General features: G+C 37.4%; 1 protein-coding gene across 4 annotated transcripts; it reads left to right on the forward strand.

Moving 5' to 3' along the window:
- The first annotated feature begins 31,688 nt into the window (after positions 1-31,688).
- On the forward strand, positions 31,689-60,508 carry kdm7ab (lysine (K)-specific demethylase 7Ab). Of its 4 annotated transcripts, none has more exons than XR_014029431.1 (21): positions 31,691-31,804; positions 42,349-42,434; positions 42,703-42,820; positions 45,171-45,331; positions 47,821-47,962; positions 48,081-48,267; positions 48,790-48,952; positions 51,798-51,885; positions 52,111-52,217; positions 52,331-52,422; positions 52,831-52,917; positions 53,177-53,437; positions 53,522-53,646; positions 53,905-54,086; positions 54,633-54,730; positions 54,811-54,968; positions 55,081-55,229; positions 55,335-55,393; positions 56,143-56,410; positions 57,921-59,865; positions 60,060-60,508. XR_014029431.1 is itself a non-coding variant. In XM_081356717.1 (21 exons), exons 1-20 carry the CDS (start codon positions 31,707-31,709, stop codon positions 58,007-58,009), a joined length of 2,718 nt encoding a protein of 905 aa, XP_081212843.1. In that variant the 5' UTR covers positions 31,691-31,706; the 3' UTR covers positions 58,010-58,044; positions 59,686-60,508. The 4 variants fall into 4 exon arrangements, 3 of the variants coding, with proteins under 3 accessions (XP_081212845.1, XP_081212843.1, XP_081212844.1); XM_081356717.1 differs by having other exon boundaries at positions 57,921-58,044; positions 59,686-60,508; XM_081356719.1 differs by having other exon boundaries at positions 31,689-31,804; positions 57,921-60,508.
- The last annotated feature ends 440 nt before the right edge of the window (positions 60,509-60,948 follow it).

The following is a 60,948-nucleotide window of genomic DNA, read 5'->3' on the forward strand; positions in this document are numbered from 1 at the left end:
GTAAAAAATTATATGATCAATAAGTTACATGTTTTTACACTGCTTTAACTCATAAACAGAAGATAAGAAATTTTTAACTTTTTTTAAATAAGTTCATTTTTTAAGTCAATTTAACGTAATTTAAGTTGAAATTACTTAATCATCTAAGTTGTACTTAAAGGCAGGACCTTTTATTTAAAATGCATTCTTGAGATAAACAAGACATAATCCCATCAGTTATGTACAGAATATTTTTTATCATTTGAAATCAAGCTGTAATTTTGGCAGATTAAGCAAAAAGTGAATAATTGTTAGTTCAATATTATAGGAATAAAATAAATGCTATAAAATTAGCCTTAAAGCTCCAATATGTAACAATTTTGTAATAAAATTTCCGAAAATAACTTGCACAGTGTGATATATTTCCTCCAGTTGTGTACTTACAATATCTCAAAAGTCTCCAAAGATTTTTTATTTCAGAGAAATTCCGATTTTAAATAACTGTCCGTCCCGGAAAAGAAATGTCGCCTCTAAGTGACGCAATGTCCGCACTATCCTTTTTTTCCGGTGTGGACCATGTGATATTACACCACACCGGAACATCACATGGTCAAATGCGGAAGTGGTGGTTATAGCGTTATTGCCATAGACTGTATGGTTATAGCTGTTATGGATCACGATTACTCTTTGGCGAGTATTGAAGTGCCAACAAAATGAAAGCGTCCATATTCGGATACACGCAGACTGTGTGACAAACGGAGGAATAAAACCCGGATAAATATCGGCCAGGCGTTTTCGAGATGGAGAGAGCTGCGCGACAATCTTGGACTTGATAGAGACTCTGCTCTCGCGAGTGTATTGATAGACAGGTAAGCAAATCAAATTTTTTTTTTATTGTACAAGTAACGTAATAGTTACAGTAAAGATGATTTTAATAGATATGAATTAATGACAAATAGCTGTAAGTTGTAACGGGATAATACAGCATAACATTTCACGTTCCTTGCAGTTCATTAATTATGATGACATAAAATAATACGATCAGACATACAGATACAAAAACGAATAAATTACCTCATCCGTGATCATGATTCATTAATTCCATTTAGATACATCGCTAGATGGTGAAAACGCATTAAAAACGACATCTCCCATCGTCACCTCCTTCATAGCGTCATCAAGCTTCGCCTTTGTTATTGTTGGAAACTGCGCCCTCTTGTGGTCAAACATTTTTACATATTGGAGCTTTAAGACAAATGTGTCAGCAATTTTATTACAAACAAATGTAATTTCAACCACAAAATAATAATGAAAGATTTTAGATATTTTTTGTTATAATATAATATAATATAATATAATATAATATAATATAATATAATATAATATAATATAATATAATATAATATAATATAATATAATATAATATAATATAATATAATATAATAATTTGATCATTTGAAATTCAGTGGAATTTGTTCATGGTTCAGGGGGAAAAAAAGCTACTATTTTAAAAAATAACTAATAATTATAATAATAATAGTGGATACTAATCATTCACTCAGTGTTAGTTATTGATTAGCATTGAATATTAAAAACTGTAGTTGTGGTACAAGATGCTGCATTGAATCCCATAAAATCTCCTCAAGGCAGGAGTCATTACCAAACCAATCGGCTGACAACCTCATTTCCGTCTCTGTACATGATCCCATGACTTAAGGTGCCTGTGGGTGGAAGACTAATCTAAGAAAGGCGGTCTAACCCTCCATTCAATTCATATTCTCAAAGTGACGTGTCCCCAGTTACTGCCTACAGTGTTTTAAAGCAATCTCATGAGGATATCCTTTGTTTCTAATGAAATTGTGCCATTAAAGAGATTACAAATAATTAATTTAAACAAATTATTTCATATATTACATTAATAACTGTATTAACAAACAAAAAATTACAATGAAAAAATATATATTTTAAATACAATAATTTTAAAATATATTCATACTTTTAATTCTTTCATATAATATATGTAAAGTCTTGAGTATGAGTTTAATTATTCTTCTATGACTACTTATTAACCAAATATAAACATATTTGCTTATGTGAGAAGAAAGTGGCGGCAGAGCTAGAACAAATGAAAGTAGCACATCTATATAGGAAATCGGTTGCCATGACAATGATCAAATACACAAATATACACAGCATCATCTGATAAAAGACTGGCCAATCAGAATCAAGGCCGAGAGTGGATTCCTAACATATTCTTTTTCCTATCACTAAAACGTGATTACTTGAAAAATAAAGCGTTTATTTATAAAACATTTAAAGAATTAGGTTTCTTTAATCATTATCCTTTTAACCATTTAATAATTAGACAAAATTGTGTAACATAAAAGGTAATTGAAGTCACATGACTAAATTCTGACCGTTTTAATGATGAAATGTTAGACTAAAATGTCACAAACAGGAACAACACTGGCAATCTTGTTGTTTCTAAACCATTTCCTGTGTAACGTTTCTCTATCTTTTTTATTACAAATCTCAAATAAAGCACAAGAAAATACTTTGTTTACATTCAAATCTAATTCCCACAGATGCGCTGTCGACTCTACAGTTACACAAAGTGCTCGGTCACCAGATGGCCATTTGGCTCCGACAGACACCTGGTATCAATGAACGGTAATTATTATATAATCAAACTAGTGTACCACCATGTTACTTTTCCCAACAGATGAGAAAGCTCAAAATACATCCTTGCTTGTTCGATGCCAGTCTCTTACAATGATCATCAGTTGAACACACAGCTAATGTTTACAGTGCCACAAGCCACGGGCAGGGGCCAGGTGAGGACACCTAACTGCTTATTCACGAGCGTTGTGCGTCTGAAGGTACCATGGGGATGACATCGCCGCTGACATGTCAGCTGTTGTCTATTGTGCCGTATTTGGTTCACCAGCCATATCAATATTGAAGCAACAGTGGAGGAAACAAACGTGTGATATAATCGTAGCTCCAACTGCCTTGAATTCTGAGAAGCCTTTTTAAGAAATACTATGATACTAAGAACCGGACGCGTGCGATGCTTTGGGTTGAACCTCTTTTCAAATTAAACGCAAACAGGAAGACATGCAAAACTTGTTTTAATACAATATTCTGCTTTTATTTTAGTGCTTCAAGAAAGCATGAGATTTGTATACATCCTCAGATGCCCCATGCCCACCCTGCCAGTTAGTTTCAAACATGATAATCCTCACCCATGATAAATGTTAAGCAGGAAAACCTAACGAAACTGGTTGACCGGGATCAGCTATTGCATTTGACTATATCCAAACCCTTTGTAAGATAAAGCAAAGGCATTTTTAGATGCGGTCGAGCCAAATCCGGGTTCCTGCTGACCATCTAGTCTATTTTAGAGTTCTTCCAAGTATTCACATGTTCATCACTTGAAACAGCAGAACAAATGAGGTTAGAAGTTGACCATGAGTGTTCTAGTGAAATGTGTGGTTATTGGTAGGAAGCATCTACGCATGTCATCGAGCTGAGGCATGCGAAGCAACATTTACGACAGGCCTGTGTTGTACGTCAGCAGCAGTAACAAAAACAGAGAGAGCTCACGTAGAAGAGCTAGTTGTCACTTTTTCTTTACTGCATTCAAATGTTTATTGTCCAGGAAAAAAGGATACAGATTTGTGCAATAGCAGGGCATGTTGTCACACCATGGGGCAAGTTGTCACAGTTGAATCTGCCATTAAACAGGATTTAATGGACAATTTACAGAAAAATTATTATAAAACACAAAACAACAGCAACAAATTTATTTAAAGGGCTAACATTTTAATGAATAAATTGTAAACATTCAGAAACATCTTAATCATGTGACTATTTTAGCTTTGAGAACAGAATTTACAAGAATGATTCTAATTTTAGGACCATTTTGAACTTGATATTTGAAACCAACACACAAAACCACTGCTAGTGAAAACACACTTGTGTAATTAGAAATCTCGAAATCTTACTAAAATGTAGCCCTATTTGACGCATACAAATTTCCTTGCATCTGACCTCATGTGAATCCCGTTTATACACGAAAGCGAGACGAGAGAAAACAGGAGAGAGAGGCCGAGAAAGAGAGGCTCAAGTCGAGGCGGCAGCAGAGCTCAGTGAGCACAGGGGCCCCTTCGCCTGGGAAGTTGGTTCAACGGTTGGGGCCCAGATGGCTCCACACCTGCGAGAGACCCAGCTAAAAAGACATCCAAATTTCCCTCACAATATTATGTTCCTGAACAATAACCCAGCTTTCATGGCTTAAAAAACAACAATAATCCAAAAGAAATTGAGCAATTAGTGTATTCACTGAGTAAATTCATTCCAGTGCCGACTCTACACAATGTGAACTGATGACGCGTATAAAAATGACAAAGACGTGTCAAAAATGAGGCGATGGGGCAGATGTTAATGATGCGACATATGGCTACTCAAAACAGGCTTGTCCACGAAGATTAATGTAAATACTCCAGTTATTAACAATTACGCTTTTAGATTAACTTTCCGGGTCACGGTGACTGTTACTGGCGAATAGGGCTTTTTAATATCAGTATCTTTGGAAACCAAACACTTTCTCAATTCTTGGTTAACGGTATTACACTTTAGAACCAAAATATAGTGCTTTCTTTTTATAAAAATGTTTATGGGCACTCTAGGAAATATTGTTTTATAAGCAATGTTTTTTGTTGAAATATGGTTAAACTAGCCTAATTCAACTCAGAAACATCTAATTGACTAGCAAGTTTAAATATATAAAAAAATGGTAACACTTTACAATAAGGTTCATTAGTTAACATTAGTTAATGTATTAACTAACATGAACTAACCATGAGCAATACATTTGTTACTGTATTTGTTAATCTTTGTTAATGTTAGTTAATAAAAAATATAGCTGTTCATGTTAGTTCACAGTGCATTAACTAATGTTAACAAGATTTTAATAAAGTATTAGTAAATGTTGAAATGAACATTAACAAAGATTAAGAAATGCTGCAGTTCATTATTAGTTCATGCTAACTAATGTAGTTAACTAATGAACCTAATTGTAAAGTGTTACCAATAAAATATATAAACATACTGTATTTTGATGCAACTTCTCACATTAGTATATTTACTTAAAAATGTTATCATAATTTATTACTATTTACAGAGATAAGATACATTTACTGAACATTACAAATGACAAAAGTATCAAATATATAAAGCATATCTAAAATATAACCTGTATTACTAACACAGACATAATTGAATAATTACAATTTAAATGAAATTATCATTTAAAATATGATGTTTTTGAAAGGAGTCTCTTGTGTGCAGCAAGGCTGCATTTATAGGAGTACAAATATTTTAAAATATCTGTTTCTATTTTAATATATTTTAAATGTATATGTAATTTATTCCTGTGATGCAAAGCTGAATTTTCAGCATCATTAAACCAATCTCCAGTATCACATGATTTTAAGTGATATTATATTTATATATTTTAAGAGGTAATTTTAACTATACAGATGTGCTGCATTAATCCCTATAATGATAATAAATCTGATAAATACATGTTAAATAGCTAAAGTCTTTTGATGTTAAAGGCAGAAATAATTCTAATATGCTGATTTGCTTTTCATAAAACATTTATTTGTAGGATCAGTGCTGAAACAATTTTTGCTGCTTAATATTTTGTCTTGTGAGCACATGAAACTTCTTTCAAAAAATCTTAAGTGCATTCAAAGAAAATATGAGTGCCGATTAAATTTTTTTTAATGTTCAGTTATATAAAAATAAAATGCCTTTAGCTATTTAACATATCTTTATCAGACTTATTATTATAATAGGGATTGTTGCAGCACATCTGTATGGTAATATAGTTAAAATGATCTCATATATAAAATATAATATTGCTTAAAAATATCTCTATTAAATGGAAATAGGACTTTCAGAACAAATGGGTTTGTAAAGATACTGTAAAAAGAAATTCCAGGACTTTGAAGGACTTTTCAAGCACTACTTTTTTGGTTTCCAAGGACTACAATCAGAGATTGCACTTTTCAAACAATATCTTTAGTATTTTTTTTAACTCAAATTACAGATATAAGGTATCAAAAATACAACTTACAACGTATTTAATAGTATATATTAATATGAAGTTTATAATGGCTATTATTATATTCAATAAATAATATTTTATTTTATAATGTTGGTGTACTTCGTATCGAGAAAAGTTCTGATGGGGGTTTAACAGTGTTAATTTTGCGTGAAACAATTGTATTTGTGTTTTTTCAAAAAAAATTATTTAATATATACTGTATTTAAATAAGTCAAGCACTTTTCAAGTACCTCTTCGTAAATATGGCTGTTTTCAAGGGTTTTCCAGGACTTAAATTTCAAAAAGTCAAATTCAAGATATTCAAGTACTTTAAGCACATTGGACAAACCATGTGACATTGTGAATATGCCCAATAAGAGCTTTTCACCGCTTCTGCGGTGCATCATATCATATTGACTTTCACAAGTCACGTTACATGAATGGGGAGGCATAAAGCATCACCTTAAACATCACCTGTAGGAGGGCATCAGCAAGCATAAGGATGAATACGGCAAAGTATTCGCCCCATTCAACCCGATATTACGAATGCAGCAGTTCCATCTAAAGGATGAAGCCAGTACTGCATTTCACATTCAGATGCTTGTCTAACTGTACATTTCCTAACCATTATAATGAATTCCCTTTATTAAATCTACTTGTGACACTGAGTCAACTGGAATGAGAGTATAAAGCATGTCTAACATGCAGGGAAGCCCCTAGTCAATGACTGTGGGTATTCAGAGCGCTGTCCTCAAAGGAATTTGGGTATGACTGCATGTAATTGACCAGAGGTCCTGTGAATCCCGTGTGTTTGTTGTCAATGGAATTTTTCCGACTAAGAAACATGCATTGTCTCAGATTGAAATAAAACACATTTGTCGCCTCACGTACACATAAACGCATATGGGCACGTATTTACGCCAACAGTCTGGCTCTTTACATCAATCCGGGCAGATGTTCAAAGGGTTTGGTACGTAATCAGTGTCTTTTTACCGTGAAAAACAAAAAACAGGGCTGATTACAGTCGATAAAGTGACTCAGTAGTGGTGAGCTCTGCGTAAAGGAAGTAAAACATTACAACAGAGGATTGTAATGCTTTAACCCCTGATTAACTCTAACGATTACACCTAAAACAGTCCTGCATGGTATGCCATTAAAAAAAAAATAGGATGGTTTAATGTACAAGTTTGGCCAAAGTCCTAGAGATCAGCAAGTCAGGACAGCGCCGCATGGGAAAGTGCAGCCTTGCTATGCATGGCCTTCAACCGTAAAAAGAGTCAGGAGGCAATCTTTAAGAGTGGGCGCCACAGACGTGCACGGACTCATTCATGTCCACAGGAAGTATACTGAGGATGAGGTTTGACAAGGCAAGTTAGGCCATTCAGGGACTCTTCCCATTTTTAAAGGGACAGTTCACCTAAAAATGATAATTATGTCATTATTTACTTAGCCTCATGAAGTTCTAGACACATTTACCCTGGCCACTCTTTTTCAATACAATGATTGTGAATGGGACTTCTCCAAAATGACCAAAGCAAACATAGCAAAAATGATCCAGATGAGTCTTATGAAGTCATACAATAGCTTTGTGCGTAAAAAGTTAAAAGGAGCATAATTTAAGTCGCTATTCACTGAAAATCCGGACATCTGCTCTGGAATGCTCATGAGAGAAGAAGCTATGTCTGATTTGTGAATGGATGAATCAAAATGATTCATTCACAAATCTGACTGAACTGGTTCTTGTGTTCTCTCACTGATTAAAGTATCCAGTCTTAGAGGTTAACAGCTCACTGAAGGGTATTTGTAGTAAATAACGACTTTTATAAATAACGACACAATTCACTTGTATGATACTTTTATGCTGTCATTTTTGAAGCTTGAAAACTTGGAATAGAGTAAGCACAGTATTTAAACTTTGTATTGTCCAGAAAAGAAAAAAGTTGGAATGTCATGAGGGTGAGTAAATGATAACAGAATGTTAATTTTTAAGTGAATTGTCCCTTTAAATTGTACACTGACATAGAAGATCAACAAAGGTTATCCCAATGGAGAAGTATCCCTTGTGCATCCAGTTATTTGACTCATTACGAGGTACTTATCATAACGGATGTCTGATTAACAGTGGTATCTGAAATACCACTAGATTAAGTCACCAACGGGGTTTTTGCAACACGCGAGTCAAGAGCCACCAGACTGCCCTCTTGTGCATTGTTCTGTAAATGCATAATAGACACTTTTGGATCCAAGAAACCCACTCCAGTGCGCATGCAGCATGCATCTCCTCAGTAAAGCACGGATTTTGAGTTCCATTTACTGGAAAAGCAGCGACTGGAATAAGAACAATCTGGAACTTGAGAGACATTCACCTCAGTATATCCCACCATTCCAGCAGCTGACAGCTTTATGGTTCACAACGAAAAGCAAGTAGAACAGAGCAGCTCTCCAAAACAGCTCAAAGTATGTTTTACATGCCACAGCTAGCATACAAAAACCTTCCGTAGCTCACTGACATTGAGACAAGCATGTGTTTTAGACCTGCTTCCAAGAAAGAAAGGACTTTGTCCTGTTTTTTCATCCTAGATAGAGTTTAGGAAGTTCAACTGGCCTGTTCTGAGGAGAGAATGTATCAAGACAACAGCTGGCCCACTGATGGGGCCTTCTGTTCCCCGTTTCTGAGAAAGCTAGTAAGGACAAGATAGCTATGTCTGGCCAGGGGGAAATGACTGGAAGGAGAAATGAGACAAGGAGAAGGCAGGGGAGGGAAGGAAGCAGCTGGGAAGCTGATCACGTCTGCTTTGACAACATACTGTAGTGGCCATGGTCTCTAAGCCGCTGGATGGAGGGTAGGCCTTGCACAAGAACAGAACGGGGAAATGTGCAGGAGCCTGTGTGCGCACACAGGAAACCCCAAATGAAGTCAAAATTTATAATAGTGGGATTATGTAACAGGAAGCCATATCTCCATCTGCTCAAGAGCCAAGCCCTGGGAGAAAGGGGGAAATTACAGAATAATGCACTTCAGACGTTAATTCAACGCATTTGGTTCTACGGTTCAGTGACGCCCAATTAGACGGCAGTGAATGGACCACAGATAGCAGTCGAGCCTTGTGTAGACTGCGGCAACTGTATCACCTCAAACAATCTATCTGTACTACTTTTCCTTTTTCCATATCGAAAAACATTGCCCCTTTCCCTAAGGCTTATACTTGATTTATGGCAATGTCCAACTTTAATAAATGGACTTTTACAAATACTAAAGAAAATACTATGGAGTGATGGAAAATGCCGAAGTTCACCTAAGAACTTTCCCACTATTTGCAAATACGCTACAAAGATGCTTTATGGCCATTTTTAAGGTGTTCCAAATAGGTGGTTGCTAGATGATTGCTTACCAGTCCAAGTCAAAAGAGCACACTCTCAAGACTCTATGATATTCTAGTCTCTATATGGTTTAGTTCCCACCCTCGTTTTATCATGCGGCAGGCAAAAAATAATCCTGTTGTTTAGAAAAGCACCAGTCCTCAACAAACCTTACCAATTGAAATTATCATTAACAACGTTAACATGCTACCAAAGTATCCATTAGCAATCAGATTAATGGCTCTATCAGACCAAAAACAACCGTAATCGAACCGATTGAGCTCAATCTGAATAAAATTTTGATCGGATTGAAAGGGGAAGTGTAGACATAAAATAATTTGATCACTAAGAAAAAAAATGAAGCATGTAACAAACACTTGAATACCTTGCGCACATTCAGTGCCATGAAGCGTATGTTTAAATGTTTTACACCTTACAAACGTATTTTATTTACCTCTCACATCTTACAAACTGTTCATTGGAGGAGAATGAAAACTTAGCTAAAAATGCTCTTTTGATCGATATGTCTGACTTTCTTTTTAGATTATCAAGGCAATAACATTAATTATACTCACAGAAGCTCTGGTGACATTAGCGAAGTGATTTTCACTGCGTTCCAAAACGTGCGAGACCGCAATTTATAATGGTTGCATTCTGAGCATTACCACAGGGGCGCTATAGTGCATAAGCATAAAGTCTTCATTCTACTTTCAGGTGAACTACTGTCAACACTTTGAAGAAAAATCGGTGAAGTTAATGTTCACAGCAACTTTGTTGACAAATAACACTTAATAGCATAATAGCTCTGCATTACCTTAGGGTTAGCAAAGCCTTAACTATGAAGGTTATGAAACAATATATACCACTCTGAGACAATGTCAAGTTTCCAGGCAAGTTTATTTGCACAATGGCTAGCCAGTTTGCAACTGTAAACAAACTGTAACAATGGCTGATACATTTAGTAAGAGAGAATAAAACTTCTGAGTGATATTCTCATGAGATGACAAACAAAAGAATGGTTCAAATTCATCGGGAACCGTAGCCAAGAACATGATTGAAGCAAGCTTCGTTTCTCATGATTTGTAGGAGCACTGGCACAATATAGGAAATAGGACAAAATTAAGCAGCTACATATGCACTCTTGGATGTAGAGAAACCCAAAATTGCTGGCTGTAATGGAAATATAGCTTAATTCAAAGAGTAAAATCAAGGAAAGCATTCAATCAAAACCACCGTAGAGTTAATGTAACCAAATGACGTAGGCCGCCGTGGAAACCTTTGTTGTTCATTTGGAGCCAAACAGTGTTAAGAGAGGGAGAGAGAAAAAGAATCATTACAGTTTTATTGGTGTTTGTTTTTTCTTGCTTTCTTCTGTGCTTTAGGGTTGTTGTCAAATGCATTAATTGGACACATATGATGCAAAGAGTTATGACAGATAAACGCATTCCAACTGGGGGTGTGAGCAATCGACCGAGAAGCCTGGAGACTTACACAAAAAAACTCAACTGAAGTTAAACATTGTTTTTACATTAGTTCCCAAGCCTGTGGCCTTATCTAAGAGCGTTTCTCTTCAGATTAACCCCAAAAACACCTTTTAATCATTTAAAGAGCACAGTTTCTGTCCTGTGTTACTGAATTTCCTGTTTACACAGGAAGGTTAACCTGCACATATCAAATACACCTTTTCAAAGTCAGTATGAAAAGATTTCACCTTATCTATTGTCTAAATTCATGTTAATTCATGTGAAAAAGTCATCCATGTATGTTTTCTTTATTATTATTATTTGACCTTGTAATTTTTCCTCAAAATTGTATAACTCGATCCCACAGTAAAAGGACAAACATCTCTTGTGACGTATGCCAGACCAATTAAGTTTGCTTAAATCCCGCCCTTTTATTACAGTCGACCTAAAGTTTGCATTCAGATCTGCCTCCATCCAATCAACAACCGATGTTAAGACCTACCCTACATTATCTCGATATTTGTTTCACCTGGATGTACATCACAATACAGAAAAACAGATCTGTCGCTATGAAAACAACATACCCCTCTGATTCATTGCAATACCACCCTGATTCATTAATACCTGATTCATTGCAACTTTAAATACCTAATCTAGAGAGCTTTTGATTGGACAAAAATCTGTGAAGTGCAGTATGAGTCATCAAAATATTTACTACATTTCCAGGAAGTAAAAAACTGTACATTTTCATGGTGTGTTTCTGCTAAGACTGCTGCTTTGAATTTAAGAGTACATTTGCATATAGGTAGCCTCAAGCTAACTTGTTAACAAGACATGGGCTGTGTATTGCATACTCTCCTAGTAGGTACCTGTTCTGAATTTGTAATTACTCGGTGACCGCTAAAAAAGTATGTTCTATATAGTATGAGTGTGTATACAATCCAGGTGTACCACATTCACCATGTTGTCAAATTTCATGTAACCAACTAGTGCCAGTTGCAACGTTTCACTGCCATTCTAAAATCCTCTCCCATGTGATAGTAAAGTGGCCATTGTATGTGCACTTCGGAATCTCTCAGGAAGTAGTACACTTATACATATAGTATAAATAGTATACTTTTTGCCAACTGTTTTACGAATACTGTGAATTCAGACATACTACGCTTTTCACATACTGTTCTCTTCGCCTACTAGGCCTACATAGTAGAGAAGTATGAGACTTTGGATGCAGCCATGGACTCAAAGCCCCAAAAACTCTAACTCTGACTTCACAAGGACTTTAATCTAACGTACTTCAAAGTGAATCTGCTTGCTTAAGCATTTGTTCCGCAAACGTTTTGTTAACATACTATGAGACTCTAGAAGGTCAGCCAAGGAGTCTGTTAGCATTTTTAAACGTGTAAACTCAGGAAAGTAGCAAGATCAGCACCAAGCACCGTACAAAAAAATTTGACCAGCGGCTAAGTGAGAAAGCATTCTAGCTATGCGCTGGATGGGACGCAGGTGATGATTCATAGAGTTTCATCCCTCAAACAAAGGTGGGAGATACGCTACGGCTCGGGTTCCTGACGTGTTTCTGCAGCTGCCTGGCCGCAAACTTCATACACACCTCTTTCTGTTTACCATCCAGAAATACAACGTTTACATTAGTGGCTGATGTTCTTATGTAATCAGCGTCAGTATGTGTCGCTAATATGACGGGGACCTGTACAGCGTTCAAACCATGATGTTCTACTAGATTAAGCCCATATCACCTGAATAGGGTCAATGTTTAAAGCATGCACAAACAGATTTTAGCCAAGTAGCTTTTTAATATTGAAGTCTACAAATGCAACCAGTGGCTTATAGGCCTATACGTGGTTAACACAGAAGGTTTTTCTTCAAAGATAAACACAGAAGAACCAGACTAAATTTTCTCGTTCTGTGCTGCCATCACCTGTGAACAATACCAGTTTCCTCAAGTTAAATAAGGTATCTGATTTTAAAACTTATAGCTGTATATTCAAGTGATTGCTAGGCAGAAAAGTTAGTAAGGACATCGTTAAAATAGTCCAAGTGACTACAGTGGCTCAACCTTAAGTTTATCAAGCGACGAGAATACCTTTTGTGCGCAAAACAAACTAAAATAACGACTTTATTCAACTATTCATTTTCTTCTGTGTGGGTCTCTGACGTGAGTTCACATAGTGTAACAGTGCAGCCAGCATCACACGCATCACACACATGACCAGCGTCGGCCAATAGTGAGCCTACGTTCTGACGTAACCCAGAAGCACTGCGCTGTAACACTACGTGAACTCACATCAGAGGCCCACACAGAAGAAAATGAATAGTTGAATAAAGTCGTTATTTTAGTTTGTTTTTTTGCGCACAAAAAGTAATCTTGTCGCTTGATAAACTTAAGGTTGAGCCACTGTAGTCACATGGATTATTTTCACAATGTCTTTACTAACTTTTCTGGGATGGCAGATATCGATTACATAGAAGCCTATGGGGGAGTGAGCCAGCTCTCAGATTTCATCAAAAATATCTTAATTTGTGTTTTCCGAAGATGAACGAAAGTCTTACGGGTTTGGAACAACATGAGGGTGAGTATTTACTGACAGAATTTTCATTTTTGGGTGAACTAACCCTTTAATTAAAATTGAATATGGGACGAGTCCTGTCCATCATCATGTGCACAATGGCCTTATCAGGACATCTGCAACTTTTAAACCGTCCAGGCTGCACTCAGGGATACTCGTCCCTGACAGCTGCTGAAACAGGATTGAATCAACGCCTAGTCAGTTCGGCATTATGTTCTACAATGTGTACTTTAACTTTAAACAGAACTTGAATGTCTTACTTAAAGCACAACACAACAGTAATCACATTATTACTGTCGTTAATTTTTTTGAACACGAATTACATTTTCGGCTTTAAGTGTGTGTGTGTGTGAGAGTTAAATTCTCTTAATTTCTAGACTGCCATTTTCTTTGGCATTCTTTAATAGTTTCTACCTGTTTGGGTGGAAACAATTTTGCCATATTTGCTAATTTTCTTTTACTGTATTAGTCGTGATTTGATATGTTTTCCAGTTGTATTGTTCTCTTGGCAGGGAAATTGATTCATTTTTATAATTTTATTTTGTCATCATTATTTTTAAGGAGGTAAAGAATACTTATAAACCTTGGTTGTCATGACAATAGAATTTTATCTCATGTTTTAGACAGTTTTTGGAGAGCTTTTGGGCTGGAAATCGTCAACCCAATCTGGCAACACTGCTCCTGTCAAAAAATGAGAAAAAGGAAGTGTCTTTTTTTGCCAATGTGAAATATAAGGAGAATGTTAAGCCAGATGAACTGCATCTGTGCCTAATTCACAAGAGTGAAAAGTGTTTCCCTATCGGGACAAGAAGAGGTGTGAAGGCTTGCCTCTTCTGTCACCACCAGGTTAGTGTTTGGGTGGGACACAGCTCTCTAGGTCTGGGCAGGATTTCACTGAAAACCTTCAACACTGTCATATGTGAGCGGTGGGGGAAAAGGCATCTTGAGAAACGAAGACAGCTGGGCCAGCAGTTACGCAGTCAGAGTTCTCATCACTCTAGGAAGAGTTTGTCTTTGAATTCTGTGGGAAACACAAACCTGTAACACCAGATTTCGCCACTCCTGCAGCCAATAAATACAATGTAATACTTATAATTTAATAAAGTTTCACAAACAATCAGAAACCTGCAACTTCACTGGTTGTGCTATACTGGTTTTAGTGAGGTGGCTTATATTTGTTTGTCTTTATAATCAATTCAGACTGAAAAAAATCAATCTGAGATCAAATGATATTACCGTTCAAAAAGGTTTTTAATACTTGTATTCAGCAGACACATTAAATGTAGGCTATTAATTGATACTAAGACTTTTACATTGTTACAAAATACTTCTATTTCAAATAAATGCTGTTCTTGAAACTTTCTATTCATCAAAGAATTCTGAAAAAAAAGTTTCCACAAAAATATTAAGCAGCACAACTGTTTTCAACGTTGATAATAATAAGAAATGTTTCTTGAGCACCAAATCAGCATATTAGAATGATTTCTGAAGTATCATGTGACACTGAATAGTAAAGTAATGATGCTTATTATAACATAAAAAATATATATTTGTAAATGTTTCACAAATATTACTGTATTTGATCAATCACATTTAGCGATGAGCATAAAAAACAAAAAAATATTATTATTTTTTGCCATGACTCTGCAGTTTTAGCACAGCGGTTCAGAATAGTTGCACAAAATGCGCAGGTATACTCTTACTTGGGCTGAGATTTATCAAATTTGAAAGATTATGTGGCCCGCTGTAAATAATATCTCTTTGAGTACTTATAAACACAATAGGATCTGAAAGAATGGGGTTCTACTCAGAACATTCAGGCATGTGTCTTTTTTTAATTTTGTATCTCCTGACCCATCCAAGAATCATACAGCTTTGCCTGGTGACTGGTACAACACACAAACCCCATCCAAGAAACGTCAAATTTTAAGAAAAACCACCCTCTGGAGAGACAGTAACTGTTCCTCACAGACAAACACATCTGTTAAAAATTAGCCTTTTTTGGATCCTTGACTTTATCTATAACTATGACTTATGACAACCATTGTAAGTGAATGTTTTTAGCATGACTAGCCTAGCTTCAAATTAATAGCCACAATCATGCATGAGCAAAGTTGTTTAAAATAGTTTAGTATCAGTCTGGTGTTTCTTTTTCTTTGGCTTTGCAGACACAAGAGGGTTTTTCTTACAATACATGAGAGTAATGCCAAAACCTAGAGTTTCCAAATGTGTGATGGCTATAGAAACACAAAGAAGACAAATCAATCCTCATGGACACATGTGCGTGCACAGGGGTTAGTTTGATGTCATGCAGTACGACATCTGCACTATTCTTCATTGCATTGTTACTGGGGAGCAGTGGCCCAAAATTAACCACGATGGAAGGAAACTAGACAAATTGAGAAAATTGTGCTTTGTTTGGCTAGTTTCCTTTGTGGTACCCATTTTACATAAGGTAGAACAATAAAACAGCATAACATCTGGGATTCTATTAAGTTTACGTCACCTATGGGCGAAGAACCTTTAGGTTTTATAAAGAAAGATTATTTGAAAAGTGTTCCGAAAAAAATATGAGTGGTGCTTGCCCATGCTAGAATGATTGCCAGGGTGTTTTTAATGCGGTTATGCGGTTGCTAAGTGTTATGAGCGATTTCTACAGCAATTGATATCTCGTTAAAATAATTATGAAAATGTTCATTAACAAGAGTTTATTTCATCAACGACAGCAAAGACGAGACAAAAAAGACAATTTATTCATTGTAATTAAAACATACTGTTGACGAACATATGACAAGGAAAAGACAACACCGCAAGATATTAACGCACTAACAGGGACGGACCTGAAAACCACATGAGGCCTGGGGAATCCAGGAAGGCCTTGAATCCCAACTTTTTCAATCCCACCGGTATGACAATGTCCTTTTCCATTCTCTTGACCTTTCCCCCAGTGTGGTCAGCCTCCGTAGGGACCCTCAGGGTGGCAGAGGTGCTTTTAAATGCGATGGGAGGAATCTTCCTCAATTCACTCTGCCAAATGTCTGCTCTGCTATTCCTTCAAAAGAAGCCACCGGGCGGGAGTGTGTGTGTGTGTGTGTGTGTGTGTGTGTGTGTGTGTGTGTGTGTGTGTGTAAAGGCCTTCTTACGATAAAAGCGTATGGCCTTTAAGTATAAGCAGACTCCTTTGTCTGTCTGCCAGGAGTCATTTATATCTCCCGGATTAGTGGGAGCGAGAGCAAAGCCACGAGGCCCGATGTTTTCCAAACACATTGCAGTTAAAACAAGAGGGTCGTTCTGAAAAGGCTCACTTGGGGCCCTGTACCCTCCAGAAAAGTGCTTAAATAGATTGCGATGAGCAGAGACTAGAGCTAAATCATGCTCTAGCATCGTACACACGAAGCGAGAGAGTGCTAAATAAGGCCAGGCTGCGCACGTCCCCAGCCCACACGTGAGAAGCGCGTTTGATGTTTCTCAGACATCTCTCGCTGGTGCCGGGCGCATTCGCTTGGCCTAAGCAACTTCACGAGACTCTTGTGCATTCAGGGTTGTTCACACGCTCACCGGAGGCTCATCACATGGCTTGACCTCCTTGCGGTGTACAGTTCCTTGTGAACGCAGGAAATGCGCCTATGTCAAGCGCGAGTGTGAATTATTAACCGGTGATGTAAGGAGCCGAAATGTCTGCGCCGATGTTATGACGCTCGCCGAGTAAAGTGAACGCTTTGTGCAGTCAACCCTACTGAACCGGGTCAGAAGCCATCAGCGCAACAAGGCTCCACACTCCACACGGGCATGTGGGATCTCTCTCTAAACCCATCACGAATTCCTCGCTCTTGGCAGCCGCTCAAGTCTTCGCCTTATAGTCTCGATCTCTCTCTCTATCTCAGTGTTTCTCCTGTCCGTTCTCTCTCTCTTTTCATCAGAGCTGGCAGTGGAACTGTAGGCTGCATTCTGCACTAATTAACAGCCTTCAGAAGAAGACCACCAAACTGGTGAACTGGCACACTCTAAGCACACTTTGTTTTTTTTTCTGCGGCAGTCAAATGCACAGACTCCATGTCAGCGTGTATCAGGCAGCGACGGGGCCTCTGGGGGAGCGCAACACGCTCCTTCTCTGGATACATTGAGAGTGTACCTTTTAAAATGTAAGCTGATATACTTCCTTTCCTCGTCTTATGTTTCCCATACACTACACGTTATTAATCCTGATTTTCCACTCGCAGACAGTTAAGGGAGAATACAGAAAAAATGTCTGAAACAGGAATTCGTTCACATGAGTGACGATTGCTACGTTCGTTTGACTTATCAAAGACCCGATCTGAGAGAAGTGTAGATGTATATTTTGCAGGTTAAATATCTAGAACTGTCTACGATCCAAGTCCTGTAGTGTGAAATGTGTTTTTGACTGGAACTGACATTAGCGATGACAGACAGTTGTGTAGAGTGAAAAGAACAGCGATCCGACAAATTTAAAAAGTCTTTACCTTTAATAGTTCTCCCGCAAAATGTAATTTCTGTTTGTTTTTACAAGTACATTGACTTACATTGTATAGACAAAAACAGCTAAAGCATTCTTCTACTTGTATGATCCACAGAAGAAAGTTAGTTATACAGGTTTGGAATGACATGAGGGTGAGTAAATGATGACAGATTTTGTTTGAGGGGTGAACTTTAGAACCCAAAGTATACTTTACTTTTACATTTTTTATGTGTACGTTTGGGTATGCATACAGTGTGCGTGACAAATGTCAGTACGCGTTAATTGAGTCCCACCAGCGCACCATTAAAGAGGCTCCCAATTAGCTATAGGCAACCAACCAATGATTTAATTTTGAACATTAAGTTTAACACTGGCAATGGCTAGCTTGGAACTAGTCTAGTACAGCTATGCTGTTCACTACAAAAAAAATAAATGCTGGTCAACCAGCGTAAACCTATTAGTGAAGCTGTTTGAGACTATTGCTAGTTAAAAGAAATCTGGTGGGGACACCATCAAACCAGCATCCCATCCTGAGGCCAAGCATCCACATTCTGGTGAATTACTTTCTTACTAGAAAGACCCAGTTGTAAGGCAGATAATTGATAACTGGAGTTTGGAGCTTATGCATTTATCCAAATCAAATCAATGCAAGAGTATTCATGGAACTTGACATACATTGAAGCTATAGGATCAAGACTAAAGACAACGAGTTCATTTGAGCCTCAACAAGGAAGTAGGGCAGCGCAGCGGCATGCTGGAAAAGAGGCGCTCGGCATAACGGCACACAGCTGAACGCAGGCAGGGTGAATGACTCGGTTTCTGTGTGTGTTGGGCAGCAGGCCTCATTAGAGGCACATAGACACGTGGAGCCAGGGCGACAGAAGCCCTGCAGATGCAGCGAAGGCACCCCGGCCCTGCTCTCAAAATCCGAAGCCCAGACAAAACCACATTGTGTGAGGATTTATGGGAAGGCTTATGGACTCCATGAAAACAAGGCGCTCTCTGAAAGACACACACTGAGTCGGTGTGATGACAGTCCCTCAATGGTTTGGGGAGAACAGTAAGCAGTGTGGGTCTGTGAGAGAGAGAGACGGATGAGGACTGTGAATCAAACTGGAGGAAGATGACACTTGAAGGGTTCTGGTGGTGGCAGGAGGGGGGCTCGCAACCAAACAGCTGCGTGACGGGAAAGCGCAAGAGGAAGCAATCTGTGAACATACTGTTTGATATCTGAATGGGAGCGGGGCAGCTAGAGGGAACCAGCTACATGCTAAAGACTCAGTCAAGAGTTATAGGAAATTACAAAGCGATTCACAGACAGGTCAATGACGTGATTCTCATTTTTATATATGTATAAACTAATAAAAGAAAAATTTAGAAAAATTTCAAAAATACAATAACTTGAGTGTATGCCTCTTCTATGGTTAGAAATTCTAACTTAAAACTAATTTTGAATTTGTGATTAGGGATAAAGTGAAAAAGTTACAATTGTCCTAATTTCATAGAAAGAAAAATGTAAAGTAAATAATTCTATTATTATTTATTTAAAGAAATCCTGAATAATTAACAAAACTGCTTATTCATTTTTGAAAAACTTATACAAAATTTAAGTCATGTGGTGCAACCAACATTCAGAGTGTATATATATATATTAGATATATATCTATATATATATATAGAACAGAAAATTACATCATAGAGAGGACCCCTTCAGACCGCATGACTCTCGCTTAAGACTCGTAAAATATCTGATAATTTGACCTTTGAAATGTCAAGTGGTGCAACATATTAAATGTAACAATAATGTATAAATAATAATAAATGAATAAACAAAAAGAATTATTAAGATGTGTATGCTCACATGTATTCAAGGTGTAATGAAAATATGCATTGCTTTTACTTAATGGTTACACCACATGACATTTTTAAAGTCATTAACTTTTCTGGAAAAAGTTTTTAAAAATCATATATGAAACCAGCATGAATATAATAAGTGCATTTAACTTGGCGCATCTTTTACTAGATTTTAAAAGGCTTTTCCTTCTCTTTATCATGGGCACAATACGTCATAGACCCAAATATCGATTCAAAAGAAGACAGAGAGATCTATAAAATGTTATATAATAAACCCCAGTAAGTGCTTCACCAGTAATTCATTTCAGGCAGCCCTCCCAAGTACTACTCCAAACAGATCCATTACCACCACAGATCCATTACCACCACAACAAAGAAGGCACCCGCCCCTGCTCTGCAATCCTCCGACTAGCGTGCAACTGTGCATGCGTATCGCTCTGACGGCGGGAGAAGGGGTGTCGAGGTTAAGGCTGGATCCCTGTATGGTCTCAATGGCGTTCTTGTGTTCGGCACCGCGGAGGTGACTAGCTATCAGGGCCCCGTTTTGCGCACACAGCGCCCGCTTTTTCCATTCTGTCAGCGCCGAGCAGCACACTGGTTCCTTCCAAACTCAGCGCCACTTCATTAAATGACTTTAGACTCTTGGCAGAGGCAGTGGGAAAAGTCTATATTAACTGTGTGTGAGATCCATGGGGCGGCCAACAAAGGCTGTGGTTGTTCCCCCTGTAAGGGTTCGCTGTGCCGGGGAGGGGATTTGGGACCTTTAGGGGTACCTTCGGGTCTTGCAGTGCACCGTGACTTTCTTTAACAAGCTAAGGAATATCCAAGTAAGTACACAAAACTGTGTGATGACATCATAGAGAGTGATGCATCTGATTGGCCTGTAGACATTGCTGAGTAGTAACTGATTTTATGTAGCCTAATCTGAATTACATAATCAGATTCTAAAAAATGTACTGTATTATTACATTTTAAAATCAGACTACAATTAGTTTTTGATTAATTACACAGTTACTTAATATTCACAAAATGCCAGTAAACTAGCCAGATTCCATTGATTATCCCCAATTCTTAATTTTTATCTTCTTTTAGAAATCTTCCTTTCTAAAAGAAGTCTATTGCTTATAAATGTTCAGAAAGTCTTCGAGTTACGTGGAATTGCGCACACAGGCTGGCCACTAGTCACGCAACTATAAACAAATTGTTTTAAACAAACTGTTATAAACAAATTAGGTCAAAAGTAGTCTAAAAGTAGTCGGATTATATTACATAAAATGTGTAATGTGATAGATTATGTTATTAACTAACAATTTTCAAACTGTAATTTGTATTCAGTAATGGGTTAACATTAGTAAGTAATCCACCCAGCATTGTCTGTATAGGGGACATACGGTAACGAAAAAAACTGTATTAGCTCTACCTGGCTGATGAATCGCAGCATTTGTGCTTATTCATTACATATCGTGAGGTCATTACTTTACATAGCTGAAGTAAAGCTGACCGATGACGTCGCCAGAACAGGCCTGTCCTTCAGAAATTAAGCTACAGTGATGGTGACGAACAAGCTGGCAGCGCCCTTCAAACAGAAAATCACAGATGGAGATTTTCAAAAACAGCGGTTCAGTTTTGACTGAACAGTCGCTTGCGGTCCCCCTCACATAGAGATCTATTGAGCGCCCTTGCCAGAGCTATTTACACAACTTATTCAGTGTTAAAGGCCTCTCGCCCATTCTCAGCTTCATTGAACTAGCTTTATTCTCAGCTTTATTGAAGCAATAGACACTTTAAAACACTCATTCACACAACTGGCTATGGCGGAAAGTACAATTATTCAGCCGGGTGCACTTTTTGATCCCCAGGCCAGTCCCGAGACCCATTCTCGTTTAGCAGTAAAAACAGGCAAAAACTATGGCAGCCTATCGCAGAACAATAGCTGCCTTTTAGAGAGCTGTGAATGTCACACGCTGTTTTGAGTCCTGTGGCGGAGACTGGGAGAAGCAGTGATGTCAAGATTTACCGTTTGTTTGTAGGAGAGCTGGAATTAAAGTGAAATAAGGAGTGATGAGAGAGATTGGACAGTCTAGAAACAGCAGGATTGTGGGAGAGGGTCAGACATCCATCACGGCCATTCTCAGTCGGCGTGCCCTGAGGTTCCCACACAAGTGTGCTCACTGCCTCACTCACTGTGTAAGAACACACACATATAGACATTCATCCTGCCATCTAAATGAGGACATAGGTTACCATAAACTTAAACAGCACTACTCATATAAAGCCATGTTACTACAGGTGCTAATTGCTAACACGAACCAAAGATGCCATGGCCATCCAAACACGCCACTTCTCATTTTTGAGGCAAGTAAGGCTGGCCACACACTTGAAGATTTTAAGCCCGATTTGCACCCCCCAACGATCTGGGGTGTGTGGCCCGATTCGAGGCTTCTCGCAACTGACTTTTTGTTCAAAAAATCCTCAATTGTGTGGCGTTATTACGATTATTTTACAGCTCCCGTTCGCGTCAAGACCCGCACGTTCCCAAATCATAAAAAACAAACATGTTAAATATTTACGATTATTGTCTGGCCGGCCTCTGACGTGATACCGGCGATAGCCAATGAGAGTGAGCAAGCTTCACCAACCGGATGTTGCGTGCTTCTATAGATACGAAAGTGGAGCACTGGGAAAGAAGATCACCTATATACAGTATTCTTTTTGTTTTTCTTCCCGTTAAACAAAACTCACACCAAGAGAACCAGCTGACGACGTCGATCGTCCTCCATTTGTTTTTCTTCTCAAGTCACGTTTGATCTCGCTTGTCTCACTGTGAAAATGTTACTACAAATCGACAGCTATGTGGTCTTGGGGTCCGGAAGAATCTTCTAGTGTGTGCATTCGGAGGATTATAATGCTAAAAATTGTTTGAAACTGCCCTTATGTCTGTGGTCTACAGCAGTTTTAAAATCGGTTAAGATTTGAAAATCATCTAGTGTTCCCCAGGCCTAATCCACTACTAGGCTAAAAAATCTGAAGTGGTAAAAATGCACAAAACAAAAGTAATATGGCCACACATGCATACATATACATACATATGTATAATACTTTTTAATCTTTGAGGATGTGCATGGATAGCCCAGACATGCACAATTATGAATTCAATGCTCAAGACTATACTTAAAGGAGAACTCCTTCATCATTTATTTAACCGGTTATGGTCATCATCATCTTTTATCAAAGCCTGTTTTCCTCAGGGAATGTGTGTGGTTTCAGAGGGTAGGGACACACCAAACAAACCGATGCCTTTAAGCCCGGGACACACCAAGCCGACAGGCAGTTTTAGTGCGTCGGCCGACTAAGTTTTCTCAGTTTAGGTAGAGAAATCTGTGGCACTTTCATAAAGTGTGTGTTTGTGAATCAAAGCATTCATGTATTCGCTTCTTAAAGGAGAACTCCGGTCAATTTTAACATTGAGCTCATTTTTTTGTAAATTTGGAGTGCTGTCAATACAGAGAACAGCGACAAAAATCGGTGTTGCCTACACCGAGTTATTCTATTTTTAAAATTTGCACCCTGTTGACTTCAATGGGGCAAGTATTAAACCTGCTTTTAGCCTCTTAACATCCTTGATGTGTTGCCGAGTTCACGCGCATAGGTGTAGTTACCTATGATCACGCGCGTGAACTCGGCATTCGACTACTTTGGACTTCAACCGAAAACAGGATGTAAACACATGTATTTGCGCTGGCTTAAATAACATCATTTTTATATCTTTTACATCTACTGCAGTCAGATTCACTCGTGTTCACTCTGAAGGAATCACTCACATTTTCTGTGCACTTGTAATGACACATGAAGGATGTTAAGAGGCTAAAAGCAGGTTTAAAACTTGCCCCATTGAAGTCAACAGGGTGCAAATTTTAAAAATATAATGACTCGGTGTAGGCAACACCGATTTTTGTAGTTGTTCTCTGTATTGACAGCACTCCAAATGAACAAAAAAATGAGCTCAGTGTTAAAATTGACCGGAGTTCTCCTTTAAGAAGCGAATACATGAATGCTTTGATTCACAAACACACACTTTATGAAAGTGCCACAGATTTCTCTACCTAAACTGAGAAAACTTAGTCGGCCGACGCACAAAAACTGCCTGTCGGCTTGGTGTGTCCCGGGCTTAAAGGCATCGGTTTGTTTGGTGTGTCCCTACCCTCTGAAACCACACACATTCCCTGAGGAAAACAGGCTTTGATAAAAGATGATGATGACCATAACCAGTTAAATAAATGATGAAGAACTTTTAACTTTCTAAAACTGTTAAAACCAAAGGAGGCTTGATAGTTAAGCACACCACCATCATCCAAGGGGAGCAAGAAAGACAGATCTCCCAAAGAAATCAATTAGGCTTACAATATTTGTGTCATGTCGACAGGCACTCCTGTGTGATCACCGCGACTCTGGTTCATTTGTTCTAATTAAGAGAGTCTACAGTCGGCCGGGTCTGATTAAGCTGTTGATCCCGGGATAATTAAGAGCAGGCTAGTGCTTAAACAGGAAGGTGAGAAGGTCTACAGCGGAGTTTTCCTGCTGACCGCCCGTTTTTACATACAGTCCTTTCACTCTAGCCACATTTACATCCATAGCTTCTCATTTTCAGACACAAACCTCTCTCTATCTCACACATGCATCTCTGAGCTGCATCAGTCCCACACTTCGCCCAGATTTTGCGTGCGAGACGCCAGGGTCTGATTTCAAACGTCGAGTCACGCTAGCTCTTTCCCAATGTGCGTGCGTACAGTATGTCAATGAACTTTGGAAGCTATGTGTCAATAATTACTCTTTATAAATTATTTTTCAGTCGTGGACCACAAACGGCTCAGGTTACTCAGTATAGGTAGCCTAATATCCTGGCTGCTTCGTGTTAACGTGGCATAGAAAAAGCTAGAATCCACTAGGGGTGAATATGACAGTGCCTCATACATTCTGCCAACGGAAGCAGAGGATATCAAGTTCTAAAGTTCACAATATTAGTGATTAGTGAAAATGCCTCTGAAAAGCATTAACCATCACCCACAAGTAGGTGTTTGCTGCCACCTACTGGAACACAAGTGATAGGCTACTCTCAAGTTTTATAATCCTCATATTTCAACACAGATTTAAAATGTGGCTGTCATAGTTACAACGAAAATACAAGTAAAATATTATTTATATGGGTATAAATCTATTATTTAAAAGACATGTATTGTTTTACAGTGTTGTTATCGGGGATTTAATTAAATTAATTAAATATTAATATTAGAAGGAGATCGATAAATGTTGCCCTGGCAACTAACTGAAAATAAATACTTTAAATTTGACTTGCTAAAATTACTAAACCAAAAACAGAAATATATTTTTTTTTAAATACAAATGACGAAAGCACATAACAAAATCTTTAAAACTTAAACTAAAATGAAAACTGAAAACAAAAAATAAAAGTAAATATTGATAAATACAGTACTAAAATAATACTGTTGATGTAGGCTATCCATTATTTATACTATTCATATACAACACATATGTAAACATTAATATACATATTATTAAATAATATAAGCCATAATATACATAATAGCAATACATTTTAACAATGATATATTATTTAAACGTTTAGAAAAATAATAAAAGAAAAATGAAGCAAATGATGGCCCAATATGGCATTTACAAAAACGCTTTTTGTTTATCAACGTATATTAAATGTGTTACCAAACTGTAATCTTCCATCCACTAGATGGCAGCATTTTCAAAGAAATGTATCATGTTTCCTTATTCCTTTGTGTTAAGTAAGCAAAGCGGTCACGTTCTTTGTTGAGATTTCTCTGTTTTGTAGGTAAACATGATTTCATAATTTTGTCATTTTTACAGCATAAACGGAGTCAACCCAGTTTGGGGGACTTTACAAAAGGGATAAGGTCAAAAAATTCCCATGTACAATTTGAGCCATGGTCTTCCTGTTTATAATGCAAACCATTTACCATAATTAGTAAGTCAAACAGAAGTTCCTAGAGCTTTTATTGCTACGCCACTTCCCACGAGATATTACTTCTTTTTTTTATTTTCTTACTAAAATAAAAATGATTCACCTCATGGTTCATTATCTAACCATCTTAACTCGCTATTGTCGCTTTTGGCCTGCTTACCTGTATGTTGTAAAAATACACTATTGTTTGTGTAAAATGCTTTCTTTTTGTAAATAAGCTCTGTAAAAAAAATAAAACTGAACTTATATTACATAATATTTATTTTCACCTATAATATTTTCCCTTAAACAGAAGCCAATCTCAACAACAATAATAATTGTGTAACAGCAATAACAATTACAATAGTAACAGTGATTAAGGAAAGAAAATAGTATAGATATAGCTAGTATAGATATGTATAGATATAGATATGACCATATAGATATGTATAAGGCCTATATGACAATAACATTCTTGTTTATGACTCACAAATTCCGCTTTCTTTGTTTCCATTTGCATAGATGCCAGGAAACCATGACGTTGAGTCGACCCAGATGAGCCTTTCACTGTCATGTTATCAGTCCCACAAACAGCTGCTCAGAAGACAACTACCGTCATTTCCGCTTCAGAAGCACAACAAACAAAACAAAGAACGCACGGTATGAGTGTAAGGATGCACGCGCTGAGCGAGCATTTTCACTACCACGATGAATTATACATTCTCTGAGTATAAAAATATAGGTAATGTGAGTGAAATCACAGTGACTTGATGGGATATTGTCAATATTTTGATTTTTTTTTTTTAAAGCAACTGAATTAGTTTTAGGCGCATTAGTTTTTAGTCTAGTCAGATATATATATTCTGGATAGATAGATAGATAGATAGATAGATAGATAGATAGATAGATAGATAGATAGATAGATAGATAGATAGATAGATAGATAGATAGATAGATAGATAGATAGATAGATAGATAGATAGATAGATAGATAGATATTACAACATAATATATCAGATGTGTGTTATTTTTTAAATATATTTTTATATATACTTAAAACATTGAATCATTTGAAAACAAAATAATTTTAGGTATATATATATATATATATACACACACACACAGTGTATAGTCATTCTTCATTCTTCCTAACTGAAACACTGATCTTGAAAGTCAACAATGTCATTTCTCAGAAGCCAAGTCTCTTTAAAACCACAGCAGGTGACAGTATGCGTAGGAGATAAATCAACCATAACGGCCACACGGAGAGATCTGCCATTTTGATTTTAAACTAAAAAGGGTGCTTTAAACACTCTTAATGGAAAGGATTATTGAGATATGCAAGATTTCCAATCAATCAATCAATCTGTCCTGACAAATACACTGCGGTGAGGACCACTGAATGCTCAACCTGCTCTCTGAATGACAAAGATCTGAGTGCCTCTGTCTCTGGAGTCAGAGAAGACACTGCATTCCAGGAAGTTCCAAACCTCCACACCCCTTCCCCCCTCCCTCTTCCTCCTCCTCCTCCTCCTCCTCCTCCTCTTCCTCAGGAGACAGGACTCTGGATGAACGCTGCGCGTGCAGCGCCGAGGCTCTGAAATGAAGGCTGTACCCACATCCTGTGTTCATGTTAAATGTCTTATAAGAGCACCTGCCTTGCCTTGCCCTGCCTCTCGCCTTCTGCCATTACCCAAAAACTGAAACTGCTGAGGCATTTTCTGTTTTGTTTTTAGGGTTTTGCATTCTGAAAAGCATCTGCTGGGCAGATTTCTCAAAGGAAGCACTGCATACATGACTAAAAGCAAACAAACACTGTGTTATTGAATGCCATATACCTTCCATCAACAAGGATTTTGAAACCTAATGGTGCACTTGAAACATCCATTGTGTTAGAACGGCAGCAATGACTCGCTGAGCTGAACATTACACCATCAAACTCTAGATTTGATCACTTAGGTTTTTGAACAATTTGCATAATATTTCCTAACAATTTATATGTTTTAATGGCTTAATTTAATGACAAGTGTGTGGTGTGACCATAACATAAAAGTACTGAAATATGTATATCTTTTTTTTTTTTTTTTCAGAGACGCTAACAACTTCAATATCAATGTCAAAACTAATTTTTCAAAAAAGTTACAACTTTTTTTTAAAACCCATTTTAACTGTTTTTAGAAAAGATTAATCAAATTTAACCAAATTTCTTGACCTTAGAAAAACGTAATTTTCATAAAAATGTCAAAATGTTTAAAATATATACTTTTTAATCATGACAAAAATTTTTTTATATGGATTGTGCCACTGTGCATTAGGCTATGCCACACTGACTTTACAAAGTTTTGCAGAAATAAATATTTAAAACAAAGTTGCTTCACTGCTTTTTTTTTTAAATAAAATAATTAATGTAATAAATTACCTTGATATTAACAAAATGTGCTATATTTATAAAAAAAAAAGTCACATGACAACAAAGTGGGTTATGCCACACTGACTTGAATTTACAAACTTTTCCAAATATAAATATTTAAAACAAAATTGCTTTACTGCTTACTTATTAATATAAGAATGAATGTAATTTTAAGAATTTCAACCTATTAATGAGATTTTCTTTTTCTTATAATCTGTGGACAGTTACACCACCTGGACATTTTTGACGTCCAACCTTTAAAAGAAAAACATCAAAATGACTTTTAATTCACACATATGAACTAAAATGTGTTAATAAAACAGTGTATTCAAAAACATTCTTGTATGAATTACATTTTAACGCATTTTGAAGAACTTCCGTACAAAACAAGCGTCACGCCACCGACTCAAATAAAAAAAAAATACAATGAGCGTCCATTTGCATACAACTAAGAATATCTTTCACATTTTTTAGTCACCCTCTCCCAAGCGATTACATACATACACCTATAAGAGTCATTAAAGTATGGACAAAACACCTTGACCCCTCAATTTCAAAATTTATATAAAAAAAAAACACTGAAAATAAGTAAGCCGCCCACCGATGCTCCCCAGGGCTCAATTGCGCAAGAGTTTATCACTTGCGATAAGGATCTCATTACGCTTCATTCTTTTACGAAAGAAACGCGAGACGAAAATGACCACCTTACTAACAATATTCCTGCAGTTACCCATAAAGCTACTCTTTGTGTCACAACAAACATATTTTGCCAAAGAAATACACCAAAAATCTTTTTTTTTTCACCGACAAACGTCCCGGATGTCTGCCAACATCTTACTTGCGCTCGTTCTTTCAGAGATGAGAAAAGTGCTCGTATCATCGACGCGATAAAACAGTTAAACTCACACAACCAGTAGAAATCTTAAACATGCCCCTTACCGAATTAAGTGATTTTTCTGGCAGTCTTCGGCACGCGACATCCTCTCGTAGTAAAGTTTTCATACAGCGTGCGACTGTGTTGTTTACAAAGTATTGAGCAGAATCCCGATTGGTCCGGGTCGAGTCAAGGCGACGCCCCGTCTGTTAAAGCCCATCTGACGCGACGCGACAAACCTGTAATCAACGCCGCCACATTTCACCGCGTCGCAGATTCGTTAATTATAATGGAACGGTTTTAGGTTGTCGCTTGCAGTGTGTATATACGGTATTTAGTAAGTTAGAGTTGCGCTTTTACCTCAGCTGTAATGATCAGTTTTTGCGTAAGGTGGCGCCATTGTCAACCTTCTCCTCGAAGTTTTAGGACTAGCAAACGGACATCCTTTCTTTTTACATAGTGACATTATGTTTATGACCAGTAGGCACCCCCATACTATTAGCATAATATATAACTAAAATGAATACAATAATTATATATTATTTGAATAGTAAAAAAAATATTTAAAACAAAATAGTTTAACTTATTAATGTGAGTTTTACCAAATAAAGCATATGATTGTATCATTTATACACTGAATCAAGTCTATACTGTAAAAATTAAAAATATTGTTGGATGTTGGTTTAACTTAAAAAGTTATGGGGCCAGTTGCATAAACCTCTAAGACTAGTCTTACAAGTTAGACATCAACATTTTTTCTTTAAGACTGTTCATAGCTTTTGTAAATCAGTTACTTAAAAACAGATTTTTTAATTTTTAACAGATTAGCCTAATTTGAAATTGAAAACTAAGACTGACTGCCTCTAACTAACTGCTATGGGTCACAGAACTTAAGACACTGTCTTAACATATTGGCTATTTATGCAACTGGTTGCCTTTTTGAGTTCTGCAAAAAAAAATTCTTGAGTTGGTTGCAAATTTTGAGTTCATTGAAATAAAAAATTTGAGTTAATGCAGTAAAGGAGATTGGTTTTATAAATAGAAACTCAAACTATTATGTTATCTGCATCACATTAAGCTGATTTGACAAAAGATAAAAAGTTGTGATAACAAATCTTAAAAATATGTTTTACAGTGCACATATTACAACTCATTGTTCCTTTCTTAGACACCACATTCAAGATGGTTGCTTTTGTATTTGACACTATCTTTATTCATTTGTCATGTACACTGTAAAAAAAATATGTTCAATAAGTTATTACAACATGTTTTTACATTGCTTTAACTCATCAAAATAAGTTATTTTCAACTTATTTTGTTATACAAGATTCAACTCTTTTTTTTGTCAGTTTAATGTAATTTAAGTTGAAATGACTTAAACATCCAAGTTGATTGTACTTAAAATTTTAAGGCAGCCACTTTTTTTTTTACAGTGTACAATTTTTATTTTTTTGTTTGTCTGCTTCCCATCATGCACGTTGGCATTTAAAGCATACGAGTTAAATTTTGAAGAAATATATAGTCTTTTACCCTTCTCGTCTCTAAATATGTTATCTTATTCCTATAACATCATTAAACCTCCTGAAATTAAACGGGAATTCACCTGATAGATAAAAATTTAATTTTAAGTTTAACAATAGTAATCTGATGTACTCAAAGTAAGATTTCAAATTTAAAAAGCTTTCACTTTCATACGTTCATATTTCATATGTAAAAAATTTGGAAAAGTTAACATTTTTATACCTAAAACGCTTGTATATCGTATTCTTCAATAATAATAAAAAAAATCTAATGAAAGTAAAATATTATTATGCATGATATAAATGATGAACATGAACTGTTTTTAACATTAAACTATAGTTTATATTAACAAAAATAACAAATATTGGTCTCGGCTAAATGGACTTTGAAATCTTGGACTTGTATCCATAACTCGTTTTCCTAATTTTTTTTATTTGGTTTTAAAGAATTACAACTAGCCTACAGTCGGGGGTACATTAAATAAACAAATAAACAAAACAAAAAAGACAAATGCATAAACTGTGACAAACTTAAAGGTTAAATAAAAATATGAAAAGTTTACAAATACAAATCTTTCTTATTTTTTAAACATGACATTGTATTTAGGTATTGTTGAACTTCTGATTATAAAATTGAAAACAAAGGCTTATTTCCCCCAAATTTACATGTATGAATACTAAATTTATCTAAAAGAAGTAGCAGATTAGTTAAGTAATAATCCTTATTAGCCTATATGATTTGTCATGGGAGAAAAAAACGAAATAAAACAATTTTAAAGCACAGTTGAAAGCTGGGCGTGATGTGAGCCTTAATAAAAGAAGAGAAATTTGACCAAACACAAAATGAACGAGGACAACTCCAAAAGTCATTTGCCTCATCATCCAATGCTTTTTATTATCACGTATTACGTAATGATGAAGTGATTTGGCGTGCCTCGCGCTCAGTGTTTATGCGTGACGTCACGGCATGCTCTCGACGCCCCTCCCCTCGCGTCCTCTCTGTGTTGTTTCCGCATAATTAGAGGAATCTCCGCCCAACCCGATTCCAGCTTGGCTGCGTTGTTTGGGGACAGTCCGAAGATGGCGACGGCCCAGCTGTACTGCGTCTGCCGGCAGCCATACGATGTGAGCCGGTTTATGATAGAATGCGATATTTGTAAGGACTGGTTTCACGGCAGGTAAGGAATGCAACCGTTTCTTCGCCATATGTTGTGTCAGAAAGGCAACAAAAACACCCGCGTATGAAATCCTATGGCACTTCGGATGTCAGTAAGCCGCGCGTTGAGCTCGCTCGCTCGCACTGAGACGATTTCACGCTCTGCTTTGTCAATATTTCCAGGCGTTAATCGCACCCGTTGCCATTTTCATAATGTAAACACTCGTGTGGCGCGTCTGTTAATTCTTTCCTAGCTTCGTTGTTGTTTTGCAGTAACATTTGACTGTTTTTCCATGGCTTCAGCGATCAGAGCAGCGAAAATGGGTTCACGTAGGGTTTTCTCAGTAGCTTTGTGGCTAGGATTTCAGAGCACCAGCTGACATGAACAACTCATGTAGTTTTTTTTGTCACTTAAGGAAATAAATGACAGGATTGACATGGATGTTGAAGTCACGTGAGATTGTGTGGTGTCAGACGCCAAGTGAAGGTTATTAATATTGCACATTTAACTGCAGTTGGGTGCTGTGCATGTCAAAAAGTAAACTATTAGAATGTGATATAAGATAAAAAATAAGTAAAATAACATGCAGTAATAATGAAAAAAGAAAACGGCTAGAAAAGGAATATGAGTTAAAGCATGATCGAGTGGTGCTGAAACTTGTGAAGTGAACTCGTGCATGATATTTTCCTCTTGATTAAGATTGTGGGGGAAACATATTATAAACAGTACAAAACTTAGTTTCATAGAGTATGATAAAACGAGCATTTTAATAGTTTTACATTTGTTTGAAATTCACTTTTCACTATAATATGATATTTTTGGTGACTTGGGATTGCTTTATGTTTTATGCAGCCTATATTGGGACTTTTATTGCTCTTAGCTCGTAAATTAAATGTATTTGACATCAAGGTTGTTTCTTTGTTGGGGTTTCTGCAGCAGTCAGTCTGTGAAGCGTGAAAAAAACGTGGGGGGTTTCGATGAAAAGTTACACGGGGAGGGGGGGGGGGTATAACTAAACAAAGACGTGTGGTTGAGTTTACGAGATCAGACCCTTGCCTATTTCTCTCGTTAAGTGCCTTAAATATGCATTACAGATTGCTTGGAAACTGGAAAGTAGCTTCCAATTTTGGGGGGGTGGCTAGGTTTAATGGCAGTATTAAATGTAAAAGGGAAAGACACGCTTGTAAAGGAGCGCAGCCCCATAAGGTTTCTGTGATTGTTTGGTCTTTTTGATTGACAGCAGGGGTCGGGCATTTAAATCCCCCAGTTATACAAATATGGGCATATGGTTCCGCCTCTTAAAGGGACAGGTACCGTTTGACGTGTACAGCGTGGAGCTGAAGCTGTGTGAAATGCTCAGGATGAAAACAAAAACGCAAATGCAAGAACGTCGTGCTGCTTGTTTATGAGTGTGATATATGTCCGGCACATTTGTTTTTAGTTTACTTGTAAATCTTTACACTAAAGGTCAAAAGTTTGGAATAAAGTGTTTAAATGTTTGTGAAAGTCTCTTCTGCTTACCAAGACTGTATTTATTCAATCAAAATGCAACAAAAACACTAATATTGTGACTACTATTACAGTTTAAAATAACTGTTTTCTGTGTTGATATATTTGTGATTTATTCATGAGATGCAAATCTGAATTTTCAGCATCATTACTCTTCAGTGTTACATGATCCTTCAGAATTTGAATATGCTGATTTTGTGCTCAAGAAACATTTATTGTTATTATCAGTGTTGAAAACAGTTTTTGCTGCATAATATTTTTGTGGAAAATGTGATAAACTACCATTTAAAAGTTTTGGGTAAGATAAAAATATATATATATTCAGCAAGAATGCATTAAATTGATCAATAGTATTAGTGAGGACTCTTGCACTGTGTGTTTTCCGCCCAAATATTAAACAACAAAAAATATTTTCAACATAGATTATTATAGGAACTATTATTAACAATTCAGCACCAATAATAATTGATGATAATTGAACACCAAATCAGCATATTAATGACTTCTGAAGGATCATGTGACACTAAAGACTGGAGTGATGGTGCTGACAATTTAGCTTTGCTATTGCAGGGATAAATTGCATAATAAAATAATACATAGCCTATTAAAATAGAAAGCGCTTGAAGTTGGGCTGCATTTGTATTCTTAATGCAGGTTTTTCATAATACCAGCATTTCAAAGGTCAATCATAAACCGGTCACAACCCAAATTTCCCACCCTTATTATAGAATATAAATATTTACCGTGGTTTTCAAGCATACTTGCATTATTAGGCCTCTGCATTTAAATTGCATGAGATGTTTAGTTTTGCCAAGGGGCTTCTGTATCTGTGTATCACAACATTGTGGTGCCCACTGGCACTGTTGATAACGCGGGATAATCATATTTGTGGGGTGCGTGGTTGATGTGTTTTGTTCTGATACTCAAAGGTTCAGTGTGTCACCGCTGCCTGCCACCAATGGGATTAAGCTGTCTTACCGGTTGCCCGGGCTTGGCTGTTATCTGGCTCTGTGCACAGCCTGGTTTGGGAGGCAGGATCCGCTGGGGGCGAAGGCCTTCGATAATTCCTGATATTCATGCCTGATAGTGACAAGAGGCCTTGATGTACAGTTTCAATCTTGCAAAAAAAAAAAAAAAACAGCCCATATGTGCCTTACCTACCAGGTGCAGGCCAGTTTTTCAAGCTTCACCGTGACCTTGGAATGTTACCCAATGTTTAAATGGTTAGTTTATCCTAAGCAAATCCTCCTAAACCAGTTCTGAGGTCTGAGATTCAGTGCGTCTCTGTCTTTTGAATAATGTGTGTATTTGCATGCTTGATGCACGTGCGTGGGTGTGCTTGTGTGTTTGTAGGAGGAGAAAGATTGATGAAGGCCCCACTGCCCAGAGGCAAGTTCAAAGCCCCATTCATCAACGTCCCTCTGAGGTTGAAAACACTGAGGGGAGATAGATGACTTCTGTCTTGTCAGCCTAGGTTTTTAGTAGGATTGGCCCGGTCGAAAAGTCACCCCTGTTTTTGTACGTGACATTAGGGATTCTTAATGATGACAAGTGCTGCTTCACTAGAATATTAATTGGGATAAAATAAAATCGGATGTGTTTTCTGAAAGAAAATGATTTGTATCTGTTACTAAGTTATAAAATATCTAACATGAATATATAAATGCATGATTCTAAACTCCATATCGGTTTTCCAATATTATTTGAGCCGTTTGTCAGATGGATTTTTCACTGGACGGTTATGAGTAATGGCCTTAAGTTGGCAACCTATTGATTTCATGACCATTATCCACTTTATGAATAGACTGGATGATCTCACTGGTCATCTGTCACATTTGCCATAACTAATACGGGCTATTTCAGTATTTCAATGAATTGAAAAGGGAAAATAGTTAGAGCTGTGGGAATGTCGCCTCAAACCACAGGTCTGGTTTCACTCATCACAAAATACTAGACTCTTTTGAATATCATAAGACATTCCAGTTTGATTATATTCATGTGACATCATTGATTCAAAATGTACTATTATTTTACTATTAATTTGTTTTATTGTTGTAGTGAAATGAGTAATTAGCAATGAACAACTATAAATCTGTTTTGCACGTTGGATAGTGGAAACTTGAAAATAATTCATATTAAAAAACAATACAGAACCGTTCAAAAGTTTGTGGTCGATTGATATTTTTTTTTAAATGTTTATGCTCACCAAGGCTAGATTTATTTGATCAGAAATACACTAAAACTATTATATTGTGAAATATTATTATTATTATTGTTATTATTACAATGTAGAATTGTTACAATGTTTTCTATTTTAAAGGAGAACTCCGGTCAATTTTAACATTGAGCTCATTTTTTTGTAAATTTGGAGTGCTGTCAATACAGAGAAAAACGACAAAAATCGGTGTTGCCTACACCGAGTTATCCTCTTTTTAAAATTTGCACCCTGTTGACTTCAATGGGGCAAGTATTAAACCTGCTTTTAGCCTCTTAACATCCTTGATGTGTCATTACAAGTGCACAGCTAATGTGAGTGATTCCTTCAGAGTGATCACGGGTGAATCTGACTGCAGTAGATGTGAAAGATATAAAAATGATGTTATTTCAGCCAGCCCACATACCTGTATTTACATCCTGTTTTCGGTCGAAGTCCATAGTAATCGATTGTCGAGTTCACACGCATAGGTTTAGTTACCTATGATCACGCGCGTGAACTCGACAATCGATTACTATGCAAATTTTAAAAAGAGGATAACATGGTGTAGGCAACACCGATTTTTGTCGTTTTTCTCTGTATTGACAGCACTCCAAATTTACAAAAAAATGAGCTCAATGTTAAAATTGACTGGAGTTCTCCTTTAATATATTTTAAAATGTAATTTATTCCTGAGATGCAAAGCTGAATTTTCAGCATCATTACTCCAGTCTTCAGTGTCACATGATCCTTCATAAATCATTCTGATATGCTGATGTGGTGCTTTGTGTTTCAGAATTCTAGTAAGTTCAACAACAGAATTTATTTGAAATTGAAATCTTTAGTAATATTATAAATGTCTTTACTGTCAATGGTGCACATAAATTTAACGTGTCCTTGCGGAATAAACTAGTTAACTAAGTTAAGTTAACAGTTTAAACTGGAAGGCTCTATGCTATTTTTAATGGCAGTTGCAGTCTTGTTTGTTTTGATCGCCAAACAAAGGTGAGAGTTTGCAGCACAGTTGCGTCTGGAGGAAGTGCCCTGCTCTTGTTGGGGTTATGGTCTTGGCCAAGCTTGTGGGTTTGAAGCAGTAAAGCCTAGTTTCCTATGCTAAATGCTGCTTCCTGTGCTCATTACTCTCAGGGGCTTGCCTGTGTTTAAAACAGACAGTCGGTTTCTTCACAAAGAGACATAAAGTATCAGAGGGAAAGGCTTTAGTTTATCTTTCTTTGCCCTCATTTCGTGTTATGTTTCCTGCTGCTTCACTTGTCTGTTGGCTGAGCTTTTTTTTGCACACCGTTTCCTCCCCGACTTCCCTCAGCCTGGCTTAATTTAGCAAATAAGTGCAGCCACACATCAAAACGGTGTTCTTTGCAGTGAAGATCTGCTTTGCTAACGCAAAGGGTGTAGGTTCACCTCACAATCCTGCTCAGCCACTTTATCTTACTGTTCTATCATTATGCCCTCAAGCAAAGCACTTAACCCTAGTTTATTCCAGGGAGTCTTTGCAATTAGAGTGTTGTAGGTCGCACAGGATGAAAAGTGTCTGCTAAATGACGAGTAACTCAAGATTGGGACTGATGGATGCGGGAGTTCATTGTCAGGTTCTGCTTTGACACCCAACTCGGAAACCCTACACTTCCACATCATAATTAGGGACTCTATCAATTAAAGTCTAGTGAATGAGCTCATTTAGACTTGTTTACCCAGCCGCATGTCATTCCAAACTTGTACGACCTTTTGTTTCTTCCGTAGAATACAAAAGGAGATGTTTAGCATCTCACGCTCATAAAGGAGTGGTCAATCCTTTATGATGGCTTTGGTGACGAAAATACCTAAATGTAAGTTGTTCACTTTTATTGTATAGAAAAATCTCAGATATTATGCTATAAGTTGCAGTTGTGATCCACAGGAGAAAGGAAATCAGCAAAAATGAGGGTGTGTGAAAGATCACTGAATGAGAAGGAAATTAGACTAGAAATAACTAGATGGAAATTTAATTTAATTTATTCTAAATTGTATCTATTCTTTCTTCACTCTTGCTTCTGTGGAACACAAAAGAAGATTTTTTTCAATGGGCTCCAATGTGGTTTGGTTCCCAATGTCTTTCAAAATAACTTATTTTGTGTTCTTCAGAAGAAAGAAAGTCATACTGGTTTGGAACAGCATGAGGGTGAGTAAATTATGACAAAATATTCATTTTTGGGTGGACTATCCCTTTAAGAAGCATTAAGTGGAAAACTCTGAATGGTTAAATTCATTGATTCCCATCCCTAATTCCTTAGTAGCACAAATCAAGAACAGTTGTGATGGACTGAATAGACATATTCCTTGAAATTCTCCACATTTTCATGCATGCTTTAGTAAGCAAGGAGGCCTCAGGCTAAAACCATAGTACAAAGTGGGATTCTGAGAGCGTAATGGGATCTATGGCTTACATACTGTGAATTCTGCCTGTGAACTTGCCATCACCATGGAGACTCTTTTCATCTGCTTGCAGTCTAGGTGAACGATTGGTTAAGCCTTCAGGAGATCTCATTGGTTGTGTTGGGTTTATGCACTTATGATGACTCCTTCAAAGGAGCCTTCAAGTATCCTCCATCGTTCTTCTACTAAATCCCTTGCTAGGATCTACATTAGTCCTGACAAGCCACAAGAAACCAGTCCTCACCCATTATCTCAGGAACCATCAAAAATGTATTGCACTCTCATTGGGGGCCCATGGGTACTTCTCTAAAAACGTGGCATTGAGAAAAATGGCCACATCCTTTTTTTTGTTTGCCTAGACTTGTTCCATCTCCTGACTTCCACTGAGTAATGACTATCTCCATTCAGGCTAAATGGCAGGTCAAAAGAGCTCAGTGAGGAACGTCTGTTGTCTGAACGTTCTTCAACCGTGTCTGCTCAATGCGCTCTCATGTCCAAATCCCAACATCTTTTCAGGGCTTAAAGGCTATTCCTTCCAGACACGGACAACCAGATTTATGATATTGATGGAATGGAGCCCAGAGTCTTGTTTGTGTTGTAATTTCCCCAGTCAATAAGCTTTTAGTCAAAGGATCATCCAGTATGGCCATCTAGAACATTATCCCAATGTTAATGTTGTTTTTGTTGTGACATGCGTCGTATTTGGACAAAAGATTTGGACGGATGCAGTGACATTCTATTTCCCGTGAGGACCCCCCCCCCCACTCCTCACTCATCACAAAACAACATGCAATACCAGTGCAACAGCGTAAGCCTTGGCAATGAGTAAATGCAATAGCCTGGTAAGATTTAAATGAATAAAATAGCACTGAAACAAATAAGTCCAATACTGCATCTCTCATACTTTAATGCTATTATCATATTTCACACTAAGCCACCCACCGGAGGATGAAAAGTGCGCGGTTTAGCAAGTCTCATGAGGCTTTGTGGAATTTGTTTGTGGCGATATTATGGTTGTTGGCTTGCTCATCTGTGTTAACAGGGAATCTCTAATAGTGGAACACAAAGCTGAATGATGGATTTATTCTCAGATATTTCCAACCAGAATTAAAGGAAAGAAAAAAGTATTAGCCTCATGGCAAGCTGCCATCTAGGACATCATATTTGACTGATTTGGCATGCAAATAATGCAATATGCACACAAATATTGGGTAAAATAGTACGTTTATTATTTTTATTGAATGAATTTTAAATATTTAAATATAAACGTTTCTCTTGTCTTGTCTAAATATAAAATGTTTCTATGTGGGTGAGTGCAATTTAGAAAAATTTAAAAACTATACATATGGTGTACTATATTAATAAATGCCATAAAACTAGTCAATTGTTTGTTCATGATACCTAATTTAATAATTAATGGTAACGAATTTGAACTGTTGTAAAGTGTTACTTTTTGTTTATGTATATGTTGATTCATATTTACGTAAATTTTTTACATAATTTTCGTAAAAACATTGACTTCAAAAAAACAATAGCACATACTCTGTCATATACTCATTATTTTTTTTACTTATTTCAAAATGCTTTTAAGTAATTAATTACTTGTTTTTATGTGAGTATTTGACCGCAACACTCGATTATTTCATCACCATTATTTCATCATTTAACTCTCCATAGCAGTAACTTGCCAATAATATTGCACTTCATATTTTCTTTGGCTGTTGCATCATGCTCTCTTTCTGCCTGAATCTTCTTGTTACGCTAGCAACCCACCAGTCTCTTGTGATGTAAGCTCTCTTGTGGCCTGAACTCATTCAGATTCAGAACTCAAGCAGTCTTTTTTTTCTCCCTCCCAGTGCTGTTCTTTTCTCCCATCTTGCTTGGCAACAGATGAATGTTTTAGCATCTGTTATCGTGGCTCAAAAACTCCTGAGTCAAATCTGTTTTAGTGACACAGTGTTCTTCACCACATATTATTCAGATAGAGTAGGAGTCAACCTTTCTCACGGATTTGAGGAGAGAGCCAGTGTGTCGTCCAACAGTAGGTCAAGAACTGAGGCGGTGTGATGTAATGATCTCCATGAGTCACTTCCTGCATGTCCTTTTTGGTTGTCTCATCTCAATCACAAGTGTGAGAGTCTGAAGGAAACCGAGGGAAGGAAAGTTCTTGGCTGGCATTTGCAGTGGGAGCTAGCTTTTTGTTTGTTCTGGCTCCTTTGAGGAAAAAAAACGTATGTAGATGTTGACGTGGTGCACTCGCTTCCGACTGATCCTTCATTTTCATTTTATAAAACGTCCCCTCATGCCACTCCAAACCAAGCTGGTGAGCATCCTGTTCGGTTAATCCAATCGGTCACATTTCACTTAAACAGTAGCCTACACATTTGCTTACATTCCCTAAAATAAGGAACAAGTATACAATAAACACTAAGCCAGAAATCATATTGTGCTAGAAGCGTAGAGGATTTCACTAATAAGTTTCTTGAACAACAATCATCTGACCCAATTCCTTCACCACTTTAAATGATACATAAATAATTTGAAACAAAAAAAAACTAAACAAAAAGCACTGAAAACATGTAATGTTTTAATAGGACTGTAACTTTATTTTGTCTGGCAGCTAATGTTGTTAATAATGTGAGAAAAAAAACAATAAAACCCAAATTTTCCCAGTAGGAAGGCTAATTTCAATCTTTTGATGTGGACACCACATTGCCACTCAAATGCCACTGTTTCCCACACTGGTTTCCAACATAAACATACTCCCCTCCCCCGTTCACCTCATGTCTCGTGCCCTGGAGCCCAACCAAATGTAACCTCAGATCTGGAGCTCTGGTTTAGCCGGGCTTGACTGGGGTTAAACATAATCGACCGTAGATGACCCAGTCTGGTGTTACGCTCCGGTCACTGCAGAATCTGTTAAATCTTTGGGAGGTTGCTAATCAAGGCTACTAGGTTTGTTTTAAAAGCCATGGTGCACCACATGCAGATTGTTTGTTATATTGCAGTGTCAGACTATTTCAGTTTACTTCCAGCTAGTCTAGCGTTCTCCACGTGAAGCCCTCATTGTTTGGAGCACTTCACTCTGGGTAACGTAACACTCAAACCAAGGAGTTGGCGAAATTGCTTTCTTTGGCAACATCGAGCAAAACCTGAGCCAGAAAAGTGTGCAAGGCCTTATTACCTGCCTGGCTAATGAATCTCCACACGATGCCAAGAGCTAGCTTGTCAAATGACTTCCTGTGAAACAACATGCCTTTAAGCTAATTGGAGTGTGCGGCTGGAAGTGGAAAAATTAAGAAGTGGGGCAAAGGGGTTTTGAGCGATAAGATGCTTGTTGGCAAAGCTACCGAGCACATGTTTAATAAGCTCCATCTGCAAGTGCAAGACAGTTTGCATATTGTTATATAGCAAGAGCGTCATACAAGATCCTGTGCTCCTTCCTCAAAGTAATTCCACTGGCTAAGACTGGGTAATCATTGCGTTATTAGAAATCAATCTAATATGCATAAAAACAATATATATATATATATATATATATATATATATATATATATATATATATATATATATATATATATATATATATATATATATATATATATATATATATTTATATATTTATATATTTTATTTTATTTTTTAATGCCAAAAACGGTTAAATGATCCATTTAAATTGATTTCATGATTTCTGCATTAGCACTAGCTGGTAAGAACAGCTTTTTTGATTAGCTAGATAAAATAATGTACTGCATGTCTTCATTTGTATTAATTGTTTTTACCATTATTTGCATTAAGAAGCACGATATACACTGAAAAGTTTGGGGCAGTAAGATTTATTTTTTAAAAGAGATATTATATTCTTCTATACTATTATAAATATTTATATTGTTATTTAATATTGTAACACAATACTTCTATTTCAAATAAATTTTGTTTATTTGAACTTTCTATTTTTCAAAGAATCCTGAACAAAATGTATCATGGTTTCCATAAAAATATTAAGCAGCACAACTGTATTCAACATTGATAATGAGAAAAATTCTTTCTTGGGCACCAAATTAGCCTATTAGAATGATCATGTGACACTGAAGACTGGAGTAATGATGATGAAAATTCAGCTTTACCATTAACAAATCAAAAATCTAATAATAAAAATAGAAAACAGTTCTTTTAAATTGTAATAGTATTTCACAATATCTGTGCTTTTGTTGTATGTTGATCAAATGAACACAGCCTTAAAAAAAATCTTACTGACTCCAAACTTTTGAATAGTACTGTATACTGTTCTTGCATTTTGCATAGCTGTTTAGAAGACTATGGCTTCATATTGACTTTGGCTTAACTTGCATCAAGGATTCATTAGTCATTGATTTCACATACAATTAATTTTGTGCATTCAAATAATTCGTTTATGTTTGTTTTCTTGCAGCTGTGTTGAGGTAGAAGAGCACCATGCTGTGGACATTGACGTTTACCACTGTCCCAACTGTGACGTCCACCACGGACACTCCCTGAGTATGTATCCACTTTTTTGACTGTTAGACCCTATTGGTTCATCCTTACCAGTAAATTGAAATTAAGCTCCTCAGATTTTTTATTTTTGTGTTTGGAATATGTTACCAACCTAATTATCTGATGGAGACATTAACTGGTTTAAGAGGATGCTGTGCATGTCTGGTCACTGTGATCAACAAGCATGTTATGGCATTGTGGTAGTATAGTAATGACTACGATTATTGTTCCGAGGCCAGACATATTGAGTTCTCTCTGCCTGATTTTACAGTGAAGAAGCGGAGCAACTGGCACAGACACGACTACACTGAGCCAGATGACGGCAGTAAGCCAGTGCAGGCTGGCACCTCTGTGTTTGTGCGGGAGCTGCAGGCCAGGACCTTCCCTAGGTATGTGTGCCAATTGTGGGACGCCAACACAGTCACGACAAAGCTCTCCAGCGCTTGGTGCCACCCATGATGCCACACGATTCACATGGGCACAGCTAATGCACTTCTTTGAAGACCGCTCATTGTGGCAGTGGCCTGAAAAGTTTTATTGTAGATTACAAGTCAGTACTTCAGCTAAAGTAATAGTTCCCCCCCCAAAAAAGGATATTTTAAAGACTGTGCTGGTCGCTCTTTTCCATATAATTTAATGACAAGCTTCACTAAGTTTGTAAAAGCACTATAAAATCACACTACTGTTCAAAACTCTCTTATGCTTACTATGGCTGCATTTATTTGATTAAAAATACAGCAAAAACAATAATATTGTGAAATAATATTACAATTTAAAATGTCCACTTTAATATATTTAAAAATGTAATTTTAACCTTCAGTCAAGTCAAGTCATCTTCATTTATATAGCGCTTTTAACAATGTAGATTGTTTCAAAGCAGCTTTACAGAGATAAACGTATAATTTAAGGTAACAGAGATTGTTTTGGCTTTATAGCGGTTCTTTAATAAAGTTATTTTCCAGCTAAAGTTAGTTTTGATTGATTCGCTTCCGTCGCAACGATCATTTGTTATTAAATTAGGGGCCGCTAAGACGACACCATTCTCTCTACACAGACTTTAAACGCGAACCTGTGAGAAACGCTGATGTCGTTCACATGCGCATTAAGAATTGGTTCTATAGTAATGAGTGTTTGAATATATGTGCGCAGGTTTGTAATTCCCTACAAACCAAGCCTAAACAAAGTACTGGTCTTTTCCTTATAAATTTTGATACAGAATTATTTTATTTTGTCACTTCGGGGTAGGTACGCGAAATGAATTTTCCTGACAATGCTTTATCTGTAGAGTGGTAAAGGGATCCTCCATAGGGAGAGACTAGTTGGCACTTCAGCACTGCGTTGTCATCGGGTCCAGACAAAGGTCCTTCGTCAGATCTGGATACGGCCTGGATCCGGCAGGCTGCGGGAAAACCTTGGGATAAACAAAGACACTAAAATTAGCGTAGATGCCATTCTTCTTATGATGTAACGAGTACATCAGGATTTATGGGAAGTGTTCCCGGTTCCGTCTGACCTAATCTATGCAGCCTACCATTGAATTATAGAAGCCTATAATATGTTATGTGTATGCTAGGTCAAAGAGATGTGTCTTTTAATCTAGCTTTGAACTGACAGAGTGTGTCTGCTTCCCGGACAATGTTAGGAAGGCTGTTCCAAAGTTTTGGTGCTAAATAGGAAAAGGATCTACCGCCAGCAGTCGATTTTGATATTCTAGGTATTATCAACTGGCCGGAATTTTGAGATCGCAATAGACGTAAAGGACTATAATGCGTTAAGAGCTCGCTCAAGTACTGCGGAGCTAAACCATTTAGTGCTTTATAAGTAATCAGCAATATTTTAAAATTTATGCTATGCTTAATAGGGAGCCAGTGCAGTGTTGACAGAACCGGGCTAATATGGTCATACTTCCTGGTTCTGGTAAGAACTCGAGCTGCTGCATTTTGAACTAGCTGTAGTTTGTTTATTAAGCATACAGGGCAACCACCCAGTAGAGCATTACAATAATCTAGCCTTGAGGTCATGAACGCATGAACTAATTGTTCCGCATTTGTCAGTGAGAGCATATGACGTATGACGTATTCAGTGTCACATGATCCTTCGGAAATCATTTTAATATGCTGATTTGCTGATCAATAAAAATGTATTATTATTATCAATGTTTAAAACAGTTGTGCTGTTTTTGTAAAAACCATGATGGTTTTTTTTTTATGTATAACAAGTTCAAAAGAACAGCATTTATTTGAAAGGGAAATCTTTTGTAACATTATAAATTTCTATAGTGTCACCTTTGATCAATTTAATGCTTTCTTGCGTAATACAATTTCTTTAAAAAACTAAATCTTACTGGCCCCAAACTTTTAACTGTGTATATTCCAAGTCTTCCAAAACTTTTTGTAAGAAACAGACCAGCATTTTTTTTTTCAGTCATTATTCAGTCACAAGCTTTGCATCTATGGAGTTGTAAACCACTGCAATTGAATAATTGAGTCAGTAACTTAAATCAGTTTGATTAATGAGCACATTTTTTAGACCTTTTCATGTAGACCAAATCGTTTTATTCATGCATTGGACATTAATACTTCTCTCATGAACTAGCTGTATTCTGTATAGCATATTCAAGATTTTCAGTGAACAACAAACTTTTTTTATATAACAAACTGTTTAAATTTTTGTCTAAATAGTTTATACTTCATGTTACTCACGCTCTTTAATCAGTAATTATCCTGTTTTATTCTGCAGTGGAGATGAGATCTTGCAGCAAATGCAGGGCGGTCAGGTGACCCAGAGGTATCTGGAGAGACATGGCTTCCGCTATCCCATCGTTGTAACCAAAATGGAAGGGCTTGGTCTCCAATTACCTCCGCCGGATTTCTCCGTCAAGGATGTAGAACGCTACGTTGGTAAGGAGGGCGATGAGTTCCTATCATCCTCTTCACGCTTTTTCTTCCACCTTTACCCATTGTGCTCCACATCATAGCACTGAGCAGCAGCGCTTCATGGGTTTAAATATTAATTCCACTAAGAGTTGTCTTCATGTAATGGAGTTGCATTACAGTCCATCCACTGCGGGGATCAGATGTTAATCTTAGGTGAGTCAAATGGGTCTAACCTTTTAGCAAACATTAATCAACCCATAATGAAGTAATTGTGTAGATAAAAGTGGTGTACCTTACACCAGCCTAGAAGGCCTCATCTCATTGATAGTCTGGTCTTTATAGTGTCCGATTACACAGCCGCTATATCTTTCCCACTGAGCTTTGTCCGTAAAGTTTAGGTTACAGCTCACTCCTCTACCTCTCACATTTGTGATAACATATTGGTATCATGATACACATAGCGATCAGCTGCTCCATTTGGGTCCTGGAGGGGTGCCTGTGGCCCACTGGGAATGAAAGTGTGATTATATTGCACTTACTGTGAGGCTACTGCCACACCTTCTGGTGTCTGTCGGGCCACTGCTAATGTTTTAGCAGTTTCTTCAACTTTAACAAAATTAACATTTTCATTTGAAAACTAGAACCAATAACAACATTTTGGTAATTAAATTAAGGTAATTTAACTTTTTATGCTGTTCGGGGTGCTGTGTACTCAGGGGATCTATTAAAACGTAGTTTTTTGGTAACCAGCTGGACAAATTTGACATATTGCTACTCTAGCGTCATTTTTGGTCATGGTGAAGTGCGTCCACTTTGCTGACTTCTTGGCGGCATTCAAAAGCTAAAAATGCTGCCTTCGGAGGATGCATTCTAAGGAAGGAAGGCATCAAGGCACATCCGAATCCAATGTTAGCCTCACTTCCTGTCGTTTTTCAAGGCAGCATAGATGTATCCTTTGCTGCCTATGATATCCCTCAATCCTGTGTGACTGTTGAGCTATAAAAATAAATATGGCATCTAAAAGTTGTGGTTGGTGGTCAGTTTGTGCGTAAATGTATGTTTTCGACTTTTAATGTTATTTCTAGCAAGAAATTACTATTGTAGTAATTAAATATTCGCTTAGTTGTCACCAAAGCCCGCTCTATTCTAGATCATTAAACCATTCCAATGCCTTAGAATTCTGTCCAAAATCTGTTTCATGAGGTGCCTTCGTGCGCAAACGCTGCCTGCAAAATCATTGCCTGATAAGACTGCAAGGCAAGAAGGCAGCAGCCTAAGCTTGGTTGGGCGCATAAAATATCAGTTCACCGGATTAAGTGCTAATTTCACTGTTTCACTCAATGATTTCAACCCTTCAAAATTATCACTAATATTGCTGTGCATATATATAAAAAGAACACTTCCCATTCTTTTCTGGTCTATGTGCAAGAGATTGTGATGTGCTTTTTAGCATTCGTAGCATAAAGCTAAAAACGTTAAATTTGAGAAGTGTGAGGAAATCTGTAGACTGATGCTATGCCAGCCAAAAATCTATGTACATAGTTGAATTGCTTGATGAATGTTCAAGTTAACTGCAGTGACGTTATGTCTGGGGCAATGCACTAAAAGCTCTAGCTTTTGTCTTTAATGCACTTTTGACAGGATAGCTGCCCAGCTAATTCAGTTACTTCAGTGGGCAGCTTGCTTGCATGGCTCCCTAGCCAGCGAAATCGAACATTGTGGGTTTTTCCCCCATTGCCATTTGCTTGTAATGAAGAACCGCACTCTACGCCTGCTTTTGTGAAAGTCGCTTTTGTCCCACGCTTTGGGTACATTTTATGTCTCCATAACTATAAAAACGTTTGTTGTTACTGGTTAAAAGGAGTAATTAATGGCATAAATGTTTTAAATTATGCACATATAAACGCATATTACTGTCTTGTCGCTTGGAGTGCCTGTAATATTGTTTTTAATCTAACCCATATTTGTTGTTAGCACCATTGTGGATTTGGAACCATAAAGGATCCAATAGACATTTTTATTGGCAGTGTTTGCAAGTCATGATCCCAGAACAGCAGTAAAGGATCTCTTCATGGTCTACTTCGTAGGATGAGTTTCCTTCTGGCTTGGTACACTAGGGTGCCGTTTGTGTACACAAGCACCAGCTGTCCTGCTCAGTGTTTGAGGTTTTTCCCAGCAGCTTTCTGGTTGGTTTTGATGTTCTGCCTGCCATTTGTCTTTCTCACAGTTATAAACATCAGCTGATTTCTTGTTAAGAAACATCAAATAAGATCTTTCATTGTAGCTTCAGTGGAGAGATGGCCTTATTTGAGGACAATGGGAAACTTTTTAGTACCAAGAGTCTGGTCATTTGACATGATGGTCATTTGAAATATGATTTATGGCCATTTAATGATGTTGATTATTGCAATTTATCCCCGTTGAGTTTGTTTGGGTAATGATATTTGTTGTAGTAGTCTGTTCCTTTGATGCCCACTCATGCACATCACTCAATTTGCTCCCTCTGCTTATAGGAGGTGACAAAGTGATTGATGTCATCGATGTGGCCAGGCAAGCGGACAGCAAGATGAAACTGAGCGCCTTTGTGAAGTATTACTACAGCCCTCAGCGGCCGAAAGTTCTGAACGTCATCAGTCTGGAGTTTTCAGACACCAAGTTAGTATTGTTTGAAAGCAACTAATTTGAAATTACTGACAGATAACACAAAGGTGCCTTTTTTGAGTGCAGAAAAAAAACACACATTTTGATGACAACTTGAATGTCTTGCACTCAGGATGTCAGAGCTGGTGGTGGTCCCCGATATCGCTCAGAAGATGTCTTGGGTGGAGAACTACTGGCCTGATGATTCTTACTTTCCCAAGCCGTTTGTGCAGAAGTACTGTTTAATGGGTGTGAGGGAAAGCTATACCGACTTCCATATTGATTTTGGAGGCACATCTGTGTGGTACCACGTCCTGTGGGTAAGTTTGCATCACAAACCTTTGATCTTTCTATTCATTAGAGATTCCTGAAAAAATAAATATATCACAGGTTCCACCAAATGAAAATTTCTTGAACAGTAAATCAGCACATTAGAATGATTGATTTCTGAAGGATCATGTAACACTGAAGATTGGAGTAATGATGCTGAAAATTCAGATTTGCCATCACAGGAATTAATTACATTTAATTACAATTAAACTGTATTAAAATAGAAAACGGTGGTTGTTGTTGTTTATTTATGATTTCATAATTTTTTTTTTATATTTACAGGGTGGGAAAAAAGTTATTTTAAATTGTAATAATGTCACAATATTACTCTTTTTACTGTATTTTTGATCAAATAAATGCAGCCTTGTTGCACATAAGAGACCTCTTTCAAAAACTAAAAATCTTACTGACCACAAACTTTTTAAAGATTTTTCAAAAACAAATTTGCTGAATTATATGACGACAACTAAAATGAGTGATGATCAATGACTTATTAATTGCCTTACCTGTAGGGGGAGAAGATCTTTTACTTGATAAAGCCGACCCCGGCCAACCTTGCACTATACGAGGAGTGGAGCTCATCCCCGAACCAGAGCGAAGTGTTCTTTGGGGAGAAAGTGGACAAGTGCTACAAGTGTGTCGTGCGGCAGGGAACAACACTTCTTATTCCAACAGGTTAGCATTATTATTTCTTTTTGGAAACTTTGAGGTGTACGTTTTTTTTTTTTTTTTTTTTTTTTTTTATAATTAGGTCATCCTAAGGTACTTTAAAGGGGACCTATTATGCCCCTTTTTACAAGATGTAATATAAGTCTCTGCTGTTCCCAGAATGTGTCTGTGAAGTTTCAGCTCAAAATACAGAACAGATCATTCATTCTAGCATGTCCAATTTGCCTAGCCTAGAAATGTAGATGCACCCTAGCGGCAGCAAAATGTATTTTGCAGCCAGGGCAGTCTAGCAACTCTCCATTGACTTTCGAGCTGCAAAAACCTAAATTGGGTCAGGCCAATCACGTCATGTATAGAGTAGACGGGGTGGGCTTAACATAATGACGACAGAGTTGCGACGGTTACCTGCCACTTGAAAACAAAGAATGACGGCTGCTGCTGGCGAACAGTCATTCGAATCGGCTTTGTCCGCGACTCTGGAGGACTTGGCGTTAGGTTTTTCTCTGAGAAAAGAGCATAGAACGGCACTTAAGTCATTCTTAAAAAAAGGAAGATGTGTTCGTAGTTTTGCCGGCCAGATATGGCAAAAGTTGAATCTATCAACTAGCTCTGCTGTTGGGAAAACGCTCTGGTTGGTTGAAGCGCTGTCCTATTGCGTGCAGAGGGAATTTGAAAGACAGCCGTTTATCCCGCCCCTCGGATTGAGCCGTGTCTATGGTGAGTTGCCAGACCCAATATCTTGATGTAGGTCTGGCTTGCCAGGCTACAATTTGCCCCTATTGGGGTGTGAGCAAAAGCACGCCGTTTTCGTGTGTGTAGCTTTAAAGGAGTAGTTCACTTTAAGATGAAAATGACCCTATGATTTACTCACCCTCAAGCCATCCTAGGTGTATATGACTTTCTTCTTTCAGACGAATACAATCGGAGTTATATTAATAAACACCCTGTGTTCCGAGCTTTACAATGGCAGTGAATTGCAACCAACAGATTGAAGCTCAAAGTGCATCCGTCGATCATAAACGAACTCCACACTGCTCCGGGGGGTTAATAAAGGCCTTCTGAAGCAAAGCGATGAGTTTGTGTAAGAAAAATATTCATATTTCAAACTTTATTAAGTAAAATAACTACCTTCCGGCCAGACGAACATACGGATTTGACTTAAGTGTAAAGTGCAACTTATGTGAGTAATGCAACGTACTGCTGATATTTACTCTACGCCATGACGCACTATGCTACTTCTGACTTCATAAGTAGTCCGCAAGTAGACTGCGTTTGGCCGGAAGCTAGAATTTTATTACAAAGCTTGAAAGAGCCAGGACATTTATTAATATAACTCTGATTGTATTCGTCTGAAAGACGAAAGTCATATACAACTAGGATGTTGAGGGTGAGTAAATCATGGGGTAATTTTCATTTTAAAGTGAGCTACTCCTTAAAATCCAAAAAAGCTGATCCTCCCCACCCCTTTTCCAGAAGAGTGCAGAGCATTTACACATCATGCTTCAGATACTCTGCAACAAACAAAACTGGGGAATCTCACGCAGCTAAATTGTCAGTAGCGGTGTTCAGCCTTATGAACCGGAGTCGGACACAGATGAAGAGACTCCGGCAGAAGTTGCGACGCTTCTGAATGGTTTATTTTATGTAGTTGTTGAGTTAGCTTTATTCAACTTATCGATTAGCATCTTCTGACACGATCATCTATAAATTGTTGTACAGGTGCTCATGTGGAAACTGTAGTAGCATGTTGGTATCCGACCCATCTTTGATAATCAACTTTTGTGCAAATCCGGCATTGAACTGACAAAAACTAAACCTTTCACATTGAAGGAGAAAAATGAAGTTTTATGTTTGTCTGAGGGTTTATTAGGGACACACGAATGTTGGAGCAAGAGGAACTGGTATTCCACTTACTGTTGAGCAGCTGTCTTTTAATGGTGGTTCCACAGGAAGGCCAGGGCTGATTTGTGTTTTTCGTTTCAGGTTCAGATGTAGCAGGAATGAGCAGCCACTCTTACCACCCAGAGAGCCACATGAATCTTAGCGACACATCTTATCCAGTACATTGTTCATTAGTGAAGCTCCACAGCCTTTTTTGAATTACAATACAAACATGTAGTGTATCATCATCATGACTTCGTATTATATATGAAGTCAAATGATAGGGTATATATGGGTGTCATCATAAATCTGAACATTTTATGAAACCACACTCAAAATGAGCAGGTCATGAGAATACGTGGTCTTAAATGAATCTGGTTCCCAGCTGTGTTGATGGCACTAGCAGACCGGTTTAAAAATTTCACATCCCCCTGCTGTGAGACAGACTTCAAAAGTCCTTCAAAAGCTACGATATGAAAGTTGCTCATTGTTGGGGCTCTGCCTCTGAATCTGATGTATATTTATGCTTTCCCACACTTCGCATGTGGCCTATATGTTGAAGCGTAGACAGGAAGTCGTGGATGTAGTTGACAGACTAGTTGTTTGGTGGGCTCTGCAGTCTGCAGTGGTTTTGAAACACTCTGGGGGTTTGATTCACCTCAGAAGATCTCAGTTAGCCGTATAATCATGGCCCACCCAGCAAATGTATGTGAACTTTTGCTTGCCTTTTAAAGTCCTGTACATTTACTGCATTTACACTGTTTGTTGTAGGAGCATGTTGGTAAAGTTTGAACTTAGAGGGACATATCAGTGGATTTTGTGAAATTGGTCTCTCGATCCAGCTTTGCCGCACACCGGATATGAATGGCTTACTGTTTGCTAGAAAGAGACAGCTGCAGTTCAGACCAGATGTCTGAATGTGTCTGCATCTGTCAGTCAGCTGTTGACACACTCTTGACCTCTTTTGCAGGATGGATCCATGCAGTTCTCACCTCTCAGGATTGCATGGCTTTCGGTGGGAACTTCCTCCACAACCTCAACATAGGCATGCAGCTCAGGTGAGCGAGTGCTTTCACTCTTCAGAAATCAGAATTGGAGTGCTGTTGCTTCTGTTTGTCTTGATGGTGTCTCTTTAAAGTTGACCAATGCATTTTGCAGATACATTTTCTTTGTTCCATTGATTATATTGTCTTAATATTTTTGTGTTTTTCATATCAGCTTATCGGTTTTTCAGTTGTGTACATGTTGTGACTCAAGTGTAACTACTTATGTCCTCATATTAGGTGCTATGAGATGGAGCGGCGTCTGAAGACTCCAGACCTCTTTAAGTTTCCTTATTTTGAGGCCATTTGCTGGTTTGTAGCAAAGAATCTGCTGGAGACTCTTAAAGGTACGTCGTCTTAAATCACTCAGCATGTCAATACAGGGCACTTCAATCATTGGCATGCTGCCACTCCGTTCCCTGGTGTCCATCCTAATTGTCTGTTTATTGTCTGTCGTCAGAATCACGAGAAGAAAACTGCCTGCCTCCAGAATACCTGATCAAGGGAGTGAAAGCTTTGATAACTGCACTGAGGAACTGGCTAAAGAGAGAGGTGAAGGAAATTCTTATCACACAAGAAACTGCATCATGATATCAATTCTGTCATGTCAGCAGCGAACCATACCCCAGACTACCCTTTTTATGCGGACTCTGGGTACGGTTTGCAGGTGCGCACCCGAGTTCGGAAAACAGCGTTTACATCTTTTAAACCAACCAAAATCTGATGTCAATTGAATCCGGGTGCGCACCAAAAGCGCTAGTGTGAAATCACCCTTAAAACAACTTAACTTTAAAACCACCTGCAATCATCCCATTGTACATTGTAATCCCTGATTAAATAATGAGGGCAAGGGGCTTCCCAAAAGGGTCGATATCTGGTATCAGTGAGACTAGGTAAGAACCTGAGTTTGTTCTGTGACACAAACCCCTTATTGTCTACCATGTGTGCCCATTTGCCCAGGTCACAGAGCCAGCCAGCGAGGTCCCTGACCATATCAGACCCAACCATCTCATTAAAATGCTCACTAAGGAAATCCAGTACCTTGAGGTAAGCCAGACGGCCTGAAACCATGGCCATACACAGGCTTTTAGAAATACAGAGGTCTGAAAACTGAGCTTGCTTGGGGGGGTTTGGGTTGGATTTCGATTCTCCTGATCTACATATGTGCATTTTAAGTAAACCTAAAATGTAAAGCGTAAAATGGTCTTATTACGAATCAGTTTGTGCTGTCTAGTGTTCTTCAGTTTGAGTTGTTTGTGCTTGAGTTGTTGTATTTGATCTCACAATGCTGTTTTAAACACTCAAGGAGTATCAGAATGGGAATTGTGGAAGCAAGCCAATGAAATTTCAAGGAAGCTCTGTGTGTCCTTCCACGCGGTCGGCACACGAGAGAGGGTCTCACGCGCGCAGGAACGCCAGACGTCTTCGTGACCACCACCACCACCACCATCATCATCATCACCACCATCATCATTCTCACAACCCTAAAGTTCCTTCCAACCTTGACATCTTCGAACAGCACACACAAGAAGTTTTAAAGAGACTTGAGATGGGTCCTTATGAGGAGGTAATTGGGATTTATGAATACCATAAATGCCATTCAGGCTAATCTATCTATAGGGAATCATTTTCCTGAACAATTGTCTTTCAGGATGCCACCTTTAACCAGAAGGTCAACGGCAAGTTCAACAAGGTCTCTACGGCCTCAGCTGCAATGGCAGAGCGGAGTTTGGACACTGACTTGCGACTGGTATTGTGCAATGGACGTATAGTCAGGTAAACCACATTAACCTATGATGATTATCACACATTAGTCAGTAATTGTAGCTCTTAAAATCACCACATTACCAAATACAAATGACTCATGCTGGCCTTCATGATGGTGTTAAATTTAGAAGGATTATGTAAGGTAATAGTCATTTTATCACTCTACTTGCAGTTGCAATGTTTTTCTTGTCCTATTTTGGCTTTTTTTGGTCATGAAATATTGGGAACACCTTCAAGTCCTTTTTTCCCCTCTGATTGTCCGCACAGAGATAACAGGCAGCATGTTGCTGAAAAAAGACCAGGGTTAAAGGAAGAGGAGGACTTCAGAGATGTGAAGAGGGATTCACTCAAGATTAAACTCGTACCTAAAGAGGAGGAACAGGAAGTGGATATTCGAATGAGTGAGGATAAGCATCATCATGTAGCCAGAGAACTGACATCCTTCACAGGTACCCCCAAAAGTTTCAAATTCAACCCTGAAATTTTCCTCACAATTCTTGTGAAAAAAGTTTTCAAATATATTTTAGTAAATATTGTGTACATAATTTTTTTTTCTTCAAGCAATTTTGTGTGCTCTAATTAGTGTTATTTGAATTAGCTTTTATTTTATTTTTATAAATTAATATTAATTTTATAATAATATATTTGTTGTATTATCGTTGTATTAATGCTTATTTTAATTTTAGTCATTTTGTTATGTGCTTTTGTCTTTTTTTTTAGGTTTATTCTTTTTTTATTTGAGTTTTAATGCATCAACTTAAACTTACTTCAGTTTATTGCCACTTTTTCAAATAATATTTATATTGTATTTTATTTCAGCTTTATTTCAATTGACAGAAATGTTTTTTAAAAGTGTTAGATTTAGTTAACGATAATAAGCCTAGCTCTAATCACAAGCATCAGCCATGTTAAATCAGCTTATTCTCTCAGCTAGTGCACGAAATCTCATTGATATTTTTGTCCCTGCCAGTAATAAGGAGCTATGTCTTCCACAGATCTTAGTGAACAAGAGAATTCAGATCTCAGGAACAGAGAAACAGTACATTCAGACATTTCATCAGACTCTGAATCAGAAGCGGAGTTCACTACACGGGTATGTGTCCATTTCCCTTCATGCACAGGAAGAGCATAAAGTCCTAGTTTAGGTTTAATCTGCTCTTCTTATCCATGCAGAAAAAGAACTGCTCTGAGGAGGAATCTGAAAGCTCTTCAGAGGAAGAGGAGGATGAAAAGATTAGGAGTGGAGATGATCAAAATGAGGCCAAAAGTTGCTCCGGCTACTACAAGGAGTCCAGGCAAAGACTTGACCGTTTCGAGAAATGTCTTAAAAGGTGAGAGCTGATAGGGTTTTTAGATGCCTGACATTGTCACAAGATGACAAAATGCTGGGGAAGATTTTAGTGTTGTGCGTGTGTAAAACTAGATCTCAAATCACATTTGCAGTGAGTCTGCTACCTCGCCAAACAAAGAAGAGGATGCTATCCAGGGAATGCTGTCTATGGCAGGGCTGTTGTATTCTCACCAGTCAGAAGATCCCAGCAGTTCACAGGAATCCTGGTGGTCCCGAAGCAACCATCACTCCCCTGACTACAGTAAGACTTCATGAGAGTTTTTAATCGCTAAACGGCTTATTTTTTTTCCCCTACAACGTATTGTTATTTTGATAAATATTGCATGTATTCTTTTTCAATTCTCAGGTAAAAAGGAGATTGCGTCAGGAGAGGAGAACCAGGATTCAGACAGCAATTCTTCACAGGTAACTTCTTAACGAGTTTTATTAAATATTTGCATAAGTCTGTAAACCCAATCTTAATCTGGCATACTGTTTAGAGTGTATCAGTCATGTTCCAGAAGTAAAAACTGTAATTAAACCTTTAAAAACAGACCTATTGTGAACTCTGGGGTTGTTAATTAATGGTATATGCCTTTGTTTAAGCCATCTGTTTGCATCATTTAACCTTTTTTTTTAAATAATCGTGTTTAAAGCGGAATTCATGGTGAAAACTACATTACCCATGATGTTGTAAAAAATCCCACCAATCAGAGAGTTCCACCAATCAATATATAAGTTTTGCAGTTAACTTAAAATAGTGTTTCTATAGGTGTAATCAACAACATAAAATGGATAGTATAATATTTCACCATAGTTTTATTCCGATTGTCAGGGCGACATGGGATTGTAGTTTTTCCCTCACTAAAGCCATTAGTTACCCAGTCTTGTACCTTTTGTCTTTTTGTCCAATTTGCAAATACGTTTTTGCTTCAAATCAAAGTTTGTAATGTTGTGATTTACCTGGTAGCTAATTGGTTTTGCTTGTGGCTTATAATGCTTTAACAAAGACTGTATATTCGCATAAATAAATAAAAAAATTATTTGAGAAATAACAAACAAACAAAAAATTAATATTTTATTTGATACTAATTTATGCATTTATTCAAAATAGAGGGCACATAAATGTGGCCACTGTTTCAATCTTTTTTTTTTTTTCTTTTTTTTTTTTTTAGGAGGGATTCCGGGAGCGTGAGCATTCAGAAGGTGGATGTCAGGCCGAACTCATGCATAGGATCCAGGAACACAAGAACTTCATGGACAGCCAGGGCAGTGGCAGCAACAGCAGCAGTGAGGCGTGGAGCAGTCGCACACACTCCCCAGCCCATGGGGAAAGCCTTACGTTGGGCTACCAATACTGTGAGACATCCCTGTCGCCACCCCTGCACCCGTCCAAGAGGCCTGCCTCAAATCCCCCACCAATCAGCAATCAGGCCACCAAAGGTACGCCATTACCATTTTCTCTGCACATTAAACATATTAGTAAGTCTTTTTACTTGGATGGGAAAAAATCTATTCACATATGAATCGCGATTCTATCTTCTGCCAATTCTCAAATTTAAAAAATCGTTGCATTTCCTAAACTTTGCTGTACTACAAAGTTATGACTCATACAGAGTGTTATTAACAACAATAAGCCCCGAAAAAGGACTCAAGGTGGTGCTCACGCTGACACACACAGCTGCCTGAAGCTCAAGCACAGATGCATGCGATCCTGAATGCAGTTCTCTTTCACAGCTTTAAAGGGATACTCCACTTTTTTTGGAAATAGGCTCATTTTACAACTCCCCCAGAGTTAAACAGTTGAATTTTACCGTTTTCGAATCCATTCAGCCGATCTCCGGGTCTGGCGGTACGACTTTTAGCATAGCTTAGCATAGATCATTGAATCGGACAAGACCAAGCAGCGCCTGAAAATAGTCCCCAGCTCGGTAACTTCCAACGTGACCGGGACTAAGTTTGTCTAACCTATTAGACCTATTTTCAGGCGCTGCGTCATATCATTACGCCTGCTGGACTCATGGTACGGCAGTAAAGTTTCTTGATTATTACGCAGGAATGAGAGTATAGTTCCTAGCCATATCAGCCTAGAAAATCGCAACTTTACATTTTCCGTCGGTCTTAGTATACGATGTAACTACAGAAGAGTCAAGTTTTAAATAGGAAAAAAATCGAAACTCTTTGGTCATTTTTTTTGACAGATGCTAATGGTCTTGTCCGATTCAATGATCTATGCTAAGCTATGCTAAAAGTGGTACCGCCAGACCCAGAGATCGGCTGAATGGATTCGAAAACGGTAAAACTCAACTGTTTAACTGATGAGCCTATTTCCAAAAAAAGTGGAGTATCCCTTTAATGCGCTTGAATGGTCAAAAAACACACACAATTACGTCAAAATGCACATCGTGTTGAGTATATTCACAAAAACAGTCTGTTATAAACAGTTGGGAGCAAATCAGATGTGTAACAGTATATTAGATTCATGCATTAGTTCTTAAATGGACAGCAGCCTAATAAACTGTAGCCATCTGTTTCAATGATGTTAATCAAAAAATAAATCTGAAAATCACTCACTGCTTTTGACTGAATCACTTTTGTATCTTGATTATGATACAGACAGTGAAGACTATACAGTGTTTTATTTTTACATTTGATTATTCAATTTCTGTAGTATTTCTTAAGACATGTTAAATAAAACTAGGCTACTGTACCTGAAAAACCTCATTTAATTTGTATTTTTCAGTTTTTTCTATCTGTCCTATTGTTTGTTTATTTGCATTTTATTTACTAGTTTTATATTTGCAAAAGTTTTTATTTTATTTATGTACAAAGTAGTTTTTCTATTTGTCTCAGGGCTGCCTTGCTTTATTACAGAAGACTCACGTGTGCAATGATTGCAGTCAGCTTAAATAACATATATTTAATAATTCTTTTTCTTTTCTCTTTATTGTAGGTAAACGTCCTAAGAAAGGCATGGCTACAGCTAAGCAGCGACTGGGCAAGATTCTCAAATTGAGCAGACACAACCCCTTCTTTGTGTAGTACTAGTGATGGGATGCAGAATCTGCATGTTAAAGGTGACAGGGTTTAAAGTGTGTTTGGTTCAACACATTTAGTCATAAACATTGTATTGGCTACCAATCAACCCCAAGCTTCAGAATGATCTGAAAAAGTGCTTTGCCCAACATGGTTTCCTAGTTTTGCTAAAATACATCCAAAGGATCAATGTGACTGAAAGGAAATAAGACTTTTTAAGGCTTTTGGTTCTCAACGATTGCATCAAAATCAGGTTTTCGAAGCTGAAAGCAAAGACTAGCATGCTGCCAGGCTGCTTCCCACAACTAAAAACACTTCACTTCAATGATGTACGCCTTAAACAAGGCGGCAATTGAGTGATGAACTGATTTCGTAAAGGTGCTTGACTTTTTTTTTTTTTTTTTGTCTTCTCATTTTGTGATTGCAACCGACTTTTCCTAGCAAAGAAACTGCCTAAAGACAAAATTCCCCTAGGTTGATCGCTTGAACTACCTGACCTGTCAATCAAAATGTTCTCAAGTTTTAAGAGAAATGAAAGAAAAAAGATATTTTTGTCAGCATTTGTATTCATATTGGCATATTTTGTATTACAAGCTAAGTAGTGGGGGGGTAGTTTAACTATATTTGGTCCTCTGTTGCCACCTAGTGGGCATCCAGTGACTGACTCTTTGAAGATGACACGTGACAACACATTTTCCCTTAATTTATTCCCTTTTTTTATGTTGGTGCTTGATTTTCTTTTTTCTTTTTTTCTATACTGTTAGTAAATTACATATTTATTACCGATGAAAGAGAACAATTTATTTCACTAAGCATTTAGGGAGATTTGCTGTTCTTTAGGGTCTTAATATGCATCTGTTTTGAAACCTGTCTCGATATTTGTGGCCGTACAGACATTTGTGCACGATTTTTCAAATTTCAGCTGTATTTGTATTGCATTGTGGGTAAGAACAAAATGTGTTGTGTAATAGGAAGCCAATATTTAATCAAAAAACCTGCCCAATATAGTCCCATTATGTTAAATTCTTTCATTTTTTCAAAATGTTTGAAGGTGTTTTTTTTTTAAATCCGAACTGAATCAGTAATGCCGCCTCCTGTTATTTGGCTGTTTTTTACTGTTATTCTAAAGATCTGGTTTCAGAGATGTGTTTTTGTTTCCAGAAGTATAAAGTTCAGCTGCCTCATCAATTTCTAAAGCATTGAAACACTGTTTGAACTGGTGCTGTGTATAGTGAGAAAACGAGACGTTTAAGACGGCCATGGAGCGTGGGGGAATGTTTACCTTTTTTACGTTGAGATGTATTTGGCTACGCGTCTTTTTACAAAGAAACGAAAAGAGTATTTATTTTTGTAAAATAAGTCTTAACAGAGAGCGTTTTTTTGCAATTGTACCAACAACGTCTATCGAGATATGGCGATAGCCTGGCGTTTTGTAAGATATGTGTGTGATTTGGAGGTAGTTTACTCTGGTTCTGTGTGAAAGACCTCAGGTAATTGTTCACGCTCAAGGTTTTGGATTCCCTTTGATGAATGCCAAATAATGTAATTATAAAAGTCAGGTCTTGCTTTCAATTGTGGTGTCCCGACAGCAAAAAGAGCTGTTTTATCTAATCTTATATGAACATTTCTTGATGAGTATCCCCATGTCCTCCTTTTGTATTCCCATTTTGTTTTATTTACAGCAACTTCAACATAATCTACAAAGCTCTTCAGGCAATAACACACATTCCAGAAGCTTCCAGGAACTTTTCTGATGGATTTCATTGACTTGCTGAGGTACAAGTACAGCAGCTCAGGGCTCATATGGACTGTTTTTCTGACAAAGGGCTTCAGTCAACCCAAAGCTGGACCGAATTGAACAGGTGATTCCAACCAGCACAGTATTGCTACTGTATGTCATCTTCCGATGTTTTTATGATGGTTTATTGTGGACTACGACGCTCAAGCATTGTGTTTTGATCCATTAGGAGATAAACCACAATGCCATTAATGTAGCACCTGTTGTTTTCCCCCTCGATAAGATCCTAGTTTGTTATGGTGCTATTTGTCTGTCCAGGATTTGGGCCAAAGTGCAGTTTGGGGGATTGGAGGAGCTTCTGTGTGTATCAAAAAATGGCGCACTGCACTAACCATGTCCTGCTATGTTACACTACACTGTTTTGAGTTTTTTTTTATTGTTGCTGTTTTCTTCAACACGATGATTATCTAAATGTGCTTGATAACTTGCTGGCCTGCAGGCAGGGTTTGTACCATGCAGTACTTGTACAGTATTTATTTGGCATTCTCGGTTGTGTTTTCCATTTTCTGGTCTTGCAATCAATTACTTGTTTGTTTATGGTGTGTCCCTTCTCATTTTCAATGCATTCAGCTGTTTGAAAATTTTTATATGGTTGTATAATTTTGTTTAATATTTTGTGACACTGTAATCCACAGCTAAGTCTCTTTAAATTGAGATTTTCAGATTTACAATGTGGCCTGTACATATTAAAAAGTTTTACGAATGAATGTGATGTTTCTGGGTGTTTTGTTAACATTGATTCACGCTCGCATTGCTAACCAGCTGCATGGAATTATCAAAACCGATATTAATCGCATTATTTGGGTCCTTAAAATAGACCATGAGAACGGATTAGAACTGTTAAGTTTTCTTTTGTAATATTTTTTTTGTTTAATTATTTGTAACATTTACAAATCACACCATATAATTATACACACATTCAGTACATATTGCATACACTACATTATATATATATATATATATATATATATATATATATACATACATACATACCAGTCAAGAATTTGGAAACATTACTATTTTTAATGTTTTTGAAAGAAGTCTCTTATGCTCATCAAGCCTGCAGTAAAAAAAAAAAAATAATAATATTATGAAATATTATTACAATTTAAAATAATGGTTCTCTTTTTTAATATATTTTAAAATG

Source organism: Scardinius erythrophthalmus (genome assembly GCF_964197995.2).
Source record: "Scardinius erythrophthalmus genome assembly, chromosome: 24".
NCBI lineage: Eukaryota > Metazoa > Chordata > Actinopteri > Cypriniformes > Leuciscidae > Scardinius > Scardinius erythrophthalmus.

Coding starts and splice junctions, on each gene's coding strand:
- kdm7ab (XM_081356719.1), top strand. CDS start 31,707: ATGGCGACGGCCCAGCTGTACTGCGTCTGCCGGCAGCCATACGATGTG. Junction 52,423..52,830: donor GGAACTGGCTAAAGAGAGAG/GTGAAGGAAATT, acceptor CCATTTGCCCAG/GTCACAGAGCCAGCCAGCGA. Junction 53,647..53,904: donor TGCAATGGACGTATAGTCAG/GTAAACCACATT, acceptor TTGTCCGCACAG/AGATAACAGGCAGCATGTTG.